The sequence below is a fragment of the Alosa alosa genome, chromosome 24 (assembly GCF_017589495.1).
Source record: "Alosa alosa isolate M-15738 ecotype Scorff River chromosome 24, AALO_Geno_1.1, whole genome shotgun sequence".
Lineage (NCBI taxonomy): Eukaryota > Metazoa > Chordata > Actinopteri > Clupeiformes > Clupeidae > Alosa > Alosa alosa.
The window spans coordinates 18056410-18128498 of NC_063212.1; the positions used below are offsets into that span (position 1 = coordinate 18056410).

The window sequence follows — 72089 nt, forward strand, 5'->3', positions numbered from 1 at the left end:
CATTGCATTTCCTCGCATCTTGTTGTCTCATACATAGCATCCTGCTAACGCTAACACACACACACACACACACACACACACACACACACACACAGAGAGAGGAAGACAAAGGGAGATACCAAAATAAGTACTGAGAAGCCAAAACATAACTGCCTGCACCACCCACACATCTGTAAACAGGCTCACTCACTAACGGAGAAAGAGAGATGGAGAGGGAGAGGGGGAGAGAGAGAGGGAGAGAGAGAGGGAGAGCACACTAGGTGAAGGTTTGATAAGATATCTTGAAAGAGCACAGCCAGGAATAGAACACAGAGGTGGTCACCAGTGAGCCTAAATTAAAAGATAATTACAATGAAAACAGCAAACACAAATCCACATGGCAACTAAAAATGATTATAATTACTATGAATTAATTCATACTAGCTTCTCCTCACCATTCATTCACACACACACCCACACCCACAAACAAAGGGTAGAGTGGCCACTCACAGTTGATGAACCAGATGGTGGCCATGGTGACGGAGAAGAAGCGGTCCTGCTCCATGTCGACCTTGACGAGGATGGCGGTGAAGATGAAGAGGATGAGGATGCACACCAGACTCCCGGCGATGCGCATCGTCTCCGAGATCCTGACGGAAGATCACAACACACAGTTAAAACCCCAAAGCTCTGTCATCAGCACACCTCTCTCTCTCCATTCACTTCCAGAGTTACGGCCGCCTACCAATAACCAATAACCTACTACTAGGTTGTGACAAATGGTGTAAAATGTTCTTTGTATGTCACGAGAGCCACATCTTTGCATACAGGCACTTATTCTTATAATGAACATGCTTAAATTCTTATTCTTAGGTTATGGGTGGCATTCTTTTTATTCACATCCCACCCCTGCTAGCATTGTTTTTTTTTTTTTCGGGGCAGCCGTGGCCTACTCTTTAGCACTTCGGACCTGTAACCGGAGGGTTGCCGGTTCGAGCCCCGACCAGTGGGCCGCGGCTGAAGTGCCCTTGAGCAAGGCACCTAACCCCTCACTGCTCCCCGAGAGCCGCTGTTAATGCAGGCAGCTCACTGCGCCGGGATTAGTGTGTGCTTCACCTCACTGTGTGTACACTGTGTGCTGAGTGTGTTTCACTAATTCACGAATTGGAATAAATGCAGAGACAAAATTTCCCTCACAGGATCAAAAGAGTATATATATTTACTTATACACATTTCCATATGGCACCTCACACTAAAGCTGATGATACATGGAGCAACATTTTGAGCAATGTTGCTGAGCAATGTTCCTCATTATTGTAGTTCTGGCATGTTCACATAGCCTGACGAGCCAGACCCACATCAAGATGTAGGGTCTGGGGACTCACCATTCGCAGTGCTCAGTCCGAGGGGCGGGATAATCGGTTGTCTTTCAAATTCCCTCTGCACGCAATAGGATAGCGCTACAACTCATGAGTCCCATGCGTTTTCCCACCAGCGGAGCTAGTTGGCTAGTTCAAACTTTTGACAACTTAAAAAAAGCTTAACCCGTGTCACGCTGTTTGCCAACAGCAACATCCATCTTCTTTGTTTTCAAGTAGCAGGGAATTCCCGCTGAACCGTTGCAACTCTACCCTCAATCATTATGTTAAGCCCGCCTACCGACTCTATACATGATGTGATTGGCCTTATCGAAGTTTAATTTTTCCAGCTCCCAAGCCAACGGAGAGTTGCTAACTAACCTGGCAGCAAATTACATTTACATTACATTTGCTGCCGCTAGGGTGCGTCTAGATTTCTAGGCTAATGTTCACATTGATATTGGGCAACAATTCCTTTTCTGGAGAACTTTAATCATCAGTAGGCAAATCATCATGATCAGTTTGTTAGTATTTTGACGAGTGAGCGCATCTCAGAAGGAATCTGCTTCTATGTGAGACTGTGTATTCTTAATTTGACAACATGCAAGTGGCCATTTAAATTATCAATGCTTCATAAAATTACACATGAACATTTAAAAATAAACATGTGAATCAAAAATTCAAGAATAAAAAATGTTTAAAAGTAATAATATAGAAGTAAAGTTGGTAGCCTCACATACCCCAAAAAAAATGTACTTCTCCAAACCTCAACTCTCTTCAACATTTTGTTTGAACAAGGGTAATTCAGTATTTAAAATAAAAATGGCATATATTGTTAACAAATCTTTGTGCCCTAAAAAAAGGTCTCTGCACAGCCCTGTTTGAAAACTTGTGCTCTTATCAGCATAATGACCACTGCTTTGGGATAGGGTCCCTAGAGTTACAGGCAATTGTCATAACCTATTACTAGCTTTTACATCGCAGATACATGTAAAAATTACATTGCAGTGTGAAATTTGTATTCTTATGTTAAGTTAGTGCCACTCTCTCAGTGCCATTCCCATACGGCAACTGATTTTGGGATGAGTCCACAAGGATCTCTTTGAGGATCATTATAATGCTTTCAGATCAATGGTCATCTTGTCCAAAGGCCTGGATGAACTGCTTTTCTAAGTAGTAGTCAGCAGTGCACTACAGAATGGACATGGTCCAGTATATTCCCTCTATCCAGCTCTTGATCCTTTTCAAGGACAGCTGCAAATTAACTTGATTGCTTTAACAAGTTAATTAACGTTTAAAAAGTTAAAAACTATTGAACTTTATGTTTTCAAATCAATCTAAAATCTATGCATTTCCTTGGATGTGTACATAATACTATAGTTGAACACAAAACACTATAGTTGAGGTCAGTCATGACACTAAAATCATCTTATTGTAAACCAAAAACAGCCGCGGCCTACTGGTTAGCACTTCGGACTTGTAACTGGAGGGTTGCCGGTTCTAACCCTGACCAGTAGGAATGGCTGAAGTGCCCTTGAGCAAGGCACCTAACCCCTCACTGCTCCCCGAGCGACGCTGTAGCAGGCAGCTCACTGCGTCGGAATTAGTGTGTGCTTCACCTCACTGCGCTTCGGACTTGTAACAGGAGGGTTGCCGGTTCTAACCCTGACCAGTAGTAACGGCTGAAGTGCCCTTGAGCAAGGCACCTAACCCCTCACTGCTCCCCGAGCGACGCAGTAGCAGGCAGCTCACTGCGTCGGGATTAGTGTGTGCTTTTTCACTGCGTGTTCACTGTGTGCTGAGTGTATTTCACTAATTCACGGATTGGGATAAATGCAGAGACCAAATTTCCGGGATCAAAAGAGTATATATCCTTATACTTAAAACAACCATGTCAAAGTTACTATGACAACCGTACCGGGGATACAGGAAGGAATTAAGCAGCGTGAAGAGCAGCAAGGGCAGCTGGGATAGCAGAGTCATCCAGTTGTCAAAGTAATACTCTTTCCTGGCGATGACTGTGTCATCATTCGTATCGGACGTGTTCAGTGTCAGTCGGTTGTTGAAGTACTGCACGCACACACACACACACACACATGGAAAGAGAAAGGGTAAAAACATGTATTTTTATTTAGTATATCACAACACAAGTACATAGTACACTTCTAGGCAAAGTAAACACCTCAACATGCCCTTGATTGCTCAATGAATCATTACAGAATCACTTATTCGATTTATTGATCTGCTTAGACTGGATTTCTATTTTGCTCCTCACAAGCAGTCCACCACAGCACTCCCTTTTGAACACACACACACATCTCCTAGTTCAAATAGCCCTGGGCTCTAACGAAAGACTCAGATCACATGGGTATTTTGCTCTGCTGTTGCTTTCAGACACAACCTCCATAGTATAATGCGGATCTTTGTCAAATGGAGGTCCGACCCTTCGCGTGATTCAGATACGATGCTTACCTTGCGGACATTATGCGGTCATATGTGTGAATGACACGCACATGAGCAGAATCTCTGCAGGGTCGAACGCGGTTGAACAGGCACATGAACAGAATCTCTCAGAATGATCTTCGCTTCGTTCAGACACAAGCTCATTTTCATAATGTCCGTCTGAAATACTAGGGGGGTACAATAGAGTAATACAGCCGTCTAAGTTTGGACTTCCAGATGGCCGGTTATGTTGTTCAGATATACAGCCCAATCGTTTGACATCCACAAAACTTCTGGACTTACACTAGGTCTGAAAGCAGTTAATGTGTATAAGTTTATCTTTGTTGTCATACGCGTCGCGAGTTGACTGAATAACCACATATTGGTTCACTGGGACTCAAGTTTCACAATCGTAATGTTTTCATTCTGAGCTGAAGCGGTTTGTAATAAAAGGTGTATGGTACAGTATGTTTGCTTAACAAGAGCTCAGGAACCACTAGGCTTCATAAACAATGAAAAGTATTCATAATGGTGAGAACATGAAAAGTTTATGTAGAGTTTAATTAGTTTCACATTAGAGGTACCATTTATTAACATTAATTACATATGGTACTAGTTAATATTAATAATGTATCAACTTCTGACATTAATATGTAATAATACACTGACTAATGTTGATACATTCATTAACACATTAACTATTACCGTATGTTAGTTAACAGAATTTTCCTTTGAAATATTAACAATGTCATGCATGATTAACTTATTAAGCTACGCACCATAAATTACTTAATACAACTGACTACACATCTTGAGGTCACTTTGCAATAGCTTACATTGGCCTTAAAAGTCCCTTGTGGCCTAATGAAAACATAAAACCTTTAAAGCACTTGTTTTAATCCAAGTTCTACGAGATTAACATCATTGTCACATGCCTCCAAACCCCCTGCACCCCACCTGGTCAGGCATTTCAGGAGACAGCTGGCATGACCACCGTTAGGGGTCCTCGCACATGATGAGGATTTAGAAAATACCTGACCCCCAGGGGCAACAAAAATCAACTTAATCTGAGTAGCACCTCCACCCCACCCCACCCCACCCCACCCCACCTCACTCCCTCCTTCTCTCCCTTAATACCCTGCCCCACACACACAACCACATACAGGCACACAGACACACACACACACATCACTAAACCTGCCTCAGATCTAAATGGGACCAGTGAATAGCAATAAACATAGGCTAAGACTCCTTCATATGATCTGCAGCAATATCCCCCTGTACTGTAACTACACTGTAAAGAAAACTCTTGGCACAGGGGGCTACAGTCAACATTGACTTAAAAAGTGTGAAATTTGAAAAAAAGTAAAAAAAAAAAAAAGTGTCTAACTAAGGAGCTACATTAACTGCAGGTACAACGTCTCATTCTGGGTGTATTGTGATCTACCACACTGCTTTTGGAAAGGTCCCATTACCAAGAGTAACTGATCATTGAAAGCCTTCTGCGAGGTAGTTAGCTACAAGGCAATGTACCTCTACACTCTACATCTCACAAACAATTTCACACCCATACTGTGAATGTTGCCTTCTGCATTCTCTCACACTTGAAAACACACACACACACACACACACACACACACACACACACACACACACACACACACACACACACGCACACACACACACACAGTTCACTACATGCCCTGCCATACTGCTGTGAAGTAAATCCAAAAGACTCGGTATACATGGATCTTGTCCGAATTTCCCAATTTGGAATCCCGACTTGAATGGCTTTTTACTTGTCACTTTTCTGATTTGGAGGTAATTTTCCCCCCAGAGTTTCAAGCACAATGGAATGCAGCATAACATCAAGCAACAGCTCGAATTCAAACGCACCAGCTAGGATCTCATTTGTTCACTATTTGTTTGTTTGTTTGTTTGTTTGTTGCCAGTGAGGTGTGGACTTACCTGTGAGGCAGTCATGAAGAAGTTCCAAGGCAGGAGGGTCCCCAGACCCAGGATAAAGAAAATGATGCCCACGAGACAGCCCCTGCAGACAGCAGAGACATGTTGACTTTAATACACCACAATTTGTGTGTGTGTGACAGTGTGTGTGTACATGCTTGTATGTGTGTGTGTGTTGATTTTTTTTCAGTTTGCCATGGCTAAAAAACAGACTGACAACCAACTGAGTGAAACCTTCATTAGCTTTGAACTGGTTTGGTACCATACGCTTCAGTTTTAACATCCACTCTGATATTGTTACAGCAATGCCATATGCTATTAAACAGCACTACTACAGTGTAAAGGTTTTGTTTTGCCTGGTCTTTTTTATCAGTCAAAACAAATAAAAAACATTGAAACTAGACAAATGTCTTCTTAGGCTTAGGAAATAGCATAGCTAAACTGCTTTTTACCTACCAGAATGACAGATTGACTAACTGACTGACTGACCTATTGATTAACTGATCAATTATTGATTGAAAAAAAAAAATCCTTACCGGTCTTTGGGAGCACCCTCGTCAGTCATCTTGCCCAATCTTGTCGAAGCCACTAGGAAGAGAAGAAAAAAACATCAAACCTTCAAATTAAGAGAGACCTGTGCAAACTTGTCTCACGGTCTCACTAGCACTGGTGTTTTTCCCATGCACAATGATTGGGATTTTACCTAAAGGCGAGAATTCAGAGAGGCAGAGAGACATGATCCTTGCAAACAAAAGGAGTTCCCTTATCTCATTTGTGTCACTCCAGCGAGTGAATGCCAGATAAAGACAACCTTAAGGTTTGGGTTTTGAAGGTTTTGAAAAAGGGACGTCCTCCGCAAAGTCAACCCCATGCCCTACACCCCACGTGCAGATTAGCCAGGAGGAATTTGGGAATCCAGGGTTGGGAGCACAAACGCTCTGTCCCTCTCTCTCTCTCTCTCTCTCTCTCTCTCTCTCACACACACACACACACACACACACACACACACACACACATTCATGCAAACAACACATACACACACACACACACTCCTAATAGGAGCATAAAATACTCTGAGACACACGAACCTTCAGAGAAATAGAAGTAGCATACACACACACACATACACACACACACACACACACACACACACACACACACACAAACACACACAAACGCATACACTCCAAAATGTTTCACTGGTAAAAGTATCTGCTGACAGTTATCCTATTGCTTTGACTGACTTGTTATGTGTTGTGTGGTGCAAAGTTTATTACACATAAACACATGTTGACATAACTTAACTGAGTCAAAACAACAAGATGGCTTGTCAACAAATATAAATATTTTAGCTTATGTCCTACCTTAGAAGCTTAAAATTGCCCAGAGAAACACCTCCTCAGCCATACAACCTATTCCAGACTTAAGTGATCATTTCGCTGCCCAAGAAACATTACACGCTACTCAAGAGTCACTCTCCCTTTTGCTGCCTATCTACATGTGTGGGCTACCATAGGAGAGTCAACAAGGCAGCTTTGGTGTTTGGGTTTCTATTAAAGGAAGGGGTTGGGGTTGGGGGGGAGGGGACAAACACGTTCCAACCTGCACCACCAGCACACACACCCAAAAACACAGACACACACACAGTCCGCTCTGTCAGAGGCTGCATTCATTACAGCTGTTACTAGTTCCTGCCTTGCAAACCTATATTTGGGCACTGTTGTACTTTTCTGAAGTTAACATAGATAAAAATGTGCATTAAATGCTACTGGTTGCCAACTGTTACGGCAAGGTGCTGGTCATGGATTTGTTTTCCATGGTGACACAAAATAAAAGGTGTTTTTTATTACTAGCAACACCAACCAAGATATATTGGCTACATTTCCTGTTTTCTGTTGAATGTAATCTAATCTAATCTTCTGAGAATGTTTGTCTCCTTCATTTCCTGTATCAAAGCCTGGTGTTATAATATGCAGTATTTTACTGAAAGGGAAACATGAAACATGTCCGATTTAGGTGTCTGTGGGCTTGGTGACTGAAAGACAGGCTTCAATAGATGTGTCACGCTGGCCGAAAGAGTAATATGATAACAGTGGTGTTTTCTCCCTGACGCATGTGTCCAATGACAGCAAACATATTTGAAGGTCATTCTTTCTGTCCTAAAGGCCCTTCCTCTCCCTCTCCCTAGGAAACTGCCTGAATACTGGGCACAGAACACACCTGAGGGCGTGTTGGCTAACGGATGCAAATGGACATTTGAATCAGTGTTACTGCAGGTCAAGCTGACCCCGTGGAAAATTCTGGTGAGTTTGTCTGATGTCGCCAGAGTTGACGTTTATTCTGAACCAAAAAAAAATATTACCAAAGAACATTCTTATAAAATAAGTCCCCTTTAGTCCCATTAGCCTAGAACCCAGGGCTGACACTACCAATAGAACAAGTCCCATTTAGAATGTAATTAACGTTACAATTACTACTACTACTGTTGTAACCCTATCAAGGCTATTAGCGGAAAATGCTACTAATGTTCCTACTGTACAACTACTTGACTGTTGCTCTTACTGTATTTCCAACGCCACTTCTGTGTCACTCACATGTGAGTTAGTCTAGTCTATTACTACTGGTACTACTGATTTTGCACCTTAACTAATACCTTACATAACCATATTAGAGGCAAATCCACACATCATGAATTCCTCTTTTGTTACTCACATGCTTATGAAGGTTTCGACAACGTTTGCTGGTCAGTGAAACTACAGCAGGGGATGGCCTGGCTACAGTTACACAGAAGCAATAGCCTATAGCAAATAGTCTGAATGTGTTTTTGTGTGGGTGTATATTCCTCTTTGATTAGATGGGGCACTTAAGGTCACAGAAGAGCACTTCCCATTGATTGTAACAGCTGCACAGCACAGTCAGTAAATCAACCATCCATAATGACACAAGGATGACAGACATAAGACACCATGGAAAGGCCTCAAATTAACTGCAAAGTCACCATAAGCACCCAATAACTCTAACTGTGGCCATAATTTTCCTATCAATGAAATCATCTGTGTATGTGAATGAGTGGTGTGGGTGTGTGGTACATGGATATGTTGTGTCTATTGTGAGGGGAAAATGACTTAAAGATGGACTTTAATTAACCTTGTGTTGTTTTTTCTTTGATACGTATGATTCTGTAAGATCTTATACTTTTGAATGGACTTTTCTGTTAAAGCTTAACCTAGTTCATAATGTTCCCTATAACTGATACTTGTATTGCCTTGTGAGTTCATTCTTCCGTTGGAGACTAACCTAGTTCATAAAGTTCTTATTTGATGCTTCTGTTTCAGTAACTGGTGTGTAGATGGCAAATCATGTGTTAGAAATGTTTTAATGTCCTTGGTCCTTAATTAACTCATTGCATGGACAAAGGCGTGTGTGTGTGTGTGTGTGTGTGTGTGTGTGTGTGTGTGTGCAGGGAGGTGTAATGACACAATGGTACAATATGATATGATGCGAGGTATAAATGTGTGTGTGAGAAACAACTGATTGTCTCTTTGGTGCACAGACTTTATCTCTGTATCCTGATTGAGATTAAACTAATAATGAGAAAGACTAAACCTTATTTCAGACTCACAGTATTTATAGATCTTTCAGCTAAATTTCTTCCACACTATTAGTGTAGTGTGTGTGTGTGTGTGTGTGTGTGTGTGTGTGTCTGTGTCTGTGTGTGTGTGTGTGTGTGTGTGAGTGAGTGAGTTGAGTGAGTGCGGGTTGGAAGGGGAGCTGATTGAGAAAAGGCTTTAACAGCTGCTTTTCACAAGAACAAAAAAGTTGTGCTTTTGGTCAGAACAAACCAAAATGAAAATCATTCTGTTTTCAGTCCCTGCAACTAAATGCTGAGGCTTGAATCCATTCCTTTTTTAGACATAACGCTCTTGTGAATACAGACCGAACAAATTAAATGGTCAAATCAAACTCAACACTCACAAAGTCAATCACTGTAAAAGCTCATTAGTACCTCTAAGAAGAGTATTTTGTAAGGATGGTAGTGTTAGTCATCATGTAATAAGATATTGTGAATAAATAAACAATTTTATAGGTGCATTGACAGTCTGAGGGAAGCTGAATCCATGATGTCAGAGAAGCCTGTGGTCTTTGGTCCAGTACCACTTTGATGGTTTAGCCTATCATATAGCATGTTTATAATATGCAAATAATGTGCATGTCTACATGGAACTACTTGAAAGTCCCTGAGAATCCTGTTTGTCCACATTTGCAAAAAAAGCCATTGCTGCAAAGCACAGATGAAAAAGATACATCCTCCAAGTAGACACCCCAACAACTTTGTTCAATGAAACACTCACAAAATGTATACATTGGGCATGTGCACACGCACACACACACTAGGCAGCTAGTACAACCCCATCTCCCTCTTGTTCTGTCAACAGAGTGACCAAATGTGCAAGCCTACTCCATCAGAATATTATGAAGCTGGTTTGAATAGGAGCTCCTTTGTGACCCTAATAACTGCTGTGTGTGTCTATGTTGAAAGACTGAACTGAGGCAAGCCCTAGCATAAAATCGACAACAAATCAAAACCTGGTAGCTCTTTCTCTCGGACATCATATGCTGTGTAAAGGACACATGCATCTGAAAATGTCGCTCTTAATTTAGTCGTTTCTGTGGAGAAACGAGCCTCTTCACATTTCCCTCTGCACAGCTCTTGACTAATGTAACTACAGTATTAGACTTCATACTAAAGTTAGGCAAAGTTGTTCTTATAGCCAAGGAAATAAAGATTCCCTTGTATGTAGGTCGCCACACATACCTGGCTGACGCCCCAGGTTAACAGTTGTTTTGTAACTACATGAGTAGGCTACAGCAGAGGATGAGATTTGTTTTGGTGCGTTGCCTAGTCTAGCGTCCCCTACTTTCTGCGTGTACAGTGGCAATAAAGGTGGCAAATCTGCCAATAACACTGGCGGCTGTCATGAGAGAGATGGCTGTGCCAACCTAGCTTAAGGCTAGCCTACGCGACAGCTCTGTTCATTCAGTTCGCCTTGTTTCTATACCACTGTTATCGACTTAACTGTGCCAGCGTGTCTGGCTTGAATTGAGACTGCGGCAGTGTCGTTCAGCAAAGCTATTAGCTTTGCAATCTGTCATTACACGCACGTCATCCTCCTCCTACCCATGTGCTTAGTGATACCAGTACCGCCACCATTTTATTAAGATGACATCAACGTAGGCTACAGTTCCGAAGTAGACCTTTCGGGAAACTGGCTGCATAGCTGCTACAGCATGACTATTCCATAACACTGACAGATATAGGCCCACCATTAATAAGTCGTATGTAGACCTACCACGCCAACGCTATCACTTCGAGATAACAGATGGCAGATGCAAGAGCGCCAAACTTGTAACGTTAAACTGTGCTATACAGAAGAGTAACGTAGCCTTCAGCTACCGTCACTGGTGTTTCTACGGAACGTTGGAAAATAAACGTTCTAAAGAATATCTGGGTTCATTGAATTCAACATAGAAATGTAGAACCTTGAATTGTCGCGGAACGGAATGTTATGTTAGAATGTTCAAAAACTACACCTTTAAGGGTTCCTTTTAATAAATTCCCGGGCTAGACAGTCTTCCTAATAATGTTATGAAATTTAGTAACGGTATGCTTCCTTTGACGGATGAGAACAACAGAACGACTATTACTCTTGGCGGTGCCAACAGTCTGAAAAGAACCACGAACAATGAAGGCACTGTGCCTGTCTGTCCATCATCATGCAGTGCACTTAACGAATTGTAATGGCAATTTGCCTTCCTCTAACGAATGTTATCTGCGACAGGCGGGTAATGGATCTCACCGCACTATTTGTTGGTATAATCCATTGACTAAAACTAACATAAACAGTATGCTTCCTCACCTGAACAAAGAGACGTCGGGCGACAATAACCGTTCCCGGTGTCCTTTGATGACAGTGGTAAAATGTGGTTCCACGCGGGAGGGCTGGTTAAGTCCACGTGGTTGTCTAATTCATAAGCCTGCCAGCTACTTCCTATTAAATTTACAGTAAGAAGATACCAGCCTACTGTAGCATCTTTTCATTGCAAGCTAGATGTAGTAGCCTTCCAACAACAAGCAGGGGAGGAGCTTCTGTCGGACAGCTGGTTGCTTAGAATATGTAGGTTAAATGGATCAGTTTACATAGAAAGGACCAGTGGAAAGAAATGTCAAAAACGTTTGATACATTTAACACATTTATTCATAAAATTAATTAATATTTGCTTGTGACCTGATGTTGCATATTTCGTAGTAGAATAGCCTATAAAATGTGCTTTATTGTAGGCTAGCCCATGGTCTAACTAAATTCCATTAAGGCATAGCCTAACTTATTCCAAACTCTGTAGGCCTAGCCTTGTTTTGACATAAAGTAGTAATTTAATTGTGGCGAGTTGGCACACTAAGCCCTTCTACAACCTGTATCCCAGAGAGCATAATCAGGGTTTATCAAAAGTCTTGACTCCGCGGGGTCTTCTACAGAAATTCTCATTTTGAATGGTTCTTGCGCCTCCCCGTGGTTATGGGGAGAAATGTAGGCCTAATACATTAAATACATTAGCCTAAATACATTTGATGCAGACAGCTCTTTCAGCCCAAATGTATCAGGCTATTAAGCTGTCCTACACACAGGACACAATTAATAAGGATACTTTTTTGAAGAGGGCTAGTTGCTGGCTATCCCAATTATCATGATCAAATCACACAATATTCTTTTACAAACTGTATGCACATTGTACGTGCGTTTCTAGATTCTATTTTATTCTATTCTATGATGATAGCCTGCCAAATCTAGGGCATAGAGTAAAATATTATATGTGTAACAGACTGGTATCATAATGAATGTATTTTATCCCCTCGGGGCTTTCCGTAGTGAAATGATATTCCTGCTCTGGCGGTAGAGAGCGCTATTCTGGATACTGCAAAGATTGTTAAGGCGGAGCAAGATACTTCGTCGTAGTTCATGTCTATGGGCGCGAAATGGGGATCGAATCCTGTCTGCATAAAGAGGCGTGTCGATGACGTATTGACGAGCGTACGTTACAACCGCCCAACAGCAGCTGCATAAATAACCGGCGCACACCTGATATAAGGTTGATTTTCTCCAGACTGGAATGCTCAAAAATGCTAAAAATGTACCTGAAATGTTCAGAAGGGTTTGAGGATCATGAAAACGTGCCCGAAATTCACATTCCTAACTCTATAGAACCAAGACCTTAGCATATGTGGTGAAATTCTGAGCTATGCCCATAGACTTCAATGGAGCAGTCGCTGCCTCTGCTCTGCATAAAGGGGGATTTTGACCCCCCCTCGTGCGATCCGGGTTCCCGGAAGTGGCTTCTGATGAAACATCTTGCTCCGCCTTAACAATCTTTGGATACTGTGTTACAGATGATGACTACGTGCAGTAAACTGTTCTCAACAACTTATGACTGACGAATTATTGTAATATAGTAATAAGTGCTAAAGCTCGGTTACATTGGTGACAGCGGTGGGATAGCCTTCCTGCTACAGTCCAGGCTGATTATAATACTGTTAAAGAGAGACTTAAAGAAGCCTTTGGTCGCAAACAGTTTTTGGACCGTTTCAAAGCAAACCTCTCTACCCGCCCTCGCGCACATGAGAGCCTTGTTGTCTATGCTGCTGATATCAACAGACTTGTGCTAGAGGCATTCCCTGACTATGGGAAAAATGCTACGAAAGAGAAGTTTCGCCGCTTCCTTGCTGGTCTGGATCCTGAGCTGAGAGTAGTGTCACGAACAAGGGGCAACAGACATGGAGGAGGCATTGGTGATCGCTGAGAGGTGTGAAAATGCTAGAGAGGCTGTTAAATTGGACTATGCGAGTACTGGTGGCACGGCTGGCTTTACCGCCGCTGTTGGATGGTCCTGTAGCCTCTGTTCACTCACTGACTGATTATGGAAGTTTACACAAAACAGTACATAGCCTCGCCGAGGAGTTGAGGAATATGAGAGTAGAGATGAAAATGATGGCCGAGGAAAATCTTCGACTGCGGACGAGTGCAGGTGGATGGCGCAGCTCTCCTCCATCAGGGAGGAGCCCATGCTATTGCACCTGTGGAGGTTCTGGATGCCAGTCGCGGACCTCCCGTGAGCCACAGCGAGGCCATTCACCGGATAGGAGATTCCCGTCACCTGGGGGAGACCGGAGGCCGTTCAATGGCGTCCCGCAGCCACGGGAGTCCTGGTCCTGCCTGGTCACCGAGGAGGTGCAGCCCCAGCCCAGGCCATCGCACCCACTATGAGGAGGAGACACCCAGGTGACGGGAGGCGCTTTTTTTCTCGCCTCACTGTGGCAGCCAGCTCAGCCGACAGGGAAACGAGATGTAGCTGATGTTGCGGCCCAAACGCCAGCTGCTCTCTCTTTGGGCCCACAGACTGACACAGGTGACAATGACTCAGTTATGAATGTGTCTGGGAACAACACTGAAAGCGAGATGCCTGTTTCTTATGTTAAAGGTGTGATTGAGGGCACAATGGTTCCTGTGCTACTATTCAGGATCAAGCGTATCTCTTATTAGTGCTGAGTTCATGTCTGTCCCTGCACTGTGATCCGCCCCTTAAAAAAAAAACTATGTAACTGCCGTGCAGTGAATGGACAAATGTTAGACACGTTGGGCACAATTTCTGTTGTTTTATGTCTAGGCACAGACTCTTGGCAACACACTTTCCATGTGTTGAGGGAAACTACGCAAGCAGTGTTATGGGGCTGGGAGTTTTTGCTGAAGAACCATGCCCTTTTGGACGTTGCCCATGCCAGATTACAACTATGGGACACTACCATCCCTCTACTCAGGGGGAGAGACCTAACCCCTGTGTGCTGTAATATGTCTATTGCCAACACCATGGCCTTCCCCCCTCTCAGTGAGATCATTGTACCTGTTAATGTCCATCCACCTACCTTATCTGGTGCCTATTCATGTGACTTTGTTGGCTATCTAGAGCCTAATATCCCTGACACTTCGAATCTAGTAGTGGCTCACACAGTCACCTCAGTGAAGAATGGACTGACATGTGCTCGGGTTCTAAACCCTACTAAAAATGACGTTGTTTTACGGCAGGGCACTCATTTAGGGGAATTCTACTCTGTGAGTGAGGCTGACTTAAATTCATTGCCACACAAGGTGGCTGCAGTGACGGCTGATACACCCCCTCTGTCTTCCTGTGTTTTGTCGCCTGTGTCATTGGACGAGTCCCCCATCTCAGAAGCATAGAAGGCAGCACTCTCAGAGTTGCTACAGCAGCACAGGGACGTTTTCAGCACCACAAATAGGAACACTGGTAAATGCACACAAGTGAAACACCGCATTCACACAGGAAACCATCCTCCACTCAAGCAACGTGCATACCGAACATCCCCTGAAAAAAGAGCTGAGATTGAGAAACAGGTGGGAGAGCTGCTCGCAGATTGTGTCATTGAAGAGAGCTGCAGCCCCTGGGCCTCTCTAGTGTTAATTTTATCACCTATTTTTAATTTAGTCTTAGTCTTAGTCTTAGTCTTGTGACGAAATGTCCTTTTTAGTCTTTGTCATATTTAGTCATTCAAATATCATTTTTGTTAGTCAAGTTTTAGTCGACTAAAAGTCTCGTCATTTTAGTGTAGTTTTAGTCAAAAGAAAACTAAAGGTATCTTAGTCTTAGTCAGTTTTAGTCAACACATTTTAGTCTTTTTTTATAACAAATTATTTCTGATTACCATTTGAGTCAAATAGTGTTTCACACATCTCAATTTTCCAACAACATTGTGTGTCCACAGGGCTACTCGTCTGTTATAATTACTCATTCAGATTTTTTGTCAGTCAGTATGTTTACATGCACAGGTAAGTCAAGCTACAGTTATAGCTCGGCTGGGATTTGACCATAGACAGTAAAAGATTTGACTGGACCACTGTCATATTCGTAGACCAGTGTTTCTCAAAGTGTGGTCTGGGGATCACTGGTGGTCTGCAAGCTATCCCAAGTGGTCCTTGAAAGCAGGCGTGGTAAAATATAATATAGATGAGTTGTTTGCAATATAACTTGTATGTAAATCCAAACAGTTCTGCAACACTGTCTATGTAAGATATGCCAATTTAAATCATACAGTATGAATCCTCTGACACAATAAGCAAAGTGCAAAGTCAATAAGCAAGGTGGTTCAGTGAGTATGCCTATTGTGTAGACAAATTATAGGCTACTGTTGAAGTAGGTCTAATCTTTTTTTTTTTTAGCTAGGGTTACTTAAGTGGTCCTGAAACTGAAAAAGTTTGAGAAACACTGTTGTAGGCTAAACTATTAATGTTTTACTACTCTCGCTAGATGGCGATATCGTAAACACAACACATTCCCCAAACAGACTCTCCATCTTAGCCATAGCTAACCTGCTAGCGAACTTTCCATATTAGCTTACTTGCTAGCAAACTTTGCATCATCAGTCTAACTAGATGAATAGTTGACATTACATGCTGAACATTTTCGTATGGACATTCTGGGGGATGTTAATTTGTATGAGAGAAGCTTCAACTTCTGGGTATGTAGCATTGTGGCATAAAGCTTAGGTAGTTAGCTTGCTAACTCTGGCAGAAATCTCCAGTGTTCTTGTTCCATGTAGTTTCTTGTTGCAGCCACAGGGTTGCAGCAGCAGCACGTAGACTAGCCTACAGGAAAGCTGTTGCGTATGAACTCATTCGGAATATTTTGAAAACATAACAGCTAGATATTCTGTCTTCTCATTTTGTAGACGAACATGAAGGGAGATTTTATCTTAGTTTTTATTTCATGCAAAACATTTTAGTCTCGTCTTTTTTCGTCAACAATAATGCATCTTAAGATAGTCTTAGTCAGTGTTTCAGGACATTACTGCCGTCTCGTCATCGTCTCGTCTTAGTCATGAAAAAAAAGGTCGTTGACGAACATATTTCCTCTTGTCTCGTCTGACGAAATTAACACTAGGCCTCTCCAGTTGTTTTAGTGAAGAAAAAGAATGGTCAATGGAGATTTTGCGTCGACTACAGGCGCCTCAACAGTGTGACCGTGAAAGACTGTAATCCTCTGCCACGGGTAGATGACACACTGGATGCACTGGCAGGTGCTGTGTGGTTCAGCACATTAGACTTTTCGAATGGATTTTGGCAAATTGAAGTTGCGGAAGAGGATCGCGGAAAAACTGCATTTACCACCGGGCGAGGCCTTTATCAGTGGCGATCTATGCCCATGGGTCTTTCAAACTCGCCCGCAACATTTCAAAGAATGATGGAGCTTGTCCTCAGGGGTCTGCCTTGGAACATCTGTATGGTGTACCTGGACGATGTCCTTCTTTACAGTGCCACTTTTGAGGAACATCTTTCCAGCCTCGGCGAGGTATTTTCAAGAATTAAGACCGCCGGATTAAAATTAAACCCCTCAAAGTGTCACCTTGCCCGGAATCATGTGCTGTTTTTGGGCCACACAATTTCTCAACATGGTCTACAGCCTGATCCAAAGAACACTGATAAAGTCAGAAAATGGCCAACTCCTCAGTCTCCATCTGAAATCAGAGCCTTTGTGGGCTTATGCTCATATTACAGGCGCTTTGTACACAATTTTGCCAAACATGCCGCCCCTCTGAATCGTCTGATGGGTAAGAATGTACCTTTTGAGTGGACTGTGGACTGTGAAACATCATTTAACTATCTGAAAAATGTGCTGTCCTCTGCTCCCATTGTGGCCCTACCGGACTCCAATGTGCCCTTTAAAGTGTTCACAGAGACCGTTTTAGCCCAAGTTAAAGAATGGGTGGAGCATGTGGTGGCGTACACTAGCCAAACATTAAATCAGACACAGCGTCGCTGGTCCACATTTGACCGTGAACTGTGGGCAGTTGTGTGGGCTGTGCGTGTGTTCAGGCATTACATTGGCCTTACGTCCTTTACCATTGTCACAGACCACCGCCCTCTGTTGGGGCTCCGACGCATGGCTCTCGATAATGACCCAACAGGCAGGCGAGGTAGATGGATTTTGGAGCTGGACCCACTCAATTGGGACATTGTGTACAAAGACGGTCAACGTCATATGAATGCAGACGCTCTCTCCCGGCGGCCGGAGAGGGACAGCCTGGCTGACAGCATAGCAAGCCACTCAGATAACATGGTGGGAGTAAACGCCATACACCCAATGCCTCCAGACCCAACTAATCTGCAACCTGACACAGGGGTCTGCCTGTCATCACAGGCACTCACAGCGGATGCGCCAAGGGCGGTAGGAACAGGCATCCTACCATCGCTGTCCACCCTGGGACATGATGTGGCAGACATTAAAGCGCAACAGGAGGCAGATGTGGTCATTGGAGTTGTTCTCGGCTGGATGGAGATATCCCGGAGGCCGTCTCGAGCACGACTGAGGGGCGCCTCTTACAGTTTGAGGAAGGACAGAATTTGATCGGCTGATTATGCAAGATGGACTATTATGTCGGTCTGTTGTCTCGTCCCTCACTGGTGACAGACTAAATCAAATTGTGGTTCCCTCTGCTCTCATACCTGATATCCTGCAGCAACTACATGGTGGCCCAGCCTCTGCCCATTTCTCAGCTGAGCGTGTGTGGGGAGCATGCACGCCAGATCTGCTTCTGGCCCTCCATGTTCAAAGACATCAAGAACTGGTGTGAACAGTGCAGAGCGTGCCAGACACGCCGGTCCCCAGTGCCACCACATCGTGCACCAATGGGGGGCTCTTGTGCAACTCGTCCATTTGAGAGAGTAGCGGCTGACATTGTTGAGTTGCCATTGACAACCAAAGGGAACCGGTACGTGCTGGTAGTTGAAGATTATTTCACAAAATTTGTTAATTTATATCCTCTGCAAAACCAGACAGCACAGACAGTAGCACGATGCCTCTTTGAGGATTATGTGTTAGTGCACGGTGTACCGGAGCGCTTGCACAGTGATCAGGGGCGTCAGTTTGAAGCAGAGGTGATACAGAGCCTCTGTCAGCTGCTGGGAATCACAAAAACACGCACCACTCCCTACAATCAAAAATCAGATGGAATGGTAGAGCGTTTTAACAGGACCTTAATTGACCAGCTGGCTAAAACTTTACTGGAGTGTGGGGGTGAATGAGATGAATATGTGAAGCAAGTGTCCTTCGCTTACAATACCTCAGTGCATGCCAGCACACGTTTCACTCCCTACTTCCTTGCCCACGGACGTGAGGCGAGGGTTCCGGTTGACATTCTGATACCTACTCGTGCCTTGGCGTCGCTGGCACCTGGATCTCACAGTGAGGCGATGTACCGGGCCTCACCTACCGTATCATCAACCCCTTGGACTGTGATGAGCGACAGCAGGTGGTGCATTATGACAGATTGAGGCCTTATACACTGCCAGTTCACCTGCCTGCACAGCCGCGGAAGTCCAGTCCTCCTTTGCCCCCGGTCCCTTGTTCTTCTGGGATTGTGTTTTCGGGCCCGGATCACGATGGACTGTCTGATGCAGCTGAGGGGCCGTGTTCGACAGAGCACACTGCACCGCCAGGCCCTACCAGGAGTCGGCAAGGGAGAGCACTAAAGGCCCCTGGACATTTCAGTGATTTTGTTATCTACTGAGTGTGTGTGAATTGCAGTTCTGGTCGATGGAGTTTTACTTTCCGTTGAGATTGTTAAAAAAAAAAAAGAAAAAAAAAAAAAAAAAAAAACATGGGGACATATCTTGTTGTTTTGGTTATGTGTGTGTGGAATACAATACCATGTCTGGATGCATACTGTACCTACTGCATATCTGACCTATATGTTGATTAGTATGCTGTTTACATTTTCAGAGATTACCTGTGATTTTCTGCATGGGTGTTTTTCTATGTGGAGTTGCTTGATTTCTTTATACCTACACTGTTAGTGGTTGTTCTTTCGTAAACGAGGACGTTTACTCTTGGAGGGGGGGGACATATGTAACAGACTGGTATCATAATGAATGTATTTTATCCCCTCGGGGCTTTCCGTAGTGAAATGATATTCCTGCTCTGGCGGTAGAGAGCGCTATTCTGGATACTGTGTTACAGATGATGACTACGTGCAGTAAACTGTTCTCAACAACTTCTGACTGACGAATTATTGTAATATAGTAATAAGTGCTAAAGCTCGGTTACATATGTAACCTAACCTATAGGCTGTATTCTATTATATCATTCCAAAGTTACCACAATGTCAAAATTCGGCAATCCCGAATGTCATGATGTCATTAGGGATTTTCCGATTTTCGTCTCACATCTCATATGCAATCACAACAACGCCTACAGTTTTTCCTGAGCCAATGAAAATGAGGGAATATAGCATATTAATAGTTACTACCACAACCTCTGCTTCGTAGCCTACATGTTTTCACAACAAGGAAGTTGTATTCACTATTTCAGTTTGAATGCTCTACATAGCCTAAGTCATTTATTTATTCGAGCTATTTGCGGTTTTTTGTGAACGAAGGTGAGCAAAAAGTGAAATTGGGAGTTGTTCGTTAACTTGTGTTCAGCCAATAGTCCAGACAAACTCACCTAGTTCACAAAAAGTGTTATAATATTGACAACTGATAGTCAACTGATAGTCTAGGCTAGGCTACTCTAACGTTAAGTTAGATATCCAACTTCTCGAGGACAATGACAGTACCCTAGACTAACCGTGGGAAGTCTCGCATACTTCAGTCAATCATGTACAGTCTGACTGTTTTAAACGCACACGGGTTCAGTGATATCGACAGTCAAATATGAACAGTCAGACGGTGACAGACATATTGGAGGAGTGTCACAGATGTGTGGAAGAAGGTGCAGTGGAGGCCAACGTGGAGGCGCTGCAGGACTTCACGTTATGTAGAGGTCAGAACCTACAGTGCAGAGCTGCAACACTTGGTCGAATTAATTTATTGATCGATTAATTAGCTGTCCACTACTGCTGTAAAACTCTTTTGATAATTAATGTATCTGTTTAGTATTTTCCTTTATAAGAAAAAAGAACATCTGCAAAATCACCTTCTGAAATATTGTCTGGTGTCTTAGCCAACTTTATGACAGTGAACATGGAACATCTTTGGGATGTGTGACCAAAACAAGACATTAGAGGCCATCATGTTAGGCTTTGGGAATCACTGATCAGCACCATTTTCACAATTTTAATCAACAGATTAATTGACAATGAGAATGATTATTGGTTGCAGCCTTTTGTTTTCTGAAACGTTTCATTTGCTCATTTTTGAATATTATTAGTGACATAAGATCTTTTATAGAATTGCAGTGGTTTTCTTTTGTTTTGGATCTATGTTTCATGTCATGTCTGTGTTGTCTGTGTCTTCTGAATTGACCCTGAGTCTGGCAATAAAGTTGATGATGATGATGATGACTATCCCATCACCCATCTAGAGACCCTATCCGATGAACTGGTCATACTGCTGCAGGATGCTGTGAACATGAAATGGCCATTTGTGCCTGAGAAATGGCAGTACAAGCATTCCTTGACCTCGAAGGACAAGGTCAACCTTAAGGACCTCATCAGTGAAAACTTGTCCCAACTGCTGGTACTTTCCCTTGCATTAAACACTGCATGTGTTATTCTAATGGTTGTACACCACCTTAATGTAATGTTTATGACTTATTTGGTTATTTGGTTTATCACATTATTACACCTTACTGAATTGATAATTCCATAACCATATTGAAAAGAATTCAGAATAGATTTAGATAACATGTGCATCTACACGTATAGCTGTTGGTTGTTGTATTGAGTATGTGCATTTATATTTTGTAGGCCTACCTGAAGGCAGCCATCTTGGCTGGGCAGCCTCTCTGGGCAGCCTCTGCCATCTTCCTGGTTGACCGTTTCCTGTACTGGACAGACGACTCTCGACAGCTTCTGAGGATCACCAGGAAGTTGCATCAGCGCTACCCGGGCACACCTATCGCTCCGCAGGTGGTCATTCGGCAAGCTCGGGTCTACTTCAGCACAGGTGAGTTTTGTGTATAGACACTTTCAGTCTGTTCAGTCTACAGTATATTCAGGGTTGAAACTTTCAAAACCAGCGCAGATACTTTGAAATGGCAATGAATCAGACTTTAGCATATGTTTGTTTATGCAGTGGAAAGGGTCTGTAACAATGGTATAAAGCAAATTAGTGCAGACATTCTGTGTGCCATGCACATCAAAACCAACTGCACGTGTAATGTGTTGTCATGTTGTTCATGTCATTGAATATGTCTTGTACCTGAACCTTTTTTTTCTCTTTTCTTGTAATTATGTTGTCTGCTTAAATGTGTATTATGTTGTCTGCTTTAACATTTTTGACTGCCTAGATTAGACTATATACAGTATGCTACTGATACTGGTAGTCTCTAGTAGATATGGAGGGCAAGGCTGAATTATTATTAATTATTATAACAATTTAATTTGATTTGTTTTGAAACTGCAGGTAAACTACAGAAGGCGGAGTACATTCTTGCCAATCTAATAAGCAACAGTGGATCTACAGGTGAGGTCATCTGTTAATGAATGAAAACATTAGATTCAGAGTTTGATTGGCTCTCCTGTAAGTGTTACTAAATGTGTTTTTTTCTCATCGCTGACTAGGATGCTGGAGGTATCACACCGACACTGATCGAACTCTTGTACAGGCTGTGAGTGTGCAAGTTCGTGGGCAAGTTCTTCAGAAGCTGGGTATGTGTGTGTGTGTGTGTGTGTGTGTGCTCATCCACATGCCCATGTGTGTGCAACCCACAGTCTTGGTTTTTAGTGGCGTTTTGATTTCTCTTTTCAGGGCTTTGGTTTGAGTCAGCAGAATTGATTTGTGCTTCCTTGGTTGGGTTTTACGCTCTTCCTCAGCCTGATAAAAAGGTAAAGAAATGCTCAAATTCCTGAGAGGTGAAGCCAATGTGGGTGACACTCACAATGGACATTATTACACACATTTTCATATCATCTGACTGCTACTGCTTTGTGTGTGTTTTATATATATACTAATCTTGTATTCTGAACTTAGTAGGGCCTTTTGAAATCTATGAATGAATAGCAGTGGGTAAACGTGTTTTCACACAAGGGTCACACCTGTTCTAACTTTTCTTTGACCATGAGTTTCACTGGCATTGACATGTTCTTTAAAGTTTTTTAGTGGTGCCAAATATGGCTGTGGTCTCCAGTTACGCATACAGTTTACAGTATATAGTAAAGCGGGGATCACATTAGCCAGCGGCAAGCGGCAGGTTTCATATTGTTCTCTATGGTTCGGCAGCGGAACGGTGGCAACGCTGGCGCAATGCTAGCGTTGAGCAAGCTGATCGTTAAACTTGTTTCAACTTTCAAAGTGCAACGCGAGCGTATTCAATTGACAAACCGTTGTGTTGCTTAGGAACGAGACAAAACTTATTATGGTCTGAGCGTTGCGTTAAGTTTGCTGCTGCCGCTTGCCGCTGGCTGATGTGATCCCTGCCTAAATGTGTAGATATGTCTCTATGTCTGACTGACAAGACTGACAACGTGAAATTAAATTGCAGGGAATTGGAACATCACTGGGTATCCTTGCAAACATACTGGTATCCATGGATGACAAGGATTTCCACAGGTTTAGGACAAGTGAAGACACTCATATGGTGAGATATACAGTCAGGATGAGTTGTATGAATGCTGACCATAGCTTTCTCAGAACTATGTTTATTATTTGCATTTAATTGCAACCTAATTGTTTTCCTTACTTATATGTGTGTGTGTGTGTGTGTGTGTGTGTGTGTGTGTGTGACAGTCCTTCCTTGGAAAAATCCAACATCGTCTACTTTCTGCAGCTGAGGCAGCTAAAATGGCTGTGATCTACAGTCAATATGCCTCACTGTATGTGCTAACAAACGTGGTAAGTGTAATCTCTGTGACCCTCTACTACAGTGGTGGGAGACTATAGACAAATTAGTTTTCATGCATGTGTAATGGTGGACGGTCAACACACAGAGTTGTGAGTTGAGCGTGGACTGTGTAAACTTCACTGTCCTGCGGTGTGCGCAAATTTGGCAAAAAAGGTTCAACAATTCAAGGCAGACTAGATTTCTTTTAACTGTTCATTCCAAATTGTGTGATACAAAATGTTAACAGTGAACTAAAGGCAAACAAATATCTGTTGGATAATTTTAACGCAACTCTGCTAGCCTCCACTGGTTGCGCCCATGGACCTGGTGCTAGCTTCTAATGGCCTCCTTATACCAAACAACTTAGACAAGATTTGGGAAAGATTCTTGAAAGATTGGAGTTTTTTAAACTAATGCCCCCCATTCAAGCTTTACTCAAAAGACTACAATTTTTCAAGAATCTTTCCCAAATCTTGTCAAAGTTGTTTGGTGTAAGGAGGCCACAAGGCACCCTGGGTGAACCGCCTCTTCAGCACCCAACACCCACACCCACACTCAGTATACACCTCTTCATCCAGGCAAGCAAACTATTTTCTCATTTAGACTACATTTAATAATCCCCAACTAAGTTAGATTAGGCAACCAATTTGCTGTGTCGATGTAATCTGCAACCTTTTTGGCTGTGGTCAGAGCCACTCTTGAAAACTTCTCCTGGTGACTGTTGCCTCCTCTTAGTCGTGGATGACATTCTTCTGACGTCATCAAGTGAGCCTGCCAAAGACTGGTCACAAAGTTTCAAAGGCCAAGGTTGTGGTGGTGCAGGGGTTGATTTCACTGATTGCATTAGTGATCAACTGGAATTGCGCGCTATTTTATGGATTCCCCGCTGGAGTAGGAAGATGGTCAACCTATCCCCCTCCCCCCTCCTCTTCTCTCATAATCTCTGTGTGTGAGACCTCAGCAATCAGCCTGCGCAAAGTAGAAATGAAGCCTACTCTGACATAATTGTCGTGCAAATGAGCGAGAACATGTTTGCGGAAATTAATAATAGTTTTTTTTCTGTTTTTTATTTTGATTTTTTTAAAGTACTCTTGCCACCCCCCAGAGGATGACCATATGTTGACCATATCAATATCCGCTACTGCATGGTGTGATAAACATTTGTTTTTTATTATTATTATTATTATTATTATTATTATTATTATTAATAATAATAATAATAATAACTTGGACTTTGATGGTACCCAAGGTCGCTTAACAAAAGGACTTAGTGAAAAGAAATGTTGTGAGGTGCTTTTTGAACATGGGCAGGGACAGGGCAGAGCAGACATGGAGTGGTAGAATGTAGGGAGCATTGACAGAGAAAGCCCTGTCCCCAAAAGTCCGTAACCTGGTACGGGGGGTGGCCAGCAGGTCCTTGTCAGGGGACCGCAGGGAACGCGACTGAGTGTAGGGGTGGAGATCTGTGAGGTATTGTGGTGAGAGTCCATGGAGAGATTTGTAGGTGAGCAGGAGGATCTTGTAGGCAATGTGTGACTTGACTGGTAACCAGTGGAGCTGTTGGAGGATGGGGGTGATATGCTGCCAGGGCTTTGTCTGCTAAGGGCCTTGGTGGGCAGTCTTGGTCTTGCCACTTTATAGGGCCCATAACCATCAGCTCAATGAATTAAAACAATCTCGCATTTCTAATTTTCTCAATTTTAAATGAAATCTGTAAACTTGTGTTCATGTTAAAGGGTCTTGTGTTCATGTTGTGTTTTACGCTTTCTCCAGGTTGCCCAAGGGACTTGCCTTCTGTCATATAGTTTCTCAACAGAGTGCCCGCCAGCAGAGAAGACCACTTACCTGACCCAAGCGAAAGAGGCCTTTGAAATCGGTCTACTGACAAAAACCGAGGAAGATGTGGTGACTAGCAAACAGGAATTACACACATTCGTGAAAGCAGCTTATGCATTGACAATCATCCATAAGTGGCTTGGTAGCCCTTACAGCCTTGTGGTAGAAGCTACCCAGGTTTGTCGGGAAGCATCTACAACTTATTACTCTTACTGCTTCGAGGAGAGTGCTGAAAAGGGAAAACTATGCAGAGAGATCATGTGGTTGGTGCAAAAAGTTAAGTCACTGCTGAAGGTGGAGCCATTTGTGAATACTGACCCAGGATCTTTCATCCCAGACACCTACAGAGCTGCAGAGGATAGAATAGTCGTCTTCACCCTGGATGACTTTGCTAAGGTCATGAAGAAATTTCAGCAGCATCACCAATCTGTTTGTGAGTCTTCTAAAGCAAACTGCCACAGGCATGATAATGCAGAATTGGAGACATCATCTGGAATCTGTGTCACATCTTTTGGAACAGCCACTGAAATGGCTAACACAGAATGCACCACAGAGAGCCAAGTAGACAAAGGGCCATCTGGTATCCAACAGGAAGTGATGAATGAAATTTCATCCTATCAGTCACCAACAAGACAATCTGCCCATTTACCTGGAAATCAGGGAGCTGTAGATACAGCAACCAGCAATGAGATGCTAGTCCCTTCTGTAGAGGGTCAGCAACCTGCAGGTGGGAAGAGGGAAGCAATGTTCTCTTCTGGCTTACTCAGTAATAGCTTAGGATCCTCATGGGGCAACATGATAAGCATCAATAGGAACAGTAATCAAATGGCAAATGCTCCAAAAGGCCAGGTTGACTCAAGTTGTCCCACGGAGAGTGATGACGATGACCCATCAATCCTGTTAGATTCTCTGGTACTAGGCTCATCTGCGGCGTCCATAGCCAAACCTGGAGGTGCGAAAGAAGACAAGGGTAGAAGAGATGCATCTACTATTTACTCTCCATCACAGTTTGCTTCTAATGTCAGAGCAGAGAGAGAGCGCAACAAGAGCCACCAAACACCTTTGTCCAAACAAAGTACTACAAAGACAATTCAGGACCAAAGTAGCATAGAGACAGAAGAAGATGAAACAGATATGCAGAACTTGAACATCCATACTCCCAAAGGAACCACCCAAAGCATTAAACAGAGGTCTTCCTCTAGTTCTTTGAGCAGTAGCTTTGGCTCACTGTCATCTTGGCAAAAAGTGCCTTCTCTTGACACAGAGTCGTCTGCTGATAACAGTCCTCTGATTGGACAAGGCAAAGGTATCCCAACAAACACGGGTGATGAAAAATATCCAGGTCCTTCAATGCTTTCCCATTTGTCTAGGCAAAGTGGTGGAACACTTGCACCTGGAAAGACTATACCAAAGACTATGCCTGATCAAAGGAGCATAGAAACTGAAGAAGAAGATCTGAATATTGAGAATATCAGCCACACATCACTGAATTTCAAAGAAGCAAATCAAGGCAACAAAGAGAGGTCCTGTTCTAGTTCTTTGAGCAGTAGCTTTGGGTCACTGTCATCATGGCAGAAAATTCCTTCTCTTGCTACAGGATCATCTATCGATGAAGGCCAAGAGGTTGTCGGAGGCAATGATATTCCAACAAACCAAGTTGATAGTGATAAAAAGTGGCAGGATTCCACAACAGGATCTATTTCATCTGGGGAAAGGGGTGGAGAGGCGCAACGCAAAACTATAGCTGTGTCTGCTACAATTCCAAAAACGATTTCTGACCAAAACACGGAAACAGAGGAAGATGAGCCAGATAGGTTGTACCTAAACCATACATCAGTAGGTCTCAGAGGACCAACCCAAGGAAACAAGGTGGTGTCATTTTCTAGTTCTTTGAGTAGTAGCTTTGGGTCAACATCTTCCTGGCAAAAAGTGCCTTCCCTTGATACAGGATCATCATTTAACAGTGATAGTGGCTTGACAGGAAGACGTGAGGGTGTCCCAGCAAACACTGGGGAACTTTTTGAAGCTAACAAATTACCTTGCTCTTCACCAAGACATTATGGTGGTCCCCAGAAGAGTAGTGAGGACAGTTCTGAGATGAAGGGAGATATTTTGGATCCTCTTCCCCATTCAGTCTTTACCCAAGACGTTACAAAGGCAAAGAAAGAAAACTCCTCAAACAGAAGTCAGCAGTCTATTGGAAATGTCAGATGTAAGAAATGCTTCCCTCCTCACTTTGTTGAGATGGGTGTGCTGAGCGATATCCTGACGCGACAAGATTATAGTGCACTACTTGCAGGGGTGTGCCATGGATGCCTGATCAACAGACTACCGAAGAAGACAATTCCACCCTTACCTCACAATAAAGCCTATGGTATGGTTCTACCCATCTAAATGTTTGTGTCAAATTTTACTGTTTCATTAACTCAAGCACTGCGTTCTAACTGCAATTGTACGAGTACGAGAATGTCCCATAAATGCTCTCTTTTGACATAGTTGTCATTGACTGTGTTATGTAATATTATGAATTAGAATTAGCTAGAATCACCTAAAAACACACAGTGATATACATGATATACTTTAAACACTTGAATTGTATTATTTTAACTGAAAAGCTATGGTCTCGTTCCAGGTGCAGTGTTGCTAAAGTTTTCAAAGTCCACTGGCTTGTGGACTGGCCGTGAGACAAATATATACATCGGTGGCTATCTGCAGCAAGGCCAACAACGGAAAGCATTCCAGGTTCAGTTCCTCCACCAGGAAGAACTCTTGGGCAGGTGAGTATGGTGATATAATAAAACTACAAAGTTTGAACCACATGAGTACATCACTTTTATCTATTAGTTAAAGGTTTGTAATATAGTTTGAGATTTTCATGTCCTGCCACACTTATTTTGAGACAATGTGAGACAAACATTTTAATGAACTTGAAGATCAACAATATTTCCCAAACTGTATGTTAAACATTTCTATCGCTTTGTCAATTAGTTATGTGGGAAAGCAGTATTACAGGTGTGATGTGGCCCTCCATGATCACCTCAACGACGTGGAAAGGCAAATGACCGCTCAGTACTACGTGACGGAGTTCAACAAGAAGTTGTACGAGAAGAGCGTCACAGCGCAGATCTTCTTCATCCCCTCGGAAGTCCTGCTGGTGAGTGCCTGCGTGCGATCGGCTGTCTGTCTTCGCCATGTTCTAGCTGCAATGCTACTTTCAGGAGCATCCGAGAAGCACTATCTAGACTAGGCTGGAGGAGCTATGGCACAATCGATAGCTTCCCGACATCACAAGGGCCTAGTTTCCTGTCACACTCAATGGGCTCTTTGCACTAAAAGGCTTTCAATTCAGCCGCTTTATTTCCAGTTAACTGTGGAGCGTTAACTGTGTTGTAACGGCACCTTCTGTTATATTCTGCTCCTAACATCTTCACTCTAACACTGAATATCTTGTTAATAATAATAATTTTAACTCACATAAATCCTTCTTTATCGTAACATGCTGATTTATTAGGTACAGCACCCCAACGGGTCCGTGAAGACACTAATTACATTATAGCAGCAGGTTCAAACACACCTGGCTCCACCGGAAACAAACGAGTCGTAGGTGCAAAGAGCCAATAGACCGCTGAAGTTCGCCTACAAAAAAGCTGTCATCTTTGAGATCCGGTATCTGGCGATTTTTTTCTATGGGAAAATAAATGGGGATTTTGAATCATAGCACCTTTTAATCTCTCGCAGAGATGAAAAAGTCTGAAATGCAGACGTTTTCCTGAACACACTTTTATCCTCTGCCTTCGAGTGGATAATGTGAACTCCAGTACATGAAGGCGGCACACTTTGATTTTTGCTACCCCAGCTAACTTTCTAACTAACGAAATGGCAAGTTGCATCACACGTTAGCTCTGGGGTAGTAAAAATCAAAGTGTGCCGCCTTCACGTACCGGAGATCACAGTTTCCACTCTAAGGCAGAGGACAAAAATGTGTAGATCAAAATGTTTGCATTTCCGATTTCTTCATCCCCGCGAGAGTTTAACATGTGTTATAATTCCAAATCCCTATGTTATTTTCCCATAGGAAAAATCTCAAAGATGGTAGGTTTTTTTTAGGCGAACTTCAGAGGTCTATTGTCCTATCTGCATAAAGGCAAAACACAACAGCAACAAAAATATGCTTAAAATACTCTAGGCACATATTTAAAGTGATTGTGCTGTCATTGTGGATGACTGGCTGGTCAATATGGATGGTTCATAGTATGAACACAGCTTGTTGAGGTTGTGGCCTGTGACAGGGTCCTGTCAGTTGAAAGTGAGCTAATTGTGGCCTGACAGTGTCGGTTGATGTTTGTTTTTATTAACATTGAGTGGCTCATATTTCAACGAGCTATGTTTTATTGTAACCAGCTGAATAGATAATGTAAATATTACTTTCCAGATTTTAGAAGGAGACACCATCATTGGCTGTGTGACAGCAGAACCATACATGCTGGGAACTTTCAGCAAGCTCACCAACAACACGAAAAAAGTCATCAGGAAATATAAGGCCTTTGAGTATGGTATTGCCCTTGGCCACTTTACTTATGAGTATTCCGGAGGGAAGGAGGTTGTTGTGGACCTCCAAGGTAAGCAGATAAACCATAGACTGAATATATAGAACTGAGATAAACAAAATGTCCACTGTTGGCTTGATTTGATTTAGTTGGGATTAGGTTTGGACTGATAATTTGTAATATTTAAATATATAATTATATTTATAGACAACTATGTTCATATGCAGTATATTCAGTCAATTAGAAAAGAGATAAAAGACGATAGAAAGATGATGAGTAAATCAGTTAATATTCTGTGTATTTAAAAGAAAGGCCGAAGCATTGGTGTTATTTGAACTTCCAAAACATAGAAGTGTTAATTGTCCTGAGTTTACTTTGATGATGCTCACAACTTGGATTTAATGCATACTCCTGGAGATACTCAGAGGCTACAATGAGGTGAACCATGGGACCTTTTTCACAGCTGCCATTTTGACATAAAATGTATGGCAGACCCAGGCATTACTTTAATTACATTAATGTTCTGATTCTGCTACACTGAACAGAGACTTCATTAGTGTAATTGGTAACACCTGTGCTAATTGCCATACTATTTCGTGTCAAAATGGCTGCTGTGAAAAAGGTTTATTTCTCTTCCCATAATGTTTAAATCTGTAATTTGATTCTTTAACCATGCAGGTTGGGTGTCAGTGAACGGTAAAGGGCTGACATACCTCACTGACCCCCAGATCCACACCCTATGGAAGCCCCAGAGCAGGACCTCCAACTTCCATCAGAGAGGCATCAATCTGTTCCTGGAGGAACAACATGGCCCAGAATGCAATGAGGTCTGCAAACTGCTCGGTCTGAGGAAACTGCAGATGCCCAAAGGTGCACTGTAATGTCTACAACTATGCGTGTAAAAATTAAATACATGAATTGAAAAAGGAAATATGAGTATTCATAAAGATATAGTGTTTTGTGGTTTAGTGGTTCATAACAGAACAATTTACAGAGCATTTTTATAATTTATATGTTTCTTCTTGGTGTGCACGTTGTCTTTCAATCAGGATCTTAAAAATGATAACATATTGAACTGATTTTGTCTTAATTGTATTGCTTTCAATCTTAATTCATGGCAGTAATGTTAAATATATAATGCGTCCAAAAAATGCATTTGAGATAGCTGCTGGATTTTGTTAATAAAATATCTGCAGGCGTCCAACGTACACCTGACAAGGAGCTTATTTGAATTCAAAAGCATACACTTAGCCTAATTCAACATATAACTAACCTAACGGCCTACACAGCACAATTTAATGATCTGACCGGTGAAGCACCTGATTTTCATACCTCTCGAAATTGCCGTTTCCCTGTGCCACTACTCGCGTATTTGCCAGGTTTATATCCATAGCCTACTCACAGAATTATTGTTAGCTAAAGCCACAGCTGGACATATGAAAAGCAAATAATTCAACTAATTGCAGGTCTCCCTCCAAAGTTCTAAACCCCAAAGTCCATCTCTCTTATTCTCTGTGCATTCTTGTCTTCTTATCTTACTTCTATTGGTGTTTGGCATTACTGTTCCCATGTCCACATTTTAATTGCTACACATACAAGTAATATTCCTAGATCCTAGAATCATCTAGAGCAGGGGTCTCCAACAGGTAGCTTGCGAGCTACCAGTAGCTCCCCACCTGTTTCTAAGTTGCTCTCCAAAAGGTTTTAGGAAGATGTTCATAAATCTGATAACCCAGTCACTGGGGAAACATGTTAAAATTTCTATGTAATCAAATTCACAGTCTACAAAGAGAGAAGGTAAATGAGTGGAAAGGAACCTTTAAAAAGCATACATATCTTATTCAGCAGTTTTGGGTGGAGATCAGCTATGTGAATACCATAACATAACATAAAAGCCCTCGGCAATGTCCATTTTGTCAAAGTAGCTCTCGGAGGAAAAAAGGCTCTCAGCCATGTCCATTTTGTCAAAATAGCTCTTGGAGGAAAAAAGGGGAGACCCCTAATGTAGAGGCTTATTATAGGCTATTTTTTCTACTTAGACCTTTATTTAAGTTTTTAAACAAATTAATCATGGTGCAGCCTCTGAAAGTGAATTATCATATTTTATCAAATATCATTATTCTTGCGAGTATCATATTTTATCGTGCAGTTTTTGATTGTCATTACGCGATCACATTCATTTTGAGAGAACTGATACAGGCTATACAGTAGTGTGTTTACATTTCCAGGTCATTTGCGTCCAGGTTACTTGCTGTCATCATGTCTCACCTAAAATATCACAGGCACACCTTAATTATACTTTCTGGCTACATCCCTGCCTCACTGATAGGACGCAATCTGTCCAAATGATGAACCACAAGTCTGAGAGCTCAGCTGTCACCACAGGGGCAGTTTCGAGGCCCCTTTTCTTCATCATACAGTGGACAATATATGGCGCCTGGGTTAATATCACTGTTGATTGTTTGTTTCCTGTCAAATGCCATGTATGTCATTGATTAGGGACAATAGCCTGGACGTCTTCTCTGCCATTGTCACTATATGGCTATCTATGCTTTGCCACGATTTGTTGTGTATTTAAGCTCTGGATAATTTTGTGTCAGGTCACAGACGCATATGCTGAAGTGCCTTGTGGTTTGTGTGTGCCTCTCTCCTGTATACAGCCAAAATAAACTTGTATCCTTTTGTACTTCTTCTCTGTGACTAGATCTCGTCTCTCACTTTCGTACAGTATATTACATTTTTCCCAAGACACAGTAGAACTACAGTAGAACAACAGTAGAACGTCCACATATCCACATAATGTCAGATGTCAGGCAGGAAATAATCAAATCAAAATGGAAGAAATTATTTGTAAATACAGAAATGCAAATAGTTATACAGGCGATTATAAACTATCAAAAACATAATTAAGAACACACACACACACACTGTGCACACATACACACACACACACACACACACACACAATGTACCATTATTCCCACCATCTGTCTGAATGTCATGTAGCAGCTTCTTGGGATGAGCATGTTGGCAAAGCACTGTGCATGTCAATGCAGCAATTTCAAAAGGGTAGATGGGACAGTGCCAGGGGTGTAGTGGTAAAATAAGAGGTGGGAAAACTAGGAATTCTGTGATCACAGTAAGGTCAACTGCTGCGCCATGAGGTATCGGATTTTTAAAAAAGCCATTCAGAACATGTTTGATGATGGTGGAGGTTATTGTCCAATGTTTATAACAATACCAGTAGTATTAAATGGTTCCTAGAGTGTTGATGAGGGTACATATTGTGAATGTTCAAGTTTAAGTAATTTGTTGTCATGTACTCCTTCATGTAAAAGGAATTATAAGTAATGAAATCCCTGTGCTCAAGAGCCAGCTCAACTTTAAAGAATAAATTGAAAGTAGTAATTCAAAAGGTATATTGTGTGTATGTGTCGGGGGGGATGATGAAATGGTATGTGTGTGGGGGGTTGATGAAATGGTGGGGGGGTTAGTGTGTGTGTGGGGAGGGTGGTGTACCTGTGCGTGTGTGTGGGAGGAAGGGTAGTGTTTTTTGCATGTTGCTTGATAACTCATGAGAGCCTTTTGTCCAAGAGGGCAATAAGATCACCACAATATTTCCATAATAAAGCAACTCCCTATGGATTTCAATGCTCCTTTAAACTTGCTGTGTCCACAGCCCGACAGATCCGTCAAAGACAGGCAGACAGAGAGATCCCGCAACCAGACCGTCAAACAGAAACCTCCACAGACAAGCTGCGACTGACACACTCAGGTAAGTGCACATTTACAACCCCCCTCCCCTGCAAATAATAATAATAATTACACAACAGTATGTTACTATAGAAAACATGCTGTTGAAATCCATTATTGGATTACATCAAGGATGCTCTCATTTTACATTATGAATCTGTGTTGTACTTTAATCGGTATATGCAGTGTGTTTTCTGGATTTTCAGTCCCCTGACAGCATAATCTGATATTCTTCTTTTTTCATTGTTTATCTCTCTCTCTCCCCCTCTCCTCACTTGACTATCATCTTTTTTTACCCTTGCATCAGCCACTCACATCTCTGTCTCTCTCTCTTGCTGACATGCTCTGATTTCAGTATGGGACGAAGCATACCATTATATTCAGTGTAATAACATTTACATAACAATTATCTCCGTTATGCATATTGATAAATGTAGATCTATTTTTCCAGTGATTAAACTCATCTCTCATCCCCACATCCTCCTCATCTGTTCTCTCATTCTTTTTACATCTTTCTTTCTCTTCACAATTTGCACTGACCACTGTCATGAGACTTGTATCATTAAAGTAAATATGCGTAATATACTTTCTATAGCCTACTTAATATATTATACTATACTAACTATAGCCTACTCAATATACTAAACTAACTATAGCCTATTCAATATTATACTAACTATAGCCAACTTAATACACTGTACAATACTATACATACTGTGCTAATATTATACTTTCTGCATTGTAGCTGTAAAAGCTTTCTGTCATGGAGTGGAGACTGGTCTTAATGCTGTTCCCAGGTCAGTGACATTTCTGGCAGCCAGTGAGAGGGATACAGACAGAAAGACAAACAGAGAATGAAGATGGTGGGAGGTGCATGTTTGCATGTGCTTGTCTGTTGTTGATGACAGAAAAATATGCAAAGTCCACTAGATATTGTACTGTTGACATGAAAAGATGGAACTATGTAAAACATGTAATATCATTGGTACATGTTTGCTGTATTTATTTTGGAAAAGCACAGTTTTATCACGCACATCCAAAATTCATCCAGGTGCAGGATCGAAGATACGGTTTATAAGACAAAGTGAAGATCCGCACACTGTAGAGCTCCCATTTAAGTATTTTTTTTATTTTGGTAACGTTTCAAGCCCTTCCTCAGACTTCCAACCAAGTGTTACACAACTGCCCTTTTAAATTCCATCTGTCACGTGATTACAATTAGGTTGCAGGATCCATTAAACAATTAATTAAAATAGAAGAGATAGAATATTGCAGCATGCCCGTGTACATCAAAAATACACATATACAATCAATTCATTGCAGAGGTGAAAATAGACTATTGCACCATGCCGTGTATATACACAATACAAACATATACAAATTATAGTATACAATATACACAATATTGCCAGTACATACAGTATAACATTTTCTTCATTGTGGGTATAAAAACTCACATATCCAGTCCACACATCAGATCACCATATATTTACAATTTCATTCAAGGTGCAGTATTATACTATACATATCAACTTTCAAAAACATATACATATATCCATGTTAGAAAGTATGTTTGAATTTACTTTGCAACATATTCAAGTAAAGTTGTGGGTGAACCAATCCCTACAAAAGAACAAAAGTCACAGAGTACCAGATACACTATTCAAGAGTAGATATGAGAAAACAAATACCAGGTTCGAGAAAACCATGTTACCCTAAAAAGGTCTAATATCAAATTCTTCGTTAAGACCTCTAGGAGCTAAGATGTCCAACATATATATCCAAAACAGTTCTCTTTTTAAGAGCATATTATCAACGTAACCCCACGTGGACACTTGATTGCCTCAATCCCCACATATTTTAAACCGGAAACATTGTGTTTAGCATTCATGAAATGTACAGCTACAGGGCTAGATGTTACACCATTTCGAATAGCACTGCGATGTTCTGAGATCCTTTTAATGCCCTAGTGGTCTTATATATGACAATCCACAGGGGCATGTCAACATATAAAAAACATTGGTAGTGGAGCAAGAGATCACTTCTTTAATCATATATTTTTTGCCATTATGAGGATGATTGAATGTATTAGTTTTATAAGTGAAATGGCATTGTTGGCATCTTCCACATGGGTAATTCCCTGTAGGTATGGAGTTAAGGAAATGAGGGGCCACTATGGAAGGTACGTCTGCTCTCACTAGTCTGTTGTGTAGATTAGGTGTTTTTTTGAATACCACTCGAGGGGGATTATGGAAGCAAGTTCGTATGTTGGGTCCGTGTTCAGAATGTGCCAGTGTTGTTTACAGTAATAGCACGCTCTATAGTAGAAGGGGGTCACTTGCGCTTCAGCCTGGTTGGTGCTCACGGAACAGGATGCAGAAGTCAAAAAGGGAGATCCAAGGTCTAACAGGAGCCAAGGAGCAGGATCGGAGCACTCAATGCTTTAACGTGTTTTTATTTGTGCGAACTGACTAACGTTTCCATATATCCCCTTTCTCTAAAACGGTTTTCCAAATCCAAACTTTGTCGAGTGAAATCATCATAGGAGCTACAAATACGTCTAATCCTGTTAAATTGAGAGATAGGAAGATTCCTTTTTAGGTGGATTGGATGGTATGACTCAACATAATTGTCATAAGTCATGGTATCAGTAGGCTTTCGATATAAATCCGTTTTCAACATATTGTTCTCCTTAATTATCAGAATATCCAGGAAATTAATTTTCTCTTTGTCAGAAGATATAGTAAATTTAAGGTGTTCGCTCTTAGACACCTGAGATTTGAAGAAAGAAATCATTGTCATATAGAAAGGCATTTGAAGTCAGCACCTCCTTAGTCAGATCCAATAAACATTGGGTGCTTGGATAAGCCTCAGATCTGTTATTTAGAAATGTTTGTGTAGCTTGTATCGCATCCTCAAAAGGTAGAGGGATTCAATATCCATTGTCACTAATAGGTGGGACTCCTCCACCTTTCCAATTGACTTGATCACCTCAATGAAATCCATGGAGTCTTTTGTATGAGAAGGTAATGGCATAACCAACAGCTGTAAGGAATAGTCCACAAAAGCAGATATCTTTTCTGTCAGTGACCCAATAGCGGAGATAATAGGTCTCCCTGGAGGGAAATCCGTAAATGTTTTATGGATCTTAGGTAAGATATAAAACACTGGAGTGATAGGAAACTCAACCATCATAAAAGAGTGTTCCTGTTTAGTAATTATGTTCTGTTCCAATAAGATATTCAAACAGCTATGGATACGCTTCTTAAATTCCTTAGCTGGGTTACAGTTCAATTGTTGATAAAAAAAGTTGTATAATTAGCCAATTGCCTGTATTTATTTTGGTGCATGCATGTCTCTACGTAAAACTATGTAAAGTGGGATAGTATTGTGTTGACATCAGTCTGTGACATTATGAACATAAGAGTGACATGACACTGTAATGAACGTGTCATGAACAAGTCATAAATGTTTATGACATAACGCTTCTGTAAGTGTCATTTGGTTTTTGTCAATATAAATTAGGATTAGGGTTAGGGTTAGGTTAAGGGTTAGGTCTAGGTTTAGGGTTAGGATTAGGATTAAGGTTAAGGTTAGAGGTTAGAGGTTAGGATTAGGGTTAGGGTTCATGTGTCACAACAGTGTCATGTCACTCTTATGTCGATACTGTCAAGTAAAGTGTTACAGTTGAGTACTAGGATACATGGTGAATGTGTCTCTCCGCCACACCCAGACATTTCAAAGACTTGCTCTCTCTCTCTCTCTCTTTCTCTCTCTCTCTCTATCTAACTATCTCTATGTAAAGTTTTTATCATAATTATGAATGTCATGACTTTTGGCAAGTGAACATCAATTTTTGTTAAAGGTTTTGTCATGGAGTGTATCCCTCATCACTTCCACTTTGTGAACATGAGTAAGACCTGGACTGAGGCACAGCGTTACTGCAGGGAGCAGTACACTGACCTGGCCACCATAGAAAACATGGAGGACATGCAGATGATGATAGACACCGCTAAAGGTTATGATGGGAAAGCCTGGATTGGGCTGCATCAGACTGATGTCCCCAGCTGGAAGTGGTCCCTGGCAGATGATGGTTCCTATAGTCCTGGAGAGGTTAACTTCACTAAATGGGACAAAGGAGAGCCCAGTGGTGGGGCTGGGGAGGAATGTGCAGAACGGCTCCCCGGGGGTTTATGGAATGATAAGGATTGTAATACACCACTTCTATTTGTGTGCTATGATGGTGAGGACATTTATTGCTGGTTTCCTTGAGTATTTATTCGGTAACACTTTACTTGACGGGTGAGTTCATAACACATTCATAGCAGCTGTCATAAACTGCACATAAAGCATTCATGACTGTTTCATGAGACATGACTCAACATTCATACCAAACCTTTCATGATTGTGGAAGACAGAACAACGAAAACTTGTCAAAATAAAAGTCCAACATCATATTTGTGTAACCTGGATACCATTAATTTAATCTCTCCAGCCTTTGTAAATATTTCATGAATATCTTATAAAGGCTACATCGAATGTCACTTTACTATACAAGTTGTGAAGTATTCATAATAACTGAGTTTAACACTGGGAGGTCAACTAGCCTACATTCAGCTGACCCGTATTTGTGTAACCTGGAACGGTTGAACATTCCAAGAAGCAAAAGATGAGAAATCATCTGCAAAGGTTACATCATAAAACAAATACATTTTTATTGAAACAAAAATTATTTGCTTGACCATGTTCTGTCTTTTTGGCACTGGAGTAGCCCATTGACTCAGATGTGCTGTGATCGGGTAAGAGGTTTGGACCAAAAACGGCAATGCTGCTTTGCGACTTTTATTTTGACAAGCTCTCATCGTTCTGCCTTTCACATTCATGAAAGGTTTGGTATGAATGTTGAGTCATGTCTCATGAAACAGTCATGAATGCTTTATGTGCAGTTTATGACAGCTGCTATGAATGTGTTATGAACTCACCCGTCAAGTAAAGTGTTATCATTTATTCTTATGTTGAAACTATGAGAATATCCATTATTGAATTGTAATTTTAACAATACACTATTCCATCCTAATGCTAATCAAAAACCCTATTAATACTAATCAAGAAGTCTCTCAGGTTATTTTATATACAAATGATTTAATAAAATACACAAGCTACATACTGTATTATTTGTCATGAAAACATTTTAACCACTTCACCTGATTCAGAAAAATCTTAAAACTTATTACCTTTTAAATGGATTTGAAAAGTTGACCCTTCTAATTTGGTGCTGCTAAATCCACATAGGTGTAATACCCATGGCTGAAAAATTCATTGCTTTATGGAATTAATTAAATGGTGTGTACAGGGGGTTTGGGGGCAGGGGGCGGCCCCCATGGTTGTTTTAGTGCCCTAAAAAGTGTCCTATAGGCTATTGGCTGGCCTTTTTATATTTTATTTTATAAAATACACAAGCTACATATTATTTGTCATGAAAACATACATTTGAAGTTGAACACTAGGACCTAGGCTGACAGATGCATTGTTTTATGTAATTAATTAATATTCATTAGTTATTTAACTACTTATTATTATTTAAACATATGCTTTGTTCCTGAATTCATGTACTGTTACTGGTACAAAAAGATCATGGCAAATACATTTGAGTTTCATGTGCAAATTCATCCACATCATTACATTTGTAGCAGACGGAATCTACATCCGCATTCTAGTAAGGGCTACAACTGCTCCCTGGATGACTGGAAATTACAAGATATGTGTTCCTAACCCCCAAGTCAATTCGCCTCAGACCTATGCTGCCTTCACTAGATAAATAGGATAGTTTAGGCTTCAGGATTTCAGCGTGTTACAGGGATGACCTAAAGAGCATACAGTAACACATTCATAAGTGTGTGTTTGTTAAGTGTCACTTACCCTGTGTTTCCCCCAAACTACACTATTCTGTCAGCAGAGAATGAGACGCCCCTACTCCAGAGAGAATTACCTGAAATATCAAAATGAAGAACGTCCCAGCAGAAACAGTATTTGAAAAGTAGAAAATAAGTGCTGGTGACACACAAAATGGTTGGCCAACCTTTAGAACTGAGCGCTCAAATAAAGCTATTCTCAATTTTCAATGAATTCAATATGAAACCCTTCAGTTCAATGTCAGTGCCATTCAACCTTGAAGTAGGCCTACTAACGGTTCTTAGCAAAATTGCACATTTCCATAAACAAAGATAATGTGTTACAATAACCAATGTGCTGCTTTGGGCATAACATGTCTCAGTCCAAAATACCCAATTCAAAATGAAAGTGTTCAAATGAGCTCCTTGTAATTCAGTCTGTATGGTTTAGCGAAAATAATTAGATTAACTTCTCCTTTAGCAGCGTGGGGAGTCCAATATCAGCTAGCCAACTCTCCTTCCCTCGGCAGGTGCACTGAGCCTCACTCTCGCACGTAGGCTACACACTCCAAAAGCCAGGAGGCAAACTCTGCGCTGTTAAAACTTACAACTTTACTATATTGAACATTAACACCGTTCACCTTCTTAATTATCTCCCTCTCAAATGGCAGCCATTCACACATGTTACCGTCTTCACGTACCGCTCACTCGCCCTCTAACTTCCGGTGCAGTCTCCACACTTCTTCTATGGTATTTCTAAATGCTGATTCGTTACTGATTAAGATATTTTAAAAGTAAATATATTTTACATCTGTCACACATTTAAAAGGGACATTTTTTTTTTCTTTCCCAGATCGGCGTAAAAATAGAAATTATGGAAAACTGCTAATCACAAGTGATATTCACTCATTATGAACTAATTGTCTGAATATATGTCATTCACTTACTGTTACTTCCGTGGGATTTGCTGTAAGATCATTTTTGTTTTTCTCTTCCAGAGACCCACAGTGGCAATAAGCGATATGTCCTCATTGATGAGAAGAAGTCCTGGAGAGAAGCTCAGAAGTACTGCAGAGAAAACCACACAGATCTGGTGAGTGTGAGACACAAGGAGGAGAACCAGCTGGTTGAAAAGACAGTGGGAGGGAAAACTGTTTGGATCGGCCTGTTCAGAGACGACTGGACGTGGTCTGACCAGAGGACCTCATCCTTCAGACACTGGAGACCAGACGCCCCTGATAACAAGGGGACAGACAACTGTGCTGTAACATGGCTAACTCAAGGAAACAAGGGGACATGGAAAGACTGTAAATGTGATGACAAACATCCTTTCTTCTGCCGCTTGGGTAAGTTTTTTTTTATCTGCAGTGATGAACTATTTTAATACTGCTACCAGCCACCAGACTTCATCCTTCAGATACTGGAGAAGAGACGCCCCTGATAACCAGGGAACTGACAACTGTGTTGTTGTGACATGACTAAACCAAGCAGGCATACTGTATGTCAAATGTAATAAATGTCCTATATATAGTATAATATAGTGTAATATAATGTCCTCTTTTGATCCATACTCTAGAGTGTTGACATCTTAACAGAAAGTCAGAGTTACTCTGTAATCACATTGGCAAGATGTAAATAACTATAGCCATCCACAACACTGGCATGATGGAAATAGCCATAGCCATCCACCAAACTGGCATGGAAATAGCCATTGTTGAATGAGTTGCTCCTTAAAGTCTCATTGTGCCACAGGAAGATCTGGATCTAGATATATTGTCATCTAACACAACACACACACACACACACACACACACACAATGTATGTTTTGCCATTTTGTTCTTTACTCAATCAAGTGCTGTTTTTATTAAATGTTCTATGTAAATAAATCCCTCCTTGTCTTTGTTTCTGTCAGATAAACTTCAGCTGGTGAAAAAGAATCTGAGCTGGACAGAGGCCCACATGTACTGCAGAGAGCGCCACATGGACCTGGTCTCAGTCTTCACAGAGGAGATCCAGCGCTGGGTGATGGAGGAGGCTAAACAGGCCTCCACTGAACATGTGTGGCTGGGCCTGCGCTACCTGTGCCCACTGGACATCTGGTTCTGGGTCAGTGGAGAGACCGTCTGCTGGGACCGCTGGGCCGAGGAGAGAGAGGAGGAGGACGGGAGGAAGGGATGCGCTGGAGATCAGAGAGCAGGAGCGCTGCAGCATGGAGTGGGTCAGCAGTGGGTCAGCCTGCCTGAGAGCACCAGACTCAACTTCATCTGCACTACTGGTGAGAGAGAAGACGTGTGCGTGTGTGTGTGTGGATTGATTGATTGATTGATTGATTGATTATTCACTCACTCATTTCTTTTTTTCACAGAAGAGATGGCCAACATGGACCTCCAGGGTGCAGACTGCCAGTGTTAATCATCTTTAGTAAGAATTTGTAATCTCTTAATTTAACATGGATGGATCACTAATTAATCAAGCTTATGGGTGATCTGGCTTAATAACAACAGACTGTTTTTATTATACTCTTTTAGAAAAGTCTTGTTAAATATATAATAACCTGTTTTGAATATTGTGGAGAAGTCCTTTGCCCTGCCCAGACTGAGAGGTTAAATGGTCAGGAAACCATTGGTGATGTTTTGACTTAATTAGCGTAGAGCTCATCTCAGAATTAGAAATCATTATACTTTTTACACTTATTTAAGGTGTACCTTGTAAAACATTGTGCAATCATCCTTTTCTAAAAATAAAGCTTGAGAAGGTATGTCTTGTTGTAATTGTGTATTATTGTTTGAATATATAGCACCCTCCATATTTATTGGCACCCCTGGTGAAGTAAAACCAGAAATAAATGTTTTAATAAAGAATTTATCTCAGTCTTGTTACACGGCTCTTCACAAGGCAAGTAGAACAGTCCATTGACTTGAATGGGATTTCCTAAAGTTCTAGCGGTCATTATTTCCAAGGAAAGGACCTCTGAAAAAAATAATGACCGCTGTCAATGGCAACGGAGTTTGTGCTTCTAATTAAGGTATTTCATATCACTACGCAAGGACTGGAACTTCATTCAAAAGTGAAAGCAGACGGTTGATCAGCTGTGTTTTAAAGAATGTTTGATTCAAGTTCAGCGTGTGTTGTTGCAAACTATTTGTTTCAGCCAATGCCAAGAACGGTAACAAATAGGCTAGGCTATGTAGGCTAAAGTCATATCGTGGGGAGTTTATTAGTTCGTTTTGGCAAGTAGCCGTGTAATAAGCGGAATAATGTATAGAACGCCGGGCATTACTGGGAAAACTAGATGTACCGCAGAGCGGTACAAAATATGACCACCGCCCAGTCCAGCACATTTTTTCCACAAAAATAAGTCACGCTTGTCAAATTGTGTTCATTTCCTACTTTGTTCCGTTTTTGTGTGTTTGTAATTGAGTGTGTGCAGAGTGTGTGGTTGTTTTTGTGTATATGTGTTTTGTATGTGTTTGTGTGTGTGTGTGTGTGTGTGTGTGTGTGTGTGTGTTTACATGTCTTTGTGTGTTTGTGTGTTTTTATGTGTGTATGCATGTGTGTGTGTCTTTATGTATGTGTACATAAATAAAGTAAATCAGGGAACCACCTACTCTTTGCGATAAGTGCCATGGGATCTTTAACAACCATGGTGAGTCAGGACCTCAATTTAACATTCATGCAAAGGAAAACATCTCCTGCAGTACAGTGTCCCTGTCACTGCAATAGGACATTGGGATTGATATTTGTTTGGTGGCTTTTGGCCACAGGGAAGAGTGCCACCTACTGGCCAGCCACCAACACCACTTCCAGCAGGATCCAGTCAGGGTATCTGCTGGTCTGGCTGCTGACTAAAAACAAAAGGTGAAAGGCATATATGATTCTAACTGTTTCACTGAATTGCATTATGCACACTCAATTCTCACTGGTATCTGCTAGACAACAAGTACCAAAACATGATTAGTTCATAGATTTCACATGTAAAATACATTTTATACAACCCCACCCCCATCTTGCCTGTTCATAATTCTGAGAAATTCTTGAATTGTGTGCATGTGTGTGTGTATGTGTGTGTGTGTGTGTGTGTGTGTGTGTGCATGTGCATGCATGCGTACATATGTCTACTGTGTGTGTATGTGTCAAACGTATGATGTGAATGTATGTGTGTGTGTGAATATCTGTTTATGCACATGTGTGCATATGGATTGGGTTAACATGACCCCTGGAGGCAAACATACGCAAAAAATTGGTCATCCTAGGCCCTACGGTTCTCAAGATATTCACAGAGAACTCTGTTGGTGTACGGTCACTAAATGTACACATAAATCAATGTATTGTATGGCCCCCCAATGAACAAAAGTCCATGAAATGTGGCATGCTTTCAGAGGGTGTCATAATGATCCTACACCTTCAATTTCGTGCAGTTTTGACCATGTCAGTCAGAGATATTGTGATTACAACACCTAATTGTTCGCTTTTTAATTTTTAACTAGGTGGCGCTATACATTAATTGAGTGGTAATGGGATGGGTTGACATGGCCCCTTAAGACCATCATACAAAAAAAAGGTGGTCCTCCTAGGCCCTACGGTTCTCGAGATATTCACAGAAAACTGTGTCCGGCCACCTACAGGCCAGTTGGTGGACAGTATCATAAATCAATTTATTGTATGGCCCCCCATGAACGAAAGTCCACAAAACTGGCCATGCATTCAGAGGGTGTCATAATGATCCTACACTTTCAATTTTGTGCAGTTTTGACCATGTCAGCCAGAGATATTGTGATTACAACACCTAATTGTTTGCTTTTTAATTTTTAACTAGGTGGCGCTATACATTAATTGATTGGTAATGGGATGGGTTGACATGGCCCCTTAAGACCAACATACAAAAAAGGTGGTCCTCCTAGGCCCTACGGTTCTCGAGATATTCACAGAAAACTGTGTCCGGCCACCTACAGGCCAGTTGGTGTACAGTATCATAAATTATTTCATTGTATGGCCCCCCATGAAAGGAATTCTACAAAACTTGGCATGCATTCAGAGGGTGTCATAATGATCCTACACTTCCAATTTCGTGCAGTTTTGACCATGTTAGGTCACAGATACCTGCGATTACAACACCTCGTTTTTACTTTTTCGTTTCTAACTAGGTGGCGCTATACATGAAATGAGTAGTTATGGAATGGGTTGACATGGCCCCTTAAGATCAACATACAAAAAAAAGGTGGTCTTCCTAAACCCTACGGTTCTCAAGATATTCACAGAAAACTGTGTCCCACCTTCAATTTGGGTGCAGTTTTGACCATGTCAGTCAGAGATATTGTGATTACAACACCTAATTGTTAGCTTTTTTATTTTAACTAGGTGGCACTATACATTAATTAGTGTAATGGGATGGGGTTGACATGACCTTAAGACCATCATACAAAAAGGTGGGTCCTCTAGGGCCCTACGGGTTCTCGAGATATTCACAGAAAACTGTCCCGACCACCTACAGGCAGTTGGTGGACAGTATCATAAATCAATTTATTGTATGGCCCCCCCATGAACAAAAGTCCACAAAACTGGCCATGCATTCAGAGGATGTCATAATGATCCTACACTTTCAATTTTTGTGCAGTTTTGACCATGTCAGCCAGAGATATTGTGATTACAACACCTAATTGTTTGCTTTTTAATTTTTAACTAGGTGGCGCTATACATTAATTGATTGGTAATGGGATGGGTTGACATGGCCCTTAAGACCAACATACAAAAAGGTGGTCCTCCTAGGGCCCCACGGTTCTCGAGATATTCACAGAAAACTGTGTCCCGCCACCTACAGGCCAGTTGGTGTACAGTATCATAAATTATTTCATTGTATGGCCCCCCATGAAAGGAATTCTACAAAACTTGGCATGCATTCAGAGGGTGTCATAATGATCCTACACTTCCAATTTCGTGCAGTTTTGACCATGTTAGGTCACAGATACTCTTGATTACAACACACCCTTTTTTACTTTTTCGTTTCTAACTAGGTGTCGCTATACATGAAATGAGTAGTTATGGAATGGGTTGACATGGCCCCTTAAGATCAACATACAAAAAAAAGGTGGTCTTCCTAAACCCTACGGTTCTCAAGATATTCACAGAAAACTGTGTCCGCCCTATCCTCATTTCGGGGGGTCCAGTCCAGTCGGGGGGCCACAGATCAAAACGAAAAACAATGGTTCCATGCTATCCTTATGGGGCTACATGATCACCAAGTTTCGTGCACCCTGGTCTTTCAGTGTCCCGGGAATCCTTGACGGAAAGTTGCCTATGCTGCGTGGCGGTCATAATAAGTCCCTTCAGGGCGGAACAAGACCGGTTCGCCCTGTCAGGACTTATTTTCCCAGTAATGACCGGCGTTCTATACAGTACATTATCCCTTACTTACAAAACAATGAAGCAAAGTAATGGACCATATTAGCCTGGGAGTTCCATGATTTCAAGTTTCACTAAGGTATAAAATAATGGGACCCATAGATTAAATGCCCACATTAACCTTCAATATGAGAAAGGCTACTGGTCTGAAAATGCCCATATCTAAAGTTATAAAAATGAAGGGGTTCTAATCAAGTGGAAATGTGTCAAACCTGCCCAGGCAAAGAGCCATGTTTTTCTTGCCCCGATGTGTGAGGAGGATGGTAAGAGACACACTGCAAGTTCCTACAAGGGCAGGGACATCCCTCTTCATTTTCAAAAAACTCCTAAAAACCAAGCTCTTTAGAGAACATCTCCTCTTATAGCACCACTTACTTTAGAAAACATCTCCTCTCATAGCACCACTTACAACAAGTCTTGCTGATCCTAGCACTTACCACCCGTCTTGAACTGACACTCAACTAAAACAGCACTCACTGATGCACTTATTCTTACTGTACTCTACCATTTTTAAATTGTCCTAAATTGCTGAGAGAATTCCTTTAAAAAACTTAAACTGTTTACCATGTTGTTGGTCGTTTTGGTTAACAATGCGTCAGCCAAATGTAATGTAATGTAATTAGTGGGGGGCCTTAAGCACATTTTCGCGCAAATTCATCTAAAAGCACTAAATTTGGCACAGATGTAGCTTAGGTCATACTGAAATGATTTAGCTAGGGCGCCGGAGTCAGCGACCCTTGGGGCCAAGATGGCGGCCAAATCCAAAATGGCCGCTGCGCGAAAAGGGTTCCGGCTATAACTTTAGAACTACATGAGTTACAAATACAAACTTGATATCTTTTTCAGCTTAATTGATCATGGGGAATACACAGGAATGTTAATATTTATGACCCGGTGCATCTGGACCCCTTATTCCTCCAATTCTAATATGGCCGCTGTCCAAAAAAGCAGTTTTGTAGTATGGGCCCTTACACCACATTGTTTGTGCAAATTAATCTACAAGCACCAAATATGGCACAGATGCAGCTGAGGGCATAATGAAATGATTTAGCCAGGCCGCCCAAGCCAATGGTCCCTGAGACCAACATGGCAGCCAAATCCAAAATGGTTGTCGCCTGAACAGGATTCGGCTGTAGCTTTGAAGCCAGATGAAATACAAATACATACATGTCTATTTTACCTTTTTTGATGATGGGAAACCCATAGGAATACTTACATTTATGATTGGGTATATCAGGACCCCCCAAATTCCCTAAATTCAATATGGCTGCTGTCCGAAAAAGGGTTTTGGCTTCAAATTTTGAACCAAATGCGCTACAAATGAGGATGTTGTGTCTATTTTTAGTTTATTGACCACAGGAAGTCCATTGGCATATTTATATGTATGCTTGTGTAAGTCTGGAACCTGTATTCTTTTCAAGATTTTAGGTTAAAAATCTTTTTTTACCACAACTTTGAAGGTTATTCTAAGTGGATTAATTTCCTTATAAAATTGAAATGCTTTTAGTGTACCACAGGTGAATACATTTCGAAATGTAATCATATAAGAAAGAATAAGACACAATTATTAGGGATGCACGATATATCGGCGGCCGATATATTATTAGCCGATAAGTGAAAAAATGAAAATATTATTATCGGTCCGATAACAGAATTCTGGCTGATAATTTGCGCCAATATTTTTATCAATAATTTAGGCCTACGTAAGGTCCGTCTGGCTACACTGAGCTACTTGAGCTTGGTTGGCTATACTTTTTTCTCAATATAATGTCAGCGGTGTGAATGTATTTCACCACTAACAAAATCTATGGATATGCGTTCATTTGGGAATCTGTGCATCTCAAAATCCTCTCGTGAATGATCCGCCATTTAACCTTCTTTAACCTATCTAGAGCCGTCTTGTGCTGGTGTGTTTGCACTTAACCGCGCTGGTCGGGGAAACAAATAAACAAACTCGTTAGTGGGACGAGTACATAAGTAGGCCTAGTTCTAAGTTGTGTTTTAGTATTATATTTGCATTACTTTAGCTTGGGTTTTGTATTATTACCTAGAAATATGCTAACCATGCGTGCTTCAGTTCCAGACAGGTCATCATAATAAGTTATTAAAACCTTCGAGGCTAACTCCTTTCATTTCTGCTGCAGCAGGTTGTGCACAACAGAGTAGACAGACATAAGATACAGTCTGAGGAGTTGCAGCTTTATTCAGTTACCCGCCACAACAAACCAATAAATATCGGTTATCGTTATCGGCCCTAAAATTCCATTGCATCTCTAACAATTATTATTGCAAGGCAATATTTATAGTATGTCGAATTGTTAAAAGAATAATATAGTCAATTTGTCCAAAAATCTTCAAAGGTTTGCTTAGCATATCAAAAAAACATCAATAACATAAAAACAACAACAGTGAATTCTCATGGTCTCTCTCATGAATTTTTGCCTGAGGAAGTCCCAGCAGGGTCGAAACATTGCCTGTTGTGCATTAAAGGAACCGTATGTAAGAAATGTATTTCAATTAATCATAAAATGGCCCTGATAGGTCATTAGACATTAAGAAATCATTTTCATTTCAAATACTTATATCACTGACAACAGTAGTACGTCCAGGATATTGTCATTTAAAAAGTGAAGTTGCAGCCCTCAACTGATGTTGATGTTGTCATGTTGTGTTTTGGCCTGATGCGCCACCTCCACCTATCTACTAATCACAAAGTCAGTAGTATTTCGGCATCCGGGTTGCCAGCTCTGCCAGTCAGGATGGAGGGGGAGGGGATACACCGTTCTACAGTAATTTGAAAGTGATTGCAATACCAGTTTTGGCCACAATCTTACATACGGTTCCTTTAAACATATGGGAGTCAAAAGCAGTGTTGCGGACATTATATTTTTTCAATTGAGTAAGTTTTAATTTGTCCTGCACCTGCCAGAAGGTGGGATGTGCACACAATAACTGTCTCATGAATTCTCATTCTCATGGTCTCTCTCACAATTGTAGTCATAAGAACAAAACAACCTGGTTGTAATGGTCACCCATTAAAATTATGTGTTTTATTTTGAGCATGTACTCCTTGTATGGTTTTGAATGTTACTGTTTGTATAATAGTAATTATGTGAGTCATGAACATTAGATAGGCTACCAGAACTTAAGTAAACACACGGGTATAGGACTGATTTTCATACTGATAATGAGGAACTCCCATCAATTGGCCTGTCAATCAATGGGAGGCGTTCGTGGGACAGGTTCAAAGTTTTCTTATGCTCTGCTATCACGTTAGGTAGGTGCAGCGCGAACAGGCCTATGTGTTTGACATGTTGGACTACGTGAGTGTGGCGTATCGTCGCACGGTCTCGGATTACACTTTTTCGTTCTAAAGGACATTGTTGGATACTTTGCCTTTTTTCTATATGGGGATTACTCATCTGGACGGACGTTTACCAACAAGGACAGGCTGGTGAGACGCGGGGTTTTTAAAACCGGACCGCTGTTTCCTTCCTTATTTTTTTTTTTTGCGTTCGCGGAGAGGCTGCCACTTCCTAAAAGGACATTGTTTTGTTTGCTCGGACATTTAGTTATTCCACGGACTTGACCTATTGGACAATATACTAGACAAGTTGTTTTGTGGGTTGTTTTGTGGGGATTTTGGGTGGCGCGATGCACGCACTTTGTTTTGTTTATGAGTGAATGAATGGAGCGGGCCTACTGTAGATTCCCGCCGGTACAATAATTCTATAAAGCACGGAGGTTTAACGTTTGTGTCCTTGTGTGATTCAACCGTGTTTGGTAAAACTTCCTGGGGTTATTGCTAGGACGATCCATGTTTGTATTTTTGGTTATTTAACGCATGTCCACTACTTTGATTGCCAGCATAGTGTAATGGAATAGTCGCCCCGCACCTTTTGATGCGTATTGTAGCCCTCGCTTTCGGAAGCATTAGAGAGTGTTTGTTACATAGTGGTGGCCCATACGGGGAACTATGTAAGGGATAATGGACGACACGGTGGTCTGTTCACAGAAGGTAATGCACGGTCGAGGTTGTAAAACGGCCCCGAAGCGGAGGCATTTGTAGGTGAAACTGAGGGGATTCCAAATTTCTGCCCCCCCCCCAATCTGATCAGCCTAGATCCGGTGTTGCATCAAATTCTGTGACCTGTCAAATTTTGTGACTAGAGGGCGCTGTTTTATTGGAGTCTATGAATGTACTGAGCTGTACTGACACACTGATGAGGCAATTCTGTTATGTGTATAATTCTTCTAATAAACTTTGTAGGCTACATTTTTGAAACATGGATCATTGACTAGGTGTGGGTGTATTATTCTAGAGTAGAGCTAAAGCCTACCCCTCACCACTCCTGTGAACAGATGGACTTCAGCAGGACAGGTCACATATTTTGATAGGCTACTGTCAAATTATGTCACTGTAACTGCAGAAAAACATGCTGTGGAGGTCACAAACTGCCTCCTTAAGTTTGTATATCAATTTGAGGTGGCAAAAAGTATATTAACAGACAATGGCAAGGAGTTTGTCAATAATGTAAATAAAGTGTTTGCTGATGTCAATGACAATGTACAATATCAGTCCATTTCTGCAGAGTTATAGTGGGGTAACATAATTTGACAGTAGGCCTATCAACATATGTGACCTGTCCTGCTGAAGTCCACCTCTTCACTGGAGTGGTGGGGAAGGCTTTAGCTCTACTCTATAGAGATAGTATAGAGAGCGAAGATACACAGGCAGGCATGTGGAGTAATACATCCACACCCAGACAATGTTCCATGTTTCAAAGATGTGCAAAGTGTATTAGAAGAATTACATACATAACAGAATTGCCTCATCAGTGTGTCAGTACAGCTCAGTACATTCATAGACTCCAATGAAACAGCGCCCTCTAGTGTCACAAAATTCGACAGGTCACAGAATTTGGTGCAACACCTGGCCTGCACTTGGGTAAGTTTTTAGTAATAAGTGATACTGCTACTACTACTACTGCTAGGCTACTACAACTACTACTACTACTACTACTACTACTACTACTACTATTACAACTACTACTACTACTTCTACTACTACTATTACAACTACTACTACTACTGCTTAGTTTCTTTCCTAACCCCCCTCACTGGGCATAGCCTCTGTCTTCTGTCTTTGTACTTTGTCAGACTGACAGGGATGAGTACTTACAGTAACACATTAGCATTAGCATTAGTGCTTATTTCAAATAACTTAGTGAAACTTGTGATTGTTGTTCCCTGTAAATACAAATTTGTGACCAAAAATTGTATTCTTTTGTATTCACTACTGCCCCCAGACCAGCTTCATCTGGTTTCTGAGATGATAAATTGGACAGCTGCGTTGCATTACTGCAGAGAGCACCACACAGACCTGGTCTCCGTCACCTCACCCACGTACGGGCTTTTCCCAAATCATGGAAGAAACGTCGACGCAGCGGTATAGTAGCAGATAATCAGTCAAGTCTTATTTAAATAAACTCCTGGTGCACTTACAAACATTCTAATGCCTCGTTATTGGACTAAAGGTCATAGTTGTACTACTGCAGAAGTTTCGTACCATTCAGGGCATTATTAGTGGGGTAATTTCTGAGATAAAAGTTGGTTCCATCCACGACTGCAGAGCGTCATTAGTTTCTGACAGCGACTTCGACCAGGGTTCGACCAAGGGAAAAAAGGTTCTGGGAGGGTGTTTGGCTCGGGGTCATGGTGCAAAGGACCCTAGGGTGAAATTACTCCGAACCATCACTTTAACAAGGACACATGTTTAACATTCTCTTAATGTGAACTGTTGTAGTCTTCTTGTTTTTTGTTTGCTTGCTACATAGTATTATCTTTTTTACATTAATTGTTATTATGTAATGGTTCATAGGAATAGCTGTTCTTATAAAGATTACTTCAAGGACTGGTGTGGAACTCGATGCAGGAGTTTGTACTTCTGACTGTAAACCCTTATCATACAGACATCACTATATAGAAGAAAAAGTAAAAAAAAAAAAATAATAATAATAATGCTTGAGTGAGTATATCTTGTTATCATTGTTTATGATTGTGTGGTTATAAATAAAGACAATACACAAAAAATAATCGTCCCCTTTAATCAAGTGTTACATCTCAAGGCGAGTGTTCTTCTTCCCCTGAATCACAAAGGCAACAAAGCTGAAATGCTACACCTGAAGCCTGTTTAAATCAAACACGGCAACATTTGACATTTTTCAATATGACATAGCCAGACACACATTTTTTTTTTTTTTACTTAGGGTTCTTTTTTGCCTTAAATTACATCATTGTCATTGCCATACTTTTGCACTAAGCTTAACTCAATTAAACCAAACTGAACTAAACTACAAACAACTAAATCCAAATGTGACACTTCTAATTATTTTGGCACCGATTTACAGTATCAGTCAGAAAGTCTTGTGACCATAGACTGTGCTTGTGACTTTTCAAAGCCACATGCTGCCGCTCAGTTTCCATCATGACAATGCATTACACGTCAAAGTCGATAAGAATAATTGTTATACAAAAGCTAATGCGACAAGTGGGTAAACAAAAGGCTGTATTAAAGAGCACCTGACCATTACTTCAACACATTAGACCTTGTGCTCAGGTAAAGTTGCTTCCCCCTCTAGTCAGGTGAGGCGAGGTGACACTCCCTGAATCATATGACCGTGAGACATAACTAACTTATGTGACTCACTCCAGTCCAAATCCACTCCAGGCTTTCAACCAGCCACCAATACAAACACATGCACACGCATACACATACAGTACACACACACATGCACACACAGTCTGAGATAAGCTGGCGTCTTCTGGTGAACACTTACAAGTTAGTAGGGGGGCCTATGTGTCTAATTTGGGGGCTTGTGGGATTCGCATGTTAATTTTTGGAGAGTATTATATCTTTGTTCTAGGGGTTCTTAAGAGTAAAAAAAAACATGTCCATTTTTTTGAAGGTTTTGAAGGACCCAAATCAAAGGTCAAATTCAGAAAAGGTCAAATTTGGTGTTTTGTCCATAAACCTCACATTGCCGGTATTAGCATAGGGTTTGGTGCCAAAAAGCAAAGATATTCTACAAGGTAGTGTGCAAAAGTGGACCACATAATCAATACAGCATTATAAAACATTTTTAGGTTGATGATTGATCTCTTTAACAAGAAATTGTGCCAAAAATTCTTGAAATTGTCCGCTTAAAAAATAATACTTCAATATCAATACTGTCAATTCATGCCTATTAGTGTGCTTGAGTGTAGGCCTAGCCTGCTCTGCCAGTTCTTGTCTACACCCATTCAGAGCACAAATAAAAGTGCAGAGATCTCTGTTAAATCAAGTTTAATAGACTTTTACATAGCTAGTACCAGCTAAAGTCTGTAAGGCCTTCCGTAGCCTATGTAAGTGTCAAGAAAAGAAAGGGTAAAAGGATCAGATAGACAAACAGACAGGTGAGAGTGTGTGTGTGTGTGTGTGTGTGTGTGAGAGAGAGAAAGAGAGACACTACCAGTGACGGTTGGCAAAACGGCAAATACATCCTTCTTCGAAAGGAATGACTTAAGTGCATTGTGTTGCTCAACTTTCAAAGAAAATCACAAGTCCAACTCCTCCAAAGTTGACGCCAACGCCGATTCAAACAACCGCTCTTCGTTCGCAGGGATTAAAGTGAAAAAAAAAATCGTTTGACTGAACTTTTTTCAGGCCATAAGTCATACACTGTTCGTATCTACCTATAGAGATAGCACCCCTTTTGCGGTCGTGACTTATTGGTTTTTAATGTACAAAAAGATGCAAACAACAAAGTAAAGGGAGTATTCGCCTTATTCACACAGCGGCCATTGTTTAAACCAAAACGAGGCTACAGGGTACACTTACTATATAATTAATGCCACCTACAGGTGAATGCATAGAACATAACAATCCTATGGTTTGTGTACCCTGTAGCCTCGTTTTAGCCGCCAGTGGCCGCCATGTGAATAAGGCGAATTGAGAGTGTTCTTGATTGAGATTGAGTTTTCCTGATGAACAAAAATATATTTTAGTACTATCCCTGACCATTGCTGATCAGCCATTGCTGTTCTTTTCTACTGCAGCAATATAGTAGAAAAGCTTTAACTTACACTTTAACTTTTTTTCTTGTTAATATGCAATTCAACACCAAGTAAAATCTATAAAATCAAGTTTGCAAGACTTCCCATTTCCTCATCAAAATAACGAATCAGAACATTCTAGATATTGTTCATATTTCCATTTGTTGCCTCATCCGCATTTAATGAAAACATGGTAATTTTGAGTTTTACAGACAACTCAGTTTTCCAATGAGCAGTGTGTGCTCATCCAGGAGGTCTGTGCATTTGATAACGGCAATCTGGAGAGGGTGCTTTTGTCTTCAGCAACAGATTGTATAAGGTTGACAAGAGGTTGCGATATGGTGAGGGACAGGTCGTTTTGCGCTATGAAAGAACATGCGTAGCCTACTTTCTAAACGTAAAAACGGTCAGCCATAGATAAACGTAGCCTATCCTCTGTCGTGGTGGCTAGTTGCACCAGGTAGGGAAGAGGTCCTGAAGTGCACGAACGTTAACCTTATGGCGGTCTTCTGATTGGTGGCATGCTAAAACGTTTTCCTATTGCATCCATAAACAATTTTCTTGCAGCGAACCGCGCAAAAGCAAACCCCTGGCACTTTAATTTCTTTACACCATGGTTCTCCCCCGTTTCCAACAGCCGCCCATCTCCATTTATTTTTTAACTTTTGACACCTGCCTTCCTTTAGCAACAACGCATCCATGACAGCTAGTGCCCTTGCCAAATAGACGCACACAAATCATGACGCTATATGCGAGGTTCTGATATGCCTACTGGTTATGGTTTTGTGCTATAAATTAAAAATATTTCATAGCAAAGTTTTAAGTTGACTATTTTAATTAAATAGTTATTTTTTGTCAGTATACACTTACAACCTACTGTCGTTAAAAGTGAGGCCTAAGCAAAATAGGCTACAAGGCTGTCTGTGCGTCACAAACACGACTGACCCCTTTACTCAACAGTTCGCGATGATGACAATATTATTATTATTTTATGTTAACACGCTCAGTCAAAACCTTCTGCGTCGCATTGTGAAAAACATTGGTGTACATGTCATAACAGACGGGATAATAAATTGCATAGGCCACGGTTTATATTGCGTCGCTTTACACATAATGTTTGCATTGATTAAAAACTGTAACAATAATAGTAGCCTACATCGGGTGGCATAGCAGGCTATCTGTTCAAGTCATAGGTGACACCCAAAATGAATGACCTCCCCTGATAAGAGTTTGCGATAATAAAAAATTGTCTACATTGAAAAGAACACAGCCTACGCTTCTTCTCCGAATACGCACATAGAGCTCACAATATCATATCCAAAAAAGTTAAACGGATTGGCCAACCTCATCAGCTGTCTCGATTGTGTCAAGACCGTTATAGTCCTCCATACGTGTTCTTTTTTTTTTAAGCAAACGCCCGAGACAAGCGTGTAGCTACAAATTAAACAAAGCGAAACTCATGGCTGACGTCGGCTATCTTCTTGTGCGGTCACTGATTGAAACACAGAAAGTTCTCAAGAACACTATTAGGTCTTTAAACATTTACCATCACACACATTAATTCATCGGACCTAATATTTGTAGTTGCCTTAAAAAAGGAAAAGCAAAGGTGCCCCCCCCCTTCCTTTTTTTTCTCATCGGATCTGCATCGATCTCAAATATGACATTTCTAAAATCAAATTGACGGAAATCCATCGTACGACGGAGAACTTTAATCCTTGCATTAGCCATAGCCACCTTCCTTGTTGTTCACCGTCGCAGGACTGTCGTTATCCTGTTAAGCCCGCCTTAAGACTCTCTAACAAAATAGAGCGCTGTGATTGGATGACGTCCACGGCGTCAGCCAATAGAAATCCCTATGGTTTGATACTAGACGTACAGGATGAGCAAATTAATTTGCCGCCGCTAGGGTGCGTCTAGATTTCTAGGCTATTGTTACAGTGCAGTTATTTTACAACAGAACAAAGCAGTTTGGCACAGGAACTGCTACAAATCCACCGGTAACAGTGAGCATCTGCAGCATGCTACGATTCTCTACTAGAAATCATGTGAAGCAGGCAGGACTCAGTGTCTTCAGAAAAGACATGGTAGACCATCTTCTGAACCTGCAGCAACACCTGCAACTGCATCAAGTCCATCTAGAGGGACTTTGTACGCTTGTTCAGCAGCAGCTGCTGCCAGCATAGATAAGTGCTTCTTCTGTCAGAAGCAGACAAAAGAGCGTCTTCATGAGGTGACCTCTTTCAATGCAGGCAACCAAACAAGAGATATAAGTAATATTTTGAAGTCAATGACTTTTAACAGGTAGCCAGTGTAAAGATGCTAGGATGGGGGAAATATGTTCATATTTTTTGTGTGTGAGAGCAGCTCCATTGTATAAGCTGTAAGCTCTTTAGACAGGTATTATTACAGCCATCATAATAGCATTGCAATAGTCTATCCTTGCTTGAGGTGACAAAAGCATGGATTCATTTCTTGGCATCTGGTAAGGATAAGGACTTCCTTATCTTTGAAATGTTCCTTAAATGGTAAAATTAAGTTTTGGTGATCTGTTTTATGTGATTATTTAGTGCTAGGTCCTGGTCAATTATAACTCCTAGGTTTTTAACAATTGTGGATGAGGTCAGTGGAAGATCACTATATGTAGCCTGTGATGTGGATAGGATATCCCTCATCTTTTTAGAACCTAAAACCATGACTTCTGTTTTATAGTAGTTCAAAAGCAGGAAATTATTCGTCATCCATGTCTTTATATCTCTTATACATGTGTCAAGTTTGGCTAACAGGATTAATTCATCAGGTTTTATGGAGAGGTATAGTTATGCATCATCTGATAGACAACAGGGGCCCCAGTGTTGAGCCTTGAGGCACTCCATATTTTACCATAATCTGGGTAGATGGTTTATTATGGACCTGTACAAATTGTTGACGGTTAGGAAGGTATGATCTAAACCAAGCGAGTGCTGAGTCTTTGATGCCTATCAAATTTTCAAGCCTAAGTAGTATGTCATGGTCTATGGTGTCAAAGGCAGCGCTGGGTCCAGGAGGACTAGTATTGATACAAGGCAAGGTTTTCTGAGGGAGGGCTTAATAACAGATGTCTTAAACGACTGTGGTATACATGCCCTGATGGCATTGAATTATTCAAAACCAGGAAGGGGAGAGTAGTCTTAAGAAGGTGAGTGAATAGGGTTTAGTAGACTTGTTGCAGATTTTGATGAGGAAATTGTGGAGGTGAGATCTAATATGTTTTGTATATGTAAATGAATTAAATGTTGTTCGATGTCTCATCTGTGATTCTTTTATGTTTTTGCTATCTTTCAGCAATGGAGTATGTGTATTTTGTGAAACTGATTGGTTATTGATCTTATCTCTTATTGTTTGACATACAATCATAATACTGACATACAATTATACTGTTGAAAATAACTGTTTTGTGAACTTTATTCATCGCCAGTGATTTAGGTGAAATTTATGGATTTAATTATAGTGAAATATACAATTTCAAAAAAATAGGGTTGAAACAGGTAAAAAAAATGGAGACATCATTTTTCTCCTTGTTCAATGACCTCTAAAGACAGTCCAACCACTCTCCAAAAATTAACATTTCAAACCCACAAAAACCACACACCACCCTGACTAAGTGCTTAAGGTTATTGCTTAACCAGAGAAAGCCACTATATGCTGCCTGCATTATGTAGCTATGTTGCCACTCTATGTTGCTGAATGCTGTCATGTGTTCTGTGTCCTATTCATGGGTTTCATCAGGTCCCTTTCCACAGGTGTATAAAATCAAGCACCTAGATTATGAATGCAGACTACATGGTGCTTGATTACTGTAATACACCTGTGGAAAGGGACCTGATGAAACCCATGAATAGACTATATCCATTCATGATTGTTACACTTGTCATCTACAAAGTGTTCCAGAATGTTCTGATTTCAGAATAATTCCATAGAAAATCAATGAAATTGAACATTTTCAAGGATAAGGTATCTTGGAAGAATTTTGAATCTTACAATCGTTTCTAGGATGTTTTTAAATCACATGTGACAACAGAGTAAACCACTGATTTGTTCACATTATTAAAGTAAAATACATGTGTTCCATGTGCTGTTTTAGAGGGGGTATAAGGACAAATTCTGAAATAGAATGTCATTGCTCTTTCTAATCCGCACTAGACAAAGACAAATAAAAAAATAAAACAAATAAAAAAATGTTTTACTATACTGCCCAAATTTTCTAGCAGCGCCCCTTATAGTATATAATATAATGGACTAGAACAGAATAGCTAAGTGCTTCACACTAAGAGATTGTGGAATACAGCATTACGTCCAATATTCACATGTGGTTTAATGTTATTTGTCATTAGTAGATCACCCTGACACTAAAGTCAGCTCCTTCGTCATGTCTCTGTGATATATGGACTGTGTTCCCAAACAGGGACAATGTATGGCGTCTGGTTTAATATCACTACTGATTGCTTGTTTCCTGTCAAATGCCATGTACTGTATGTCATTGATTAGGGACAATAGCCTGGACATCTTCTGACTCTGCCACTGTCACTACAGTATATGGTTATCTATGCTTTGCCACGATTTGTTATGTATTTAAACTCTGGATAATTCTGTGTCAGGTCAGAGACGCATATGCTGAAGTGCCATGTGCTTTGTGTGTGCCTCTCTCCTGTATACAGCCAAATAAACTATCTTGATTGTACTTCTTCTCTGTGACTGGACCTCGTGCATCACCTTTCTATACAGAATGTTTACCAACACACAGACATTAAAATACATAGACAAAGACAAAGACAACATTAACAACAAATAAGAAGTCCATGGTTATTTAGTAACAAATGTATTTTCTGTCTTCTTGTATGATTTAATTCCTTAATTTTCTTCTCAGAGGTCAGAGTCAAGCACTCTCAACATCAATGCCATTACACACCTCTAGCAAACAAAAGGAAAAAATAAAGGCTTTTATGACCTCATAGTCAATGATCTTCGCAACCAATCAAGGATCTTAGTTGTATGGTTTATTGCTAACATTTTTTTCCCTACCATGTTGTTACAAGCCTACAATCACCAGGAGCATGACCTCAGAGTGAATGATCTTATCAATCAACCACTTTAAAACACCAGAGAAATACAGAGGGTCATATTCCTTAGTTGCACAGTTTATTCCTAAAACATATCATTTTATTATAAAGACACAATAAACTAAGATAGACAACAAAAAAAATAACTTGGTCTTATCTGTCATCAGCTTTCCTGTACAATAAAAGCACATCTAGGTGAAAGGCTCTGGCTCATGGAAAATGTGAAGGGGAATAAAACCCGGAAAGTGGAGTCCTGGAATGGACTTGGTTTGCATAAATAAGGAAGTGAGGGGAGTGGAGGCGTTAGAGATTGGCTGTCGGTTTCCCTGTGTCATTGTTTACAGTGCAGCAGTGCAGTGCAGCTTCGCAAGACGAGCCCGAGAGAGCAGAGAGAGAGGCAGACTGCAGGCGGTTGAGGCTAAGAGGAGGACTCTTTAGGTTGTGTACAAGTGTTCAGAGTGAAGTTGAAGGCTTAGAAACATGCAGGCGACGTACTGGATTACCCTGGCCATGTGCCTGGCTGTAGGCTTCTGTTCTGCACAAAAACCGCAGCATTGCAGTAAGTGTGAAAGTGGAGGATAGTGAGTGAGTGAGAGTGTGAGAAGAAATGTGTGTGTGTGTGTGAGAGAGAAAGATAAAGGAAAAAGAGGGTGGGGGTGAGTGGGTGTGTGTCTTTCCCACTATCTGTACGTCTTAAATCTAACTTAAATTTGCTCTTGTTATGTTTAAGGGTCTCCACCTCTTTATACCGGAGGCATGACTGTGGTAAGTTTAACAACCTTCCCATAAACCCATTTATCAACCACCACAAACCAATGTCTGTGTGTAAAATCTATGTCAATATTATTGCAATGGTAAAGTCATTTGCCTTTGTGCACCCCTTCCACTTTCAGGGAACCCAAAATGAGCAACTGTGGGCTGTTGGGGGGTATGCCTATGATGCCATCACCCAGCGTATCCACTTGGGAGAAGTGGGGACTTACAACAACAAGAGCTTCACCTACGATGCCCTCATGCTCTTCCAGGAGGTAAATAAGGCCATCTCCAGTGGCAAACTCTTCCAACTGCAGCACCCATCATTCACATGACAAACACAGATACAGATGTACACACACTATAACACACACTCACACACACACACACACACACACACACACTCACACACTGGGACTCACATTCACTCACACACACACACACATACACACACACACACACGCACACACACACTGGGACTCACATTCACTCACTCACACACACACACACACACACACACACACACACACACACACACACACAGTTTGGTTTTGTCCAACGGGAATTAAATCTTCTCTAAAAGGGAACGTGAACCCATTGCTAAACTGTCTCAATTGTGTGAACCATCGTCTATGACCCACAAATCACCTGACATGCGGCCTGCCTTTGTTTCCCTTCCTCTTCACGTCATAATCTAAAGGAAGTCCTGTACGAGATCAACCACCATGACAAGACCTGCGTGAAGAAGGCCCTGAAGTCCGACTTCCACCCCATGGAGGTGCCCAAGGCGGCCAGTTTCCTCTCCCAGGTGGTCCTGGGAACCTCCTCGGGACCTGGACAGGGTCTGCTGGTCAACTCCTGGCGGGGGGACATGCCTGACAAGAGTGGTGAGAATTGACCGATCCCAAGCCCCTCCTCCCATTGTCAGTCCCATAGTTACTGTTGCTAAGTCGGACAAGTTTGCAGGAAAGTGTGCGAGAACGCGTGTTCAACATGGGTACGCAGCACCATTTAGCAGAGTGTAACAGTGTATGCTAGATTTCTGGGCGTCAAGTAATATTGATATATTCAAAAAACAGAGGCCAGAAAGGCCTTCAGTATTCGGAAGGACACATTCACAATGTCTGCTGTTATCAACGAGGTGGAACACCACAAATTGAGGACAAACCAATCTGGTGTTACGGATCTTAATGGGATGCATGCTAACTGGGGATAAACAATTAGCACGTTATCACAAGCAGGTTACCTTATTTGCTGCAGATGTGACTGATTCAATAAACAGGTCTGTGCAAACATATGGTGTTGACGTGTCCATAACAAAATCTAACCATATTTCGAGGATTAATTAAAGACGGGTCCAAGTGCTGCAGATCCAAGTTCCCACGCAACTTGGGAGAGTGGCTAGCCTGTTAAGCAGCGGACTTCCAATTGTATGAGTGTGAGTTCAGTTCCTGCAAGGTAGGTATAATTTTTTGCGTAGGCTTATATTGTCGTTTCAACAGTGGAAACCAGGTTTAGTTATGTTTTTGTATGTAGTTATGAACACAAAAAAGGGAATATTTTCGTACACACTCAGATTTCTTTACTGAAAAGTAGCAGCCTATCCAAAGTTATGCAAAGTTAGGCCTATGTCTGTCAACGTTTCACACGGTCAGGATATCGGATGTCACTTCTACAAGTATCCCAGGCATATATTTGAACCTTTTTGAGCTATTTAGTTATTTAGTTACTTAGGCTACTCGCAAAAGAAGCATTATCATTCACATAACCGGCGTATTGTAGGCTACAGAATGGACACTATAAAATTCAAAATTGACCGAGGTTGACCGAGGTCCTCCGACGTACTCATTGTGACATAGTAAAGGGGGCGGGGCTTGGGATCGGTCAATTGTTATAATTATTATTTATTTGCATGGACGGGCCTTTAGGCAGAGGGGGCAGCCGTGGCCTAACTGGTTAGGGCTTCGGGCTTGTAACCGAAGGGTTGCCGGTTCGATCCTCGACCAGTAGGAAAAATGTGGGTGCGGGAAGTGGTTGAGCCCATGCCCACATCCACGGCTGAAGTGCCCTTGAGCAAGGTACCTAACCCCTCACCGTTCCCCGAGCACCGCTGTAGCAGGCAGCTCACTGTGTCGGGATTAGTTGTGCTTCACCTCACTGTGTGCTGAGTGTGTTTCATTAATTCACGGATTGGGATAAATGCAGAGACCAAATTTCCCACACGGGATCAAAAAAGTATATATATGCTACGTGATTTCTAACCCGTAACCCTTTTTGTAACATTCAGTGAATATCCTCACAGTCCACTAGCTTTCCATTCTGTGAGAACACTGTAAAGAAAACCTGGTCTTACACAGTCTTAGCTCTGTGACCTGGAGAGTGGGGGCAGCTTGTCCCAAACAATAGCAAAACACCATGTGGACCACTGAAGGGAGCAGTGAGCTACCTCGTCAATATGTTTGATGCTTAAATATAATTTTGCTTTGAAAAGGAAGGGGTCACCAGAGCACACAGATGTTAAAGTTGCTAAAGTTGTTTTTATTTTTGAGCGGTGCAGCTGATGTTTTTTGCTGCACGGATCTAAACTAAAAATAAGCAACTTCAACATCTGTGTGCTCCAGTGATCCCTTAATTTTCACGGCATGATCGGTCCTCTCCCATTATCCTCTCCCATGATTGTTCTTGTATCTCTACTTTAGCCAGAAGCGTAGTGGAATTACCATTTTTTAGTTTATTATAATTTTGTTAAGGAGAAGCAAACACATACACAAACGCGGCATCATCCAGCATTGCTCACTCTGCCTCGAACTGTTATTCTTTTTTGGTCAACCTACATCAGACTCCAGCTTGCCCAAGTCTGACATTGTGCTCAGAATTTTGTCATTCTGATACTGACATAACTGGTTTCCATGGTGTTGGGAGCAGCATTCCAGTGGAGTGGCAAGACTGGATGTCTTACTTCTCTCTCTGCATTAACCTGATTGAATTGTGCTAAACAACAGTAGGCTATGAACACAACAAAGCACAACCTCAAAAATGTATCTGGGTTACAGTATGCAAAGAATACAAATTTACTGCAGCATTTCTGTTACTCACTATTTTTTTTTACTGTGCATTCTAAGTAAAGAAGACTCATTTACTTGTAGAAAGTATAAAGGTGCCACATTTGACAATCATTTGAAACATTATTATTATTATAGTGGATGGAATCCACTATCTTGAAATCTCCTGGCTTCTTCTTCTTATTATTATAACCTTTTCTTTTTACCTTTTCAAGAATTAATGCGACTCTAACCGCTTAACGTACAGACATGTTGAAATAACCGTTCTGAAGGTCTGGAATGGGGCAAGAGAGTTATTATTTCAGATTTTTTATAAAGTTTATACTTTTTGAGAAATAGGGGATTACAAATGTTAAAAAGCTCAATTTTCCCCCTTAGACTTCAAAGGCTGTGATGTCATAATGGCCTAAAGGCAGCTGCGCTCGTTAAGCTCCCAGAGAAGTTCCCGGGCTAATTAGAACACTGACCCAGGTGTCACCTGTGAAATCAACTGTCTCAGCTTCTAATGCATACAATCTGGTGCTCCCTAAAACTACACATCCTGTTTTAGTGTTTCCCGTGTGTCAAAATAAAAGTCACAGCCATATCTCATGCTTTGCGCATTATATCTCCAGAACGGTTTGATGCATGTGCTTCAAATTTGGTACAAGTGTTTGTATGACTCTAAGATGAAGTGAGTTGATGTTGGAGGTCAATGGTCAAGTCAATGAACACTCTGAGTGCGATATCTCAAGAATGCCTTGACATACATGCCTGAAATTTGTTATGAGTATTTATATGGATTCAAAGATGAAGTGAATTGATGTTGGAGGTCAAAGGTCAAATGTCAAGGTGAAAAACACCTTGAGTGTTATATCTCAAGAACGCCTTGACACACAAGGTCTTTTGGTACGAGGGTTTGTATGAACTCAAAGATTAAGTGATTTAAAGTTTTTTTTTTTTTCAAGGAATTTCCCCACCAACATTAAGCCAGCAGCTTTCCATCCACTATTGTAATTGCTCTGGCATTACATTCTAGTTATTATTGTTATTATTATTATTATTATTATTATTATTATTAAAAACAGTATGTTTTTTATATTCCATGAAATGTTAGTGTTTTGAGAGCTGGTGTGCAGTGACTGCATGTTTGTCTTGGATAGAAAAAGCATGTGTTAGTGTTTTGAAAGACATGTTTTGATAAAGATTTTGCATAAAGAGAGAGCTGTTTGTGTTTTGAAATTTTGTAGTATACAAATACAGTTTTGAGCGGCGAATTAACTATTTTATGGATGTTGTTGTGTTAAGAGTTTAAAAGTGTTGCAAACTCATGTTAACAATCATCCAAAAATGTTACCTATTTGGCTAATTGTGTGTTACAGGTGTGTTGTTGTGTTAAGAGTTCGGAAACGTTTCTTGTTTTTGTTTTCAAGTAAAGGTAAACACTACAGCGATTGTAAGAAAAAATCTTTTACTATTCTTTGCTCTTTGCTTTGTTGTTTTTTTGTCCTGACTTCATTTTTATGTATCTCATGTTCCTCATTTCTAATTTTCTGTCTTCCCTTTAGGCAATTACATGCTGTCCTTCACTGAGTTTGGTTGCCTGCCCGTCTCTGCTCTTGTAAAGACAAAGAATATGGGATGGATGAGTGTGAGGTTAGTCAAAATCACAATGTGCTGTGGTTGTTGTTGTTTTGTTTGTTTGTTTGTTTGTTTGTTTTTCACGATCACTACATACTGTTGACCAATGTAAAATGCTTGCTGTCATTTCAATGACAAGCTCACCCAGTGCCAAAATCATGCATCTTCCTTGTCTTATTTTCAAATGTTTTCACACATTATGCCAGAATAGAAAACTGAATACAACAAACAATATCTAGACAAGGAAGAAAATTAGTTGGATAAGGGACAGGAAGATGACCATGGAGGGGTTAAACTGGACCATGCAGAGTCAACAACTGAGTTGCATATAAGTACATAATGTAGTGGTTTTACAAGGCAAAAAGAGAAGAAAAGGGAAGAGTAAGGAAAGGTGACTGGGTACAAATGAGAATAAGAGCTGTCCCTACTGATGAAATATAGACCAGGACTGTGCATGTTTTGTTTTGCTGAATTCATTCATTCATTCATTCATTCATTCATTTTATTTTTTTATTTATTGTCTCAGACCTTTTGGAACCATATTTAGTTAATTTCATGTTCCATGTTTTATTTTTTTCACTCCATTATTTGTTCTATTCTGTACTATTCTATCACTGTACTGTAGGTACTGACAACTTGTTCAGTTCTAGATATAACAGATGCCAAAAATCCATATTGAGTTTGTCATTCATTGCATTGTGTAATGGAGGCCCTTGGAGCGCAGAGTGTTCTTCGGCTCATGCTTTAGTGCACGCAAATCTGACACTTGTCTTTATCTTCTTTTGAACAGCTACTTCAACAACATGCTCGGGGTCGATCCCAATGTGTTCATCCCACCACCATTTTGCAAGGACGCCAAGCTGGAGGATGGGGAGAAGGCTGATTTCTTCTCCATTTTTCACTGAGAATGGTGGGAGTACTGTATTTTTTCTGTCGAGAGGGCTATGGAGGATCCTATCATGCACTTGATCAAGGAATATATCTTATTTCACTGTAATAAAGGCAAGATGCAAAAACCAAGACATGCTTTTCATACATTTCCATCACTGATTATTCTTTAAAACTGTAGTCGGGTTAATTTTTTGAACACCCTGGAAATTCTTTTTACAGCCAGTTGTAAAGTTCAGCTAAAAAAACAAGATTGGATGGAAAGTTATTTGCAAGTACACCTTTAAGGCAAATAATGTAGTTATTTTATCAAGCTGTTGAAATGTTTGAATGTCTTGATCTATGGCACTTTTTCCCTGAATGGTTGGAATTCATTCTAATAAAGTTTTTGATTCAGCTTTATTGGATTTCCCTCTATCAAATGTGCTTAAGAGGCATCTGGTCCTGAATATACTGTAAACCCTGATAAATCTCCTGGGTTTAATCTTGGTGGTTTGATGTACGTAGGCTATTCTGTAGCATTACATCAGTTGTGTCTTTAACATATGTGTTTTGTAAAATAAAACTACTTGGAAATTAAACATGGCTCTATAGCCTGCATAAATGACTGCACATGTATAACTTCAAATGTCTGTGCTCAAGAAAGGCAGTCCGAAACAGAGAAAATAGAATATGGGTATATGAAAGCATGAGTATAGGCACTGACGATAGATAATCCTTTGGTCCTTTCACAGCTAGTGAGCTCTTATTGACTAAAATTCTACAAAGACATACTGTACATGTCTTCTCTTATTGAGTACAGTTGAGTCTTTCTTGGAGGCAAAGTCTTGTAGCTTTTTACTTTTAACTTTTTTTACATATAGCTTTGTTCAACCTGTAGTCACATTTTTAAAACTGTAAAAACACAATTACCACATAATCCATCTGTTTTGGACCATACTGTACCATTAACACAAATCATGTTGCTTTCACACAATATCCAGTCAGTGAGCATGTTTCATGTTTGATTATTGCATAATTGAGAAATGTCTGATTTACTGTGATCTGTGTAAAAAGACCAATCTATCTGATTCCGATAACAATTGGAGACATAATCGGTGTTGAATTATTCTACAGTTATTACATTGCATGCACAACACTGTAAAATGAGTAGTTGGAGCAGAGAGAAAAAAAGACAATGTCTGGACAAGGGAGAGAATTAGTTATACACTGTCTGGGGATAGGTGAAGCTGAACCAGGCAGTTTGACCTGACAAAAAATGGGAATTAGACAAGGAAAAGGGAGAAGGAAAGTCTTGAGTACATGAGTACAGGAGTTCAAAAAATTGAAATAGTCTGGCGAGGTGGGGCCACAGGTTGGCACATTCCCTGGATGGACCTGCTGCGTGTCTTCATCCATTGTTTCGTCCATGGTTTCATCTCTTATCTAAATCAGACCATGGAGTTGACTTTGGCGGAAAGCTGAAGGTGATTGCTGATAGGCTGTCCCAATCAGTGGCACCTGCACAATCCAATCACATTTGAAAGGGAAACAACAAATTGAGGGTTTCCGAGATTTTTCTTTTTTCCTTTTCTTTAGAAGAAGTAATGGATACTCACGGTTATGGATAGAAATGTAGTGGAGTAAAGAGTACAATATTTGCCTCTCAAATGTACTTGAGTAAAGTCATGAGTACTCCCAAAAAATGATACTCGAGTAAAGTACAGATCCCTCAAAATTGTACTCAAGTACTGTACTCAAGTAAATGTACTCCGTTACTGTCCGGCTCTGGCCATATTGCAACGCTTTTTGGGCACTCATCGGGCATCCTATTCGGCAGAAATGCACGTGCGCAAGGCTTCACGACACCAATCTTGCTCTAGCGGTGAGTTCACAACACATGATTGGCACGATGTCTTCACAACACACCATATGATTGGCTCAATGTATTCACATCACACCACATGATTGGTTCAGTGTATTCACATGTCAACGTTTTGCCGAGGAAGGGGTGGGATATGTGTAGAAAATGGCCATATTGGCGTTACAAATAGCCCCATGCATTTCTATGGAGGATTTTTTGAGTGCTGTGTCTCCAAGTCTCTGACTATGTTGTGTGTCTGACTGTGTAGATCCCCACATTTATTTCTTCACATTCTATTGATTCTATTGCCATTTCTAGCCAATTTTTAGCATTTTCAATAAACATAATAGCTCAAAGCACATTCCAAGTCATGCATTTGACTTCAAATGGAGCCCTGCTTGAACCAGGTCCCCTGCTCTGCTTGAACTTCTTGTATCTCAGCCTGTGCTTTGTGCTCTGTGGTTAGTGCCTACAGTATGTGGCCTACTGTATCTCCTATTCAGTAAATAGGTCATGTGGCACAGCTAATGCTAACAGGATGTGGTGAGCTGAAATACCCTGTTGTGTATGGTTGTGTGAACAGAGGGCAAGCTAGCTATTCCACATGTATCTGGCCTATTTCTCTTTATGAGATCATATACTGCTCTTCCATGTCCACATCCATGGCTGAAGAGCCCTTGAGCAAGGCACCTAACCCCTCACTGCTCCCTGAGCGTCGCTGTAGCAAGGCAGCTCACTGCTCCGGGTTAGTGTGTGCTTCACCTCACTGTGTGTTCACTAAGTCACGGATGAGATAAATGCAGAGACGAAATTCCTTGTATACGCAAGTATACTTGGCCTATAAACCTGATTTTTACATCAATGCCCCTGTCAAAAACAATGAAAATAAGCAGTGAATTAGCTCGCCTGCCAATTCTGGCAATGTATAAACACCTACAAAGCACATACTATGGGAGCATATATCTGGCAGTAGTTAATCACTTTTTACACCCCTTACAAGGCTTGACATGTTACAAGTATCAGCCAACAGGATCCTTACAGAAATACACGTGAGCCTGTTGACCCCAGTAAATGTAAATTAACTTGACTGTTTTGGTCCCCTTTATTTACGTCTCACAGTGTTGAGTCTATGCAAACCTTATACATCAGACCAAAAAAAAAAACTTAGCATAGCATGATACCAGTAGAGGGCAAAGGTAATTAAACATTTGTTATGCCTTATAGAAAATAACTAGGAATCTTATAGTATTTTGTGACAAATACCCTCAAAAGTCCCTCAGGACTAAGGACTAAAGACTAACAGACTTAATTAATCTCAGTGAGTGAGTGAGTGTGTGAGGCCACATGGGCTTAGATAGGTATAAAAGGGATTAGGATAGCACTTCACGAGATCACATGTACCTTGGCGACGTTTAATAACAAAGACGTTGCTGACACTTGCACCATGCACATGTGTCGTGCTGTTGTTTACCTTTGTAATTTCCAGATTTCCCTATGGTCTCCACGGTAAACGTCAGAACGCTTTGAACTGTGGGTAATTCCCTTTGGTGAAGTCTGCATCGATGCAGATTCACGGAAAGGGCTCGGTAAGTGTGTACTCAAACCCTCACGCCCTTTGAAATGCGACATTGGGACAGCCCTTACGAATTTTGTGCAGCAAAGTCTGTGAGTCTGTGTCCAGACTTTTGGATTGGGCCAAAGAATCTTAAGGCTAAAAGTAATTCCTAACTGGTGGATTTAGGATTCTGGGAAAAAAAATTGAGATGGTATAAAAGGATATAAAAGCCCCCAGAGTGTAGCACTGTAGCTGCCTGGTAGCTCTAGCTGTTGGCTGCAGCAACTCGAGCTAGGTAGAACAGATCATTTTTTCGTCCCAACAGTACTCTGTGACCTCAAACAGAGATCTATGTGAAAAATCGCCAAACAGAAACAAAATATACAAAATCACCTATATAGAAACAAAATATTGAAATAAAATGTAATAAAAAATATGTTTAAGTGTCAAAAATATATGTTTGGGCCAATTTATATTTACATATATTTCAAAAATATATTGTGAAAATATATTTCAAATATATTTTTGTTTTGTATGGGAATTATCCTTTAAATCTATGAAGCAACAGTGCAAAGGTCATGAAAGTAAAATAAGGCCTTGGCTGCACTAACCTGAGCAAATAATATGCATATTTGAAGTTGAAACAATCTCCGTCCACATTATTGTTTTTTTTTTGTAGCATTTCTCAAAAGTTTGGCATCCACGCACGAAAACGCCATGGAAGTGTTTCTTGTTGGTCATGTCTGGAACACTCAATTTTAGCAGTAGCGTTTTTCAAAAGGTATCATTTTCAGTGTCAGAATACGCCATTTGGCTAAATGGGGAAATAATTTATAATTCATACATATTCATACTACTTGGCTAAGTGTGGACAGGGCCTAAGTTAAAGCTTCTTGTTGATGTGGTTATTGGCGTGTGTTAGAAAGAATGTGGGTGGAGTTGAAAGAGCAGAAAACAACATATTAGTAGAGTTGAGAGACATAATCAGACATCACAATATTGGCCTTGAAATCTCAGTGTGCATCTTGAAGGTAAGACCAAATAAGTCGATAAAGAAATTAATTTCATGGGAAACAAAAATAGAATAGCATATAGCCTTGTGACCAAAAGGGTTGTGTTATTATAATAACAATTTTATAGTATTTTGAATATCATATGAATCATATTTTGAATATCATATGAATCATATTTTAAATATCATATGAAAAATCTTAGATCTAACAGACAGTAATATTGTTTACTGTAATTTAAATTTGCAATGCTCCTTAAATTTCCTGTGAACCTCACTGGATTCTCAGTGACTCAAGTCAAAGTGGTCAGATCAGGTTTCTAACAGGGAATAAAAAATGTAATTTAAGTTGCTAGAGTAAGAAATAAATATGACAAAGGTACATTTACATTACATCACATTTACATTTAGTCATTTAGCTGATGCTTTTATCCAAAGCGAGGGAAACAATCAAGGTACACTGTGCAGCAATAGGTACCACTCACATAGAGTCAAGTATCAGTTAGAAGGGGATAGTCAAGTGGTAAATGCTAGAATTAGCATGTCAAGTTGTTGGTAGTGCATAAGCAATGGTAGCCAGTGGGTTCAGTTATTGTGCAATCAGTGAACCTCCTCCCCAATCCCTTACAGCCGGGCATAGAAAACTTTTCTACGTTTTTTAGATACACACAATGCTATTACGTCTGGTGTAGCCAGTTCCATTGATTATAGTGGAGGCTAATTGTTGCAGCATATGCTCCGTGAACAGATCGCTTCGGTTACCTGCATGGTGTAGCCTGCCTGCTGGGAGTTGAGCTAGTGATAAGACACTACCCTAGCACCCATGGGTTTAAGCTTTCTTCTTACTGTACATGTAGATGCTGCAAGTTTGAACCTTGGGCTGAACTGTGCAGTTGTCAAAAAACTTTGAAGCTCGAATATCTCAGAACTGAATGTAGAACCTTCTAACAGGTTATACATACTAAACTTGTTCAAATTAAGTCAGTGAAAATGAGCACTTTTTCTGTGTATAATGAGTCAGTAGTCTTTAATTCCAGATTATGTGTAACCTACCACATTTGTATAGCCAGGCAGAAACAATTAATTCATTAATTATAGGCTATACAAGTGAAAGTTGCTAAGTCAGAATTACTTGCTTTTAAAAATATTGTAACGATTCGATAGCGACACACACAGTTGTCCAATCAAAAGATTTATTAGCTGAGAACGAGAGCACACAGACCAAGACCAAGACACACCAAGATACAAAACACAATACACACGGGGCAGGTCAAACAGACACACACACTACACATACAGGGGAGGACGCAGCCCCCCACACAAAAAGGATCACACATGAGGGAAAACTAAAAGGGAAACATGTTACACTAAAGACACTAACTTTACACTTAAAACTAAGGAGATATAAAGACATAAACCCCCCAAATGTTTGCTCTCATATCCCAGCATGCCGTTCGCGGGAGAATGCTAACACTGTCTTTTTGCGCCGACGCTACAATATTAAAGGGGCTCTAAGCGATGTTGGGTAACGTCACTTCTGTTGACGTTCAAACAAAACAGAGAGCTAGCGCGCTACTCCTTCCCCCTCTCTCCCGTACAATTGAAGCTCTCGTCGTGCGCTTCTCGTCGTGATTGACTGGAACAGTTTGTTATGTTTTTATGGTCCAGGCTGGACCAAGTTGTTTTTGTTGCCGTGTTTGGAGCCTGGGCTGTCAACAGAAACCACATTTTTTATAGTGTATATTCTGCAGGCAGCTAGCAGATGGTGAGGTGATGTTTGCAGTTTGTGACAAAAAATATTTCAGTTTCAAAATGGCGTAACATCGCTTAGAGCACCTTTAAGTATTCAACAGTACAAGTATTGCTGACTAAGACTTGAACAGATTTTTAGTTCCTTACATCCAACATCAACATTTGACCTATTTTCAGAACTTTGCAAGAAAATTGATGCAATACAGTTTTTTACAATTGTTTACACACGTTTTCAAAACTCTGTGTCTATTTTTCAAAACTCCACACACAAAACCCACAACTGCTCACACAAAATGCAAAATGCCCCAAATCTCCAGCAAAATGACACACAACATTCAAAATGTCAAAAACACATGTTTA

The 72089-nt window shown here is 40.9% G+C and overlaps 3 protein-coding genes across 7 annotated transcripts in view; 2 read left to right on the forward strand and 1 right to left on the reverse strand.

Moving 5' to 3' along the window:
• LOC125289780 (equilibrative nucleoside transporter 2) overlaps nucleotides 1–11858 on the reverse strand; it is a 25107-nt gene extending 13249 nt beyond the window's left edge. For 2 of the 3 annotated variants that reach the window (XM_048236775.1, XM_048236773.1), the window contains exons 1-5: nucleotides 11663–11858; nucleotides 6281–6332; nucleotides 5748–5829; nucleotides 3256–3407; nucleotides 490–629 (exon numbers count right to left, since the gene is read on the reverse strand). In XM_048236775.1, the coding sequence (XP_048092732.1) occupies nucleotides 490–629; nucleotides 3256–3407; nucleotides 5748–5829; nucleotides 6281–6309 (403 nt within the window). In that variant the 5' untranslated portion in view covers nucleotides 6310–6332; nucleotides 11663–11858. Of the gene's footprint in view, nucleotides 1–489; nucleotides 630–3255; nucleotides 3408–5747; nucleotides 5830–6280; nucleotides 6333–7108; nucleotides 7255–11662 lie in introns of those variants that run through there. The other variant, XM_048236774.1, reaches the window with a different exon arrangement.
• An 8186-nt stretch (nucleotides 11859–20044) lies between these two features.
• Nucleotides 20045–42371, forward strand: alpk1 (alpha-kinase 1). 3 transcript variants are annotated; one of them, XM_048236753.1, is made up of 18 exons: nucleotides 20045–20627; nucleotides 21168–21322; nucleotides 21553–21751; nucleotides 22211–22270; nucleotides 22369–22455; nucleotides 22556–22632; nucleotides 23289–23384; nucleotides 23534–23638; nucleotides 25401–27837; nucleotides 28096–28240; nucleotides 28452–28617; nucleotides 29896–30082; nucleotides 30689–30880; nucleotides 33690–33785; nucleotides 37629–38006; nucleotides 40653–41000; nucleotides 41568–41930; nucleotides 42021–42371. In XM_048236753.1, exons 1-18 carry the CDS (start codon nucleotides 20519–20521, stop codon nucleotides 42065–42067), a joined length of 5247 nt encoding a protein of 1748 aa, XP_048092710.1. In that variant the 5' UTR covers nucleotides 20045–20518; the 3' UTR covers nucleotides 42068–42371. The 3 variants fall into 3 exon arrangements, with proteins under 3 accessions (XP_048092710.1, XP_048092711.1, XP_048092712.1); XM_048236754.1 differs by having other exon boundaries at nucleotides 42024–42371; XM_048236755.1 differs by lacking the exons at nucleotides 40653–41000; nucleotides 41568–41930; nucleotides 42021–42371 and adding an exon at nucleotides 34509–34560 and having other exon boundaries at nucleotides 20047–20627; nucleotides 37629–37785.
• Nucleotides 42372–59547: 17176 nt separating this feature from the next.
• On the forward strand, nucleotides 59548–66151 carry epdl1 (ependymin-like 1). The gene is made up of 6 exons (XM_048236786.1): nucleotides 59548–59806; nucleotides 59978–60012; nucleotides 60141–60275; nucleotides 60701–60887; nucleotides 64610–64697; nucleotides 65473–66151. Exons 1-6 carry the CDS (start codon nucleotides 59728–59730, stop codon nucleotides 65585–65587), a joined length of 639 nt encoding a protein of 212 aa, XP_048092743.1. The 5' UTR covers nucleotides 59548–59727; the 3' UTR covers nucleotides 65588–66151.
• The last annotated feature ends 5938 nt before the right edge of the window (nucleotides 66152–72089 follow it).

Bases quoted from the DNA above. Each gene is read 5' to 3' on its own strand.
- alpk1 (XM_048236753.1), top strand. From the start codon at position 20,519: ATGAACAGTCAGACGGTGACAGACATATTGGAGGAGTGTCACAGATGT. The intron at 20,628-21,167 runs GTCAGAACCTAC...TCACCCATCTAG, and splicing joins GGACTTCACGTTATGTAGAG to AGACCCTATCCGATGAACTG. The intron at 22,456-22,555 runs GTATGTGTGTGT...TTCTCTTTTCAG, and splicing joins GCAAGTTCTTCAGAAGCTGG to GGCTTTGGTTTGAGTCAGCA.
- epdl1 (XM_048236786.1), top strand. From the start codon at position 59,728: ATGCAGGCGACGTACTGGATTACCCTGGCCATGTGCCTGGCTGTAGGC. The intron at 60,013-60,140 runs GTAAGTTTAACA...TTCCACTTTCAG, and splicing joins ATACCGGAGGCATGACTGTG to GGAACCCAAAATGAGCAACT. The intron at 60,888-64,609 runs GTGAGAATTGAC...TCTTCCCTTTAG, and splicing joins GGACATGCCTGACAAGAGTG to GCAATTACATGCTGTCCTTC.